The sequence below is a fragment of the Oncorhynchus gorbuscha genome, linkage group LG02 (assembly GCF_021184085.1).
Source record: "Oncorhynchus gorbuscha isolate QuinsamMale2020 ecotype Even-year linkage group LG02, OgorEven_v1.0, whole genome shotgun sequence".
Taxonomy (NCBI): Eukaryota; Metazoa; Chordata; class Actinopteri; order Salmoniformes; family Salmonidae; genus Oncorhynchus; species Oncorhynchus gorbuscha.
Window position 1 is genome coordinate 47,653,601 of NC_060174.1, and position 71,354 is coordinate 47,724,954.

The 71,354-nt window shown below is 42.5% G+C and overlaps 3 protein-coding genes and 1 long non-coding RNA gene across 10 annotated transcripts in view; 3 read left to right on the forward strand and 1 right to left on the reverse strand.

The window, feature by feature from the left end:
* The first annotated feature begins 1,045 nt into the window (after positions 1–1,045).
* LOC124003437 (fatty acyl-CoA reductase 1-like) lies at positions 1,046–18,983 on the forward strand. The gene is made up of 12 exons (XM_046311702.1): positions 1,046–1,245; positions 5,146–5,364; positions 6,054–6,229; positions 6,468–6,647; positions 7,811–7,988; positions 8,099–8,143; positions 8,312–8,439; positions 8,549–8,616; positions 10,044–10,215; positions 14,233–14,362; positions 15,007–15,134; positions 16,424–18,983. Exons 2-12 carry the CDS (start codon positions 5,176–5,178, stop codon positions 16,584–16,586), a joined length of 1,557 nt encoding a protein of 518 aa, XP_046167658.1. The 5' UTR covers positions 1,046–1,245; positions 5,146–5,175; the 3' UTR covers positions 16,587–18,983.
* A 5,558-nt stretch (positions 18,984–24,541) lies between these two features.
* Positions 24,542–26,066, forward strand: LOC123992998. Its single transcript, XR_006831340.1, has 3 exons — positions 24,542–24,618; positions 24,722–24,976; positions 25,191–26,066. It is a non-coding gene; the product is annotated as an uncharacterized LOC123992998 (long non-coding RNA).
* A 15,253-nt stretch (positions 26,067–41,319) lies between these two features.
* Positions 41,320–46,544, forward strand: LOC124003443 (NADH-cytochrome b5 reductase 2). Its single transcript, XM_046311714.1, has 9 exons — positions 41,320–41,472; positions 41,743–41,886; positions 42,149–42,221; positions 42,408–42,514; positions 42,711–42,840; positions 42,999–43,082; positions 43,282–43,367; positions 43,643–43,742; positions 45,901–46,544. Exons 1-9 carry the CDS (start codon positions 41,461–41,463, stop codon positions 46,071–46,073), a joined length of 909 nt encoding a protein of 302 aa, XP_046167670.1. The 5' UTR covers positions 41,320–41,460; the 3' UTR covers positions 46,074–46,544.
* Positions 46,545–52,003: 5,459 nt separating this feature from the next.
* LOC124003453 (liprin-beta-2-like) overlaps positions 52,004–71,354 on the reverse strand; it is a 131,282-nt gene continuing 111,931 nt past the window's right edge. For 4 of the 7 annotated variants that reach the window (XM_046311740.1, XM_046311756.1, XM_046311761.1 and 1 more), the window contains 19 exons: positions 71,033–71,094; positions 70,875–70,950; positions 70,428–70,534; positions 70,114–70,181; positions 69,649–69,732; positions 69,247–69,307; positions 66,299–66,337; positions 65,777–65,915; positions 64,544–64,679; positions 64,232–64,360; positions 63,916–64,066; positions 63,187–63,298; positions 62,980–63,068; positions 62,508–62,630; positions 62,292–62,417; positions 59,676–59,864; positions 58,939–59,136; positions 56,687–56,804; positions 52,004–55,893 (listed from right to left, as the gene is read on the reverse strand). In XM_046311740.1, the coding sequence (XP_046167696.1) occupies positions 55,847–55,893; positions 56,687–56,804; positions 58,939–59,136; positions 59,676–59,864; positions 62,292–62,417; positions 62,508–62,630; positions 62,980–63,068; positions 63,187–63,298; positions 63,916–64,066; positions 64,232–64,360; positions 64,544–64,679; positions 65,777–65,915; positions 66,299–66,337; positions 69,247–69,307; positions 69,649–69,732; positions 70,114–70,181; positions 70,428–70,534; positions 70,875–70,950; positions 71,033–71,094 (2,054 nt within the window). In that variant the 3' untranslated portion in view covers positions 52,004–55,846. Of the gene's footprint in view, positions 55,894–56,686; positions 56,805–57,038; positions 57,680–58,938; positions 59,137–59,675; positions 59,865–62,291; positions 62,418–62,507; positions 62,631–62,979; positions 63,069–63,186; positions 63,299–63,915; positions 64,067–64,231; positions 64,361–64,543; positions 64,680–65,776; positions 65,916–66,298; positions 66,338–69,246; positions 69,308–69,648; positions 69,733–70,113; positions 70,182–70,427; positions 70,535–70,874; positions 70,951–71,032; positions 71,095–71,354 lie in introns of those variants that run through there. The other 3 variants (XM_046311725.1, XM_046311734.1, XM_046311748.1) reach the window with 3 other exon arrangements.

Here is a 71,354-nt window from a genome sequence, read left to right on the forward strand (position 1 = left end):
TGGTGGGTCCGACATTGTTTGGGGTGGTGTGTCACAACATCATCAGACTGAGCTTGTTGCCGTTGCAGGCAATCTCAATACTTTGCGTTACAGGGAAGACATCCTCCATCCTTATGTGGTATACTTCCTGCAAGCTCATCCTGACATGACCTTCCAGCATGACAATGCAACCAGACATACTGCTTGTTCTGTGCCCGGTTTTCTGCAAGACAGGAATGCCAGTGTTTTGCCATGGCCAGCGAAGAGCCCGGATCTCAATCCCATTGAGCACGTCCGGGACCAGTTGGATCGGAGGGTGAGGGCTAGGGCCATTTCCCATTGAGCACGTCCGGGATCTTGCAGGTGCCTTGGTGAAAGAGTGGGGTAACGTCTCACAGCAAGAACTGGCAAATCTGGTGCAGTCCATGAGGAGGAGATGCACTGCAGTACTTAATGCAGCTGGTGGCCACACCAGATACTGACTGTTACATCCCTTTGTTCAGGGACACATTATTCCATTTCTGTTCGTCATATGTCTGTGAAACTTGTTCGGTTTATGTCTCAGTTGTTGAATCTTATGTTCATACTAATATTTACACATGTTAAGTTTGCTGAAACTAAACGCAGTTGACGGTGAGAGGACATTGCTTTTTTTTGCTGAGTTTATGTACTTTATATATATTTATATATTATATATACAGCATATATGTAGTATATGTGTTTTTCACTGTAACCGCCAACCACGGGAAGACCCAGGAGCCCTCTCTCAATTAGCGTAAACAGCCAGCTGCTGCCATTCTGCTAATCATCAGATGAGGGGAGGAGAGGAGGTAGGGGGCTGATATGGGTCACTGGGGGGCTGGCTTGATTGGGTAATTTATTCACTTAAAATATATATTAAAAACTTTATAGTAAATACATGACACTGGTCAGTTGTGTGAGTCAGGAACTTGACCCAAGCCCATATGGTGCCTAAGTAACAAAAATAGTAAATGAACAATTACGTAATTTTTTTAATTATTATAATTTATGCTGGGCGGAGGGGTAGGAAAAAAAAAAAGGTTTCAGGCCTTTTGGGCGGGTTTTAACTTGGCATTCATTCGTATAGTTGAGCTAGAACCTGGGAAGCCAGCCCGACCGTCAGCCGTCACGTTTCCTGTGCTCACAGTCCGCAGAAATAGAGTAATTGGGGTGCTGTAGCTACTCTTGTATCCGGGAGATACCTCTGTTTTAACGCAAGAAAACTCAGCCTCGTCCAAATTTCAGGTATATCCGTCTTTCACATGCTATTTTCTCTGGTTGCATTATATTTAGCGCTAAATGTTCAAAGATGACTGGGAATTGCTATCGTTCTTTAACGATGTGCGACAGCATGCCGCGGAAGAGATGCGCAAAAGGGAGGGGTAGCTGGCTAACGTTAGCTAGCCAGTTAGCTAAATTATTTCCAGAAAGTGTTGTAGGTTTGTGTTAAGACTCATTGAGGTCAATCCTTTTCAGAAAGTGTTTGCATTTTCTTGTTTTGGTAGTGCTGTTTTTGCTGTCAGTCATTAGCTAACTAATGGGAATTGCTCACCACCACACCAAAGAAGTTGACATACTAGCTAACGGTTAGTTAGTTATTTAGCTGGCTGGTTGGCTAGTTAGTGTTCTTGCTGTGTGGGGTGACGGCCACAAGTCACTGCCAGTGTCTTCTTGAGCAAGTTTCGCTAATTGACTTGTGGGCTGTGGTGTTCAAGCTTAAAATCATTATCACCTTGTAAGACAATAGCTTATTTTCTAAATTCACATGGCGTGACACAGGATTTAATTTAGCCATATAATTTAAGCCACAAGTAAGTTGTCTGACTTTAATCGAGGTCACAAGATCTCCAGCCTTTTTCCATTTATGCCATTTGACATATATTCCTTTAACTCATTGACGTGAGTGTTAGCCAAAATGATAGCCTCCCCACCCCTTCTCTAATATTTGGACAGGTATAGCTGCTGGTCTATACTAGGCCAACATCACCTGCTCTGATTTTGAATCACTGCTGAGGTGGCCTTGTCAACAGCGTTCTCTGATCTTTGCAGAGGGGAGTCTTACTTCGTACGTTACCTTTTGCGATGTGTTGTTTTCACATCTCTCAAAATATTTACTACAGCATTCAAGTGCCAACTCCAGGGACATGCATGTGTTTTAATCAGGTATTCCAACAGGAGATGTGGTATCTGGGATTACTTGCTTTTACAGCAGTAGAGACCGGATGAATGTGAATGCACTGTGTAGTTTACAGTGCTGTACGGTGAGACCCAAGTGATGTTAGGTTGTGTGTTATTCTTGGCTGGTGATTGTTTTCCTAGGTTGGCCAAAGAGGATGCCAAGCTTGGTCCCCCAAGGAGGACTGCAGAGTAGTAGCTGGATCTACAGGTGTAAAGGCTGTCTTGGTCAGTTGTCCCAAGTGAAATAGAACACTCTCCAGGGGTCCAAAACATTTGAATGATTCTGTAGCAACAGCACTCTGTCTCAGTGTTTTTAGTGAAGCGCCAGAGTCTCCTTTGCACGGCTCTGATACCCACCTGCTAAGCAAGATTACCTTTTACCTCCATTCCTCCAAAAATGGGTATCAGGTTTTTCCATGGTGGTGCTTTAGTGAATACAGTTGTTGCACACCAGTCACCAGGGATTTCTTGATGGCTTTTTATGTCCTTACTCTACATTTGAAGTTTCTCTTTGTGACACCTGTTATCAAGTAGTTTATTTGGTTTATAATAAGCACACACGCATACAGTAGGCCTATATATAATGTGAGGGAAGATGGCACTGCATGCCACAACTGCCTTGCCGCTTGGGCAGAGACACTGTCTCTGTTTGACAAGCTCACAGCTGTCACAGACTTGACACAGGCTGTTATTTACTGCATATAACCAATCTGCTCTGCCACATTGACCTGAGAGAACCTATCCTGCACGTAAAAATGGCTCTCTGATCAGTGCTGTACAGTACCCGTATGCATGTAAATGTTTTCATCAAACTATTATATTAATCTAACTATCCACAATAATCACATTGTGTGCATGTAACCATACTTACTCACTGTTGGACAGAAGTGTTTTAGTGTGAGGTTTGAGTGTTACTTGTTTAATGATCTTGGTGGGTGATATCTGTTTTGAATAAGATATAACATCTTCTGTGTCAATCATTAACCAGTTATCTGTCTGAATAGCGTGATGTATCAACAGTAGCATGCCGTCCACCCGGCCACTATCACTCACAGAGATGAGACTAGTAAACATTTTTTTTTAAATGGGCGTATTTAAACTCTTGAGTTTTAAAGATGCACTATGTAACTTTTCGGGCGACCTGACCAAATTCACGTATGTATGCGATTTCTATGCTTTCTGTTCTGAAGTTTAGGTTTTGCGTGTCTTCCTATTGGTTTTGTACACATGCTTCAAACAACTGAATATACAATGTTTTTGGTTATGGAAAATTTATTTCTCAGCAGTTTCGACAATACAATGATTCTCTACACAATGACAGCTTGTTTTGTCACAAACTGAATGTAGGCAAACTACTATAATTTTAGCAACCAGGAAATGGCAGTGCAATTTCTGCATAGTGCATCTTTAAGTCAGGCTCATATCTGGTTAACCGGATATTAGTGATGCAATTTGATGTTGTGTAGAGAAGGTTTCAATTGACTTTACTGGAACTTTGCCAGGAGTGCTCAACTCTGTTCTCTAGACCTTTCAGTAGATTGTGTGAATGAGAAGCCACTTTCATGAGAAAATACATTTTTTAACCGTAAACCAGGTGTTATAGTAAAACACGTAGATTCTGGTCTTCATTTTGATGTTTTTTTTTTTTTGGTAAAGTGATATATTTTGGTCTTTTTAGTAGTAAATCTAGCTGTTTGTTCAACTTTACCATTGAAATCCCGATGTAGACTACAGGCACTTTGAGAAGTTGCCTCTACGTCATCTCAAGGGAGGGGTTCAGTATGAAATGCACTCCCTTCCAGATGTGCTGGGTGGCACCAACTAAAGGTTTACTATAAATGCAGGTGACAGCGCACCTTATTTGGCAAAGCTCTTGCTGAGTAGTGTGCAAATATATTTAGCATGATGCTTCCTTGACTAGACTACTGGCGGTACACAATATTCAAAAGGCATTAAGGCACCTTTGAGCATATGACCAAATTAAATGTTTTTGCTTAGTTTCATACAGCTGTGCTTTTTTAAGAAGGAAAAAAATACATTTAGGCAATGAGGATTGTACGTTTTTATATTTGTAGCTACATTTATAGCAAGAAATAAATGACCATGGTGTTCATGTTAACTCATTGTATTGTTTACCCATCTGCTATGACTGATTGGTGGCGTAGTCTGCTAAAACAGTTGGCTCAATGGTTGAGATCTGCATGTGGGATTAGAAATCTTTATTTGCCTTACAATATTCATCCCGTGCCCACACTTCTAATTCTGAAAAGTGAGAGTGGTCGCCCTGGTAGTAGTTGTAGGTTTTTATACAGTACCCAAGACTACTGTGTAAATACTGCAGTAAGGGTTGGGTTAAATTGAGCCCCTAATTATCATTATTTCACTTTTTCCCCTCCAACACCGCAATAAATGTGATTTAATTTGTATTTTTATTTTATTGTGCTCCATGGGGGATTCAAATTTACATCGCAATTGGCAATAATGTCAGGAACTCGGGCGTCTTACTACTTTGAGCTAATGGTGCAGACATATTTGCTCGCCATGCACAATTCTAATAGAGCGTATGCTTTAGTGAGAAAGTGTTGATCAGGTACAACAATGTTTACCCACCCCCAAAATGAATTCTTGTGAGCAACCCCCCCACACACACACACACACACACACAATGTTTTTTGAAGGGGTTAGGCAAAGGCTGATATTGGAGTTGAGAGTTAACCTTTGAGTAAAGATCTTGAGCCCGTCGCTCATCTTAATGCCAGTGTGGATTAGACTGGATAAGAGTTACTTACAACTGTGGCGAGGCTGAGTAAGATACAGGAACCAACATACTGTATGTGATATGGGTGCATTTTGTAGATAGAGTAGTTTTTGTCTCTTAACTGGGGTTGGTGTTACTGGTGAAATTCTGTCCCACTAGTCGGTAGGTACTACAATAACAATGCTAACTATGATGTAAATCTTCCATAGGTTGAGGAGGGTTGGAGCACACCTGACAAAATGGTGACCATTCCGGAATACTATGAGGGGAAGAATGTGCTTATCACAGGGGCGACAGGCTTCATGGGAAAGGTCCTGCTGGAGAAGCTGCTGCGGTCTTGCCCTGGAATCAAAGCCGTGTATGTTCTGGTCCGGCACAAAGCAGGGCACGCTCCCCAGGCCCGCATCGCTGACATGATCAACTGCAAGGTGAGCAGAGCTGGAGAAGGATAAAGGTCTAATGGGGCCAAAAGGGGATGTCTGTGGGGTTACGGATCATACCTTCTTGACCATTTGTTACTGGAGATCTAAAACCCAACAAACAAACAGGACCATATTTACAATGTGCTGGGATACTGGAGTGGTACTTGGATATGTATAGGGGTAAGGTATGTGAGTGGGTATGTTTGTGTAGTCAGTGTAGATGTATGTGCATATTATGTTCGTGAGCAAATAACGGAGTGTGTGTATTGACGTATCGGTGTGTGTAGTGTGAGTGCAAAGAATAAGACATAAAGGTCAACTCAATCCATGCAGCCATTTTGTTAGCTATTTATCAGTCTTATGGAAGGGGAATAGAAGACTTGATGCACCGGTACCGCGCGGAAGCGGAGAGAACAGTCGAAGTTGTGGGTGGTTGAAGTCTTAAACGATTTTCCAGGCCTTCCCTGTACCCCGCCTGGATGGCAGGTAGCTTGACCCCCCCCCCGTGACGTAGTCTTAACTAAAGGGATTGCTTTCTTGGAGTGCTTTCAAACCAAAACACATCACTCCACCAACACATTGCTGTCATTAAAAAAACTGAGTATGTTAATTTTGATCTTCTTATTGGCAGTGAAAGTAGCATGATTTGAGTATTACATTTTTTTGCCAACTGTTGCAGCTGTTTGTTATTTCAGCTTTTTGACAGGGTACGAGATGAGCAGCCAGACTTTGCTGAAAAGATAGTGGCTGTTAACAGTGACCTCACCCTGCCAGAGCTGGACCTGAGCACAGAGGACCAGGAAACGCTTGCTGACTGCATCAACATAGTCTTCCACTGTGCTGCAACCATCAGATTCAACGAGCCTCTCAAGTGAGCCATTGTTTCTCTCCTAATGCTACTCCCCAGAGCTTTGCTGGACAATTCTGCAAGCTCAGATTTTTCTACAGGGAGATCTTGTTACTTGCTTCACCTGCAGAGAAATGACTCGCTTCCTTTTAGTAATTAAAGTGTAGGTTATCATTCTAGAAGTATTTCTAACCCTTCTTGTGTACCTGCCCATTGGTTTTTAATATTTGTCATGTTTTGTGACATTTTACTTCCTTCTCAGAGATGCTATGCAGCTGAATGTTCTAGCCACCCAGAAGATGGTGGCTCTGGCCCACAGAATGAAGCACTTGGAGGTGTTTCTTCACGTGTCCACAGCCTATGCCAACTGTGACCGGACGCTCATTGAGGAAGTGGTTTATCCACCTCCTGTTGACTACAAGAAGCTCATCGACAGCCTGGAGTGAGTCCAAGAAATGTGACTTGTTTTTCATAACCCTTCCCATTGCGGACTTGTTACCTTGAAGTTATTTGCAGATTGGTAGAAACGGAATCCATTTATTATTTTAATTTGACCTTTATTTCACTAGGCAAGTCATTTAAGAACAAATTCTCATTTTCAATGACTGTATTAAGATGAATGTCAGTAATACTATATACCAAGAGATTATAGTAATTTACAGATAGGCATGTTTGACTAATGCATAAGCTTGGAATTTCTCAAGGGTTCCTCAATGCCGCTTCATGGACTGAAACTTCGTACCAACACAGGGAGCGTCTCTGATTTGAAACTTAATGCAGTTTGGTTACTGATTGAATGGCACCCATTTGTAAACTATTAAATAAGGACATTTGCTTTACTCCAAATGTTAGGTGGGACTTCTGACTTCTCTTGAAGGTGGCCCAATATGTAACCCATATGGACGAAACGGTCACCAGTTGTGTAAAAGTTCTTGTTCTGTTGTAATGTTTCCACCCTTAAGTATTATGAAAGCCATGTCAGAATCTCTTCAGAGATTTATGTGGGTGGGGCAGTTTTAAGGAAAGTTAATCTCTGAGATATGTGTTTGGTCATTGGCAGAACATTGCAATATAACTGACCTTTTGTGTGGATCTTCCGGGTTTTTTTTCTTCTACAAAGCAAAGTAGATTTAAAAAAATAAGTTTTTGCTGTCATTATTAGGATTTTTTTTTTTTTACAATTCAGTGTAAAATGAATTTTAAAAGACTAAATCCAGATATAAAGTATGTAGAAAAGATAATGGACTGATATATATTTTTTTAAATAATTGTCTTTGATAACTAAAAATCACCAAAATAAAAGCTAGGCAGTCAGGGAGAAACTAAAATTCAAAATATGCATTCGGGAGAATGTGTCATGAAATAGGACCTCTGTTGATTTAGTGATGTTTGAGTCACTCAGATAGTATAAGCCATGGCAAAATGTGTGGAACTGAAGGAAATTGCTTTAAAACGGCAACATTTTATCACTGGCCAACAGGAGGGCCTCTAAAATTGTTCTTCAGCGACTGCACCATTGGCCACTCCCATGGCCACACCCACCATCTAAGCTCAATTTTTATCCAGAAAAAAACCCTGAATTGATTGTGTTTTCATGTTGGTTAGGTGGATGGATGAGAAACTGGTCTCAGCGATGACCCCAGGGCTGATTGGAAAAAGGCCCAACACGTACACCTACACCAAGGCCATGGCTGAGTACCTGGTCCAGCAGGAGTGTGGAAACCTCAACGTGGCCATCATCAGGCCCTCTATAGTAGGGGCCAGTTGGAAAGAGCCATTCCCAGTGAGTGTTCTCATGTACTGAGCAGGCTGTCTTTTAAACGGTATCTACTGTAACTGACCGTAGTAATTTAACTCTGTATACTGGTCATAACATGTTTTCACTTTTCTTAGGGCTGGATTGATAATTTCAATGGACCTAGTGGAATATTCATTGCAGTAAGTAATGGAGAAAAAAAAGTGTGCCGAGTTCTCTTCTCTTATGTAAAATGATCAGAGATCGGACCGCGATCATGACCACGTCAACATTGTGGCTACTCATTATAACCTGAGAAAGCACTTTCAGATGACCAAGTAACGAACTGGATACTTATCTGCCTGATATAGGCAGGAAAGGGGATCCTGCGCACCATGAGAGCATCCAACAACGCAGTGGCTGACCTGGTGCCTGTGGATGTGGTCATCAATACCACACTGGCTGCCGCCTGGTACTCTGGCTCCCAGAGACACACCAGGTCAGGCGCGTGCACACACACACACACACTGGAGCTGGATGAATGGATATGATTATGAAATGCAAATATTCCTTCCAGTTTCTATTTTGTCCCTTTTTTTTGTCCACAGGCCTAAGAGTATATTGGTGTACAATTGCACGACAGGTGGCATCAACCCGTTCCACTGGGGTGAAGTTGGTATGAACCGCTTTCCTTATCTTACACCCGGAGTATATTTGGATATTTGTTCTCAGATGGTCTAACAAAGCAGAATGATAAATTATAATAATAATAATATATGCCATTTAGCAGACGCTTTTATCCAAAGCGACTTACAGTCATGTGTGCATACATTCTACGTATGGGTGGTGCCGGGGATCGAACCCACTACCCTGGCGTTACAAGCGCCATGCTCTACCAACTGAGCTACACAGGACCACAATGATTATCAGTTTTGCTTCTGAGGGCACACCCACTCTTATAACTGTAGTGAGGTGTGAGCAGGTTTTGGTTTACTCACACACTCTTTGGGGTATTAAACTCCCTGGATTAGTGTTTACTGTACATATTCTAGGTAAGCCCTCATTGTGAATGAGTTTTCTTAACTGACTTGCCTAGTTAAATTTAAAAATGAATACATCTGAATGCTAGCCATCTGAGAAAGATCAACATTGTGCCAGGTTTAAAGGAAATGGGTGAAACTATATAACATGACTCATGCTTGAATTAAAGTGTATCAGTCATAAATCCAGTATTTGTTTAGTGGACTAAAGATGGATGGTATTTTCATAGTGCCATTTTGTATAGTTCCCTTTTGCGTTTGTTGTAGTAAATGTCAAATATATTTTTGATATTTGCTACTCATTTACCGTAGATTGTGATGCTGCTTAAATATTTCAGGTGAAATCACTTTTGTTTTTTTGTAACATTGCTTTTCTACGTTCATTAGGCTTACTTTGAAGTCTAGATTTGTGGTGTTACGTAATCTCCCTAGACTCCTGCAATAACTTGTACGGTTAAATAATAATAATGGTTCAAAAGCTCTTCAAAGATATATTGTCTAAACCGAAGATCTTGCTTTGTTGCTGCTTTGTTGTATGCTTGCCGCTTAGCTTTTTCTCTCTACTTTGGAGAAATGAGTTGTGCCAACAATTCACCCTGTTGAACCTTTTCTCCTAGAGTACCATGTAATATCCACTTTCAAGAGGAACCCCCCTTGAGCAGGCCTTCAGACGGCCCAATGTAAATCTCACAACCAATCACCTTATCAATCAGTACTGGATCGCTGTAAGCCACAAGGCACCAGCCTTCCTTTATGATCTCTGCCTCAGGATGACTGGAAGAGAGCCCAGGTAAATGACGCCCCGCTCGGTCACACCCATCTCCCTCCACCCCCCCCCCCCCCACCCCCCGCGTTCTCGCTCAGTGTAGCCCAATGTTCACTGTACCTGTGACGTGATGCTTCTGTCCGGTGTCATGGGGTTAAGGGTGCATAAGCCACCCATATACCATTAGGGCTGGGTTCTGCACTCTTACCCCTCTCGGTGTTACCTCGACCATGTCCTGGCATTGAATATCCTTGTTAAAGGGCTCCTCCCTCCTGTGATGTCATATTCTCTCTGCAGAGTACTGTATAAACATGACCTTCAAGACCAACCCCTTAGAGCAGGCTTTCAGGCGCCCCAATGTTAACCTGCGGTCCAACCCCTTTACCAATCAGTACTGGACCACAGTGAGTCACACTCTACCCGCCCTGCTGTATGACGTGTATCTCAGGGCCACGGGTCAGAAGCCCCGGTAAGGTCTACTACAGTGCCCGTGCCCTCTCAACCCTCTCCCCTCCACCACTGGGTGCTGGTTGTGTGGCATGGTGGGTGGGGAGGAAGCAACGCCTGGCTGTTTACTCGGCTGGCTGCTGACAGGCTTCTGTGTCGTCATGACAAGCATGGGTTCCTGTCCAAAGCATGCTGCAATAATGTTTGAGTTATTTTATTTTGTCGCCCTTTTTGTTTGACCCTTCTGCCTGTTACTGCATTTGTACTTTTTTGATGCAGTTGGAACTATTTGGCTTTGGAAGTCATTTTTTAAAATTATTGTGGAATTGCCTCCCTTTTTATTTGTCGCCATTTTTAGTTTTTCTGAGCCATGCCGTTAAGTCCGGTGTTTTCCCAAATTAGGGGTTGTGTGAGACTCTGAAATAAAAAAGATTCGTGCTTGGTTCGTAGAACCTGAGCTTACTGACCGCTAGATGCGGTTGTAATAAACAGAGCGGTTCTATTTTCTCCTTACAAATCTGCGTCTCTCTTGAAAGATTTAAGCTACAAAATAATGACCCCATCACTGAAAGATAAGACTCCCGGAACACGTATGTGTCTTCTGTTAAACTCTCCAATGCCCACAAGTCGTGCATTACTCATTAGAAGAGTGGACAAGGCACGAAGTCAGACTGGGGGAGGGCATTAATGTTCTTTTCAACACAGATTATCATACAAAATTATTGCCTAATTTATCTTCTGAACTTCCCGATTCATTTCAGTCCCTTCAAACCATACTTTCAAAAATACTTTCAGACCGGTTTTGAAATAACTGTCATAGCCCCAATAAATAAAATATATTTTAAAAAGTTAACATTAGCCTTTGATTACATCACACTTTCTTTTTCTTTTTTTTACATGGTGGGGTTGCAGATAGAAAAAAAAATACAATCAAAATTGGGTCACAGGCCAGAAAGTTTGGGAACCCTAGCATTAAGTCTTCTGAAGTGACCTGGGGTTGATCGCTCCTCATTCTTGTTCTTTACTCTTCAATAATCTCTCCAAATGAGAGGAACCAGTGAACTAGTTGTCCTTTATTAATTGGCCCATCAACACTTCTATTCCTGGTGGTCCTATTCCTGGGCTTCATGAAGCACATTGTGGGCAGAATGGAAAGCACTGGAAGAAATTGATATGCTCAGAAGCCAATGGCATATTGAATTAAAATGGATCAGTGAGTTGAGTGGGTCTACTCATAAACCCACCTTTTTATGCGTTTCATTATGCATCCAGACCACGGTTCAGTCTAAATTAAGTTTTTGTTACCTGATGGACAGTATTGATCCTCAAGTTTACTGTAAAGCAGAAACATTTCTGCAATAAACTTCTGGTAACAGATCTAAGTCGCTTTGGATAAAAGCGTCTGCTAAATGGCATTTATTATTATTATTATTATAGATCTCAATTAGTGAAAATGTAACATTTTTGGTTGTCTGAAATGCATTTGGATTAGTATTCAACACTTTCTATGGGTGAAGTGAATAGATGGGTGTCTCACCCACTGAAAAACGAATACCTTTTTAATGTTTGACTTTCTAAATGGTCCACCGTGCATGTTTTGTCACCTTCCTCTTGGAACACAATGTATCATGGAGGGGGAATCTGAGCTCTGATTACAAGCATGGTTGCTTTTGATGCAATTTGGCATGGCTATTAATCCTCAAACCAGTTTGTTCATGAAACTTTCAACTACAATTAGTACATGTTTTCCTAATGACAATGTAATTGGTGCAAGTTTTAAAACCTTAAGCTACTGGCAGTCAGACATGCCCAGGTGCCCTCAAAGATTGGACAAGCTCTCCATTTACATTGTGTTCAACATGCAGTACATTCGGTAAGTATTCAGACCCCTTGATTGTTACGTTACAGCCTTATTCTATAATGGATTTTTTTTTTTTATGTATCTTCGGTCTCCACACTACCCCCTAATGACAAAGCAAAATCAAGTTTAGAAAATGTTGCTAATATAAAAAAACATAGCCGATCAGATTTACATAAGCATTCAGTACTCTGAAGCCCCTTTGACGGCGGTTACAACTTCGAGCTTTCTTGGGAATCAATCAAATTTATTTATAAAGCCCATACATAGCACAAAGTGCTATACTGAAACTCTGCCTAAAACCTCAAACTGCAAGTAATGCAGGTGTAGAAGCACGGTAGGACGCTACTAGCTTGGCACGTCTGTATTTGGAGAGTTTCTCCCATTATTCTCTACAGAGCCTCTCATGCTCTGTCAGGGTGGATGGGGAGCGTCACTGCACAGCTATTTTCAGGTCTCTCCAGAGATGTTCGATCAGGTTCAAGTCCAGGCTCTGTCCTTGAGAGGCCCAACCATTCAGACTTGTTCTGAAGCCATTCCTGCGTTGCTTAGGGTCACTGTCTGTTGGAAGGTGAACCTTTGCCCCAGTCTGAGGTCCTTAGCGCTCCGGAGCGCATTCATCAAGGATTTCTCTGTACTTTGCTCTGTTCATCTTTCCCTCGATCCTGACAAGTCTCCCAGTCCTTGCCACTGAAAAACATCCCCACAGCATGATGGTGCCGCCACCATGCTTCACCTTAGGAATGGTGCCAGGTTTCCTCCAGACCTGACGCTTGGCATTCAGGCCAAAGAGTTCAATCTTGGTTTCATCAGACCAGAGAACCTTGTTTGAGTCCTTTAGGTGTCTTTTGGATTGACTTCCGTCTGGCCACTGTCATAAAAACCTGATTGGTGGAGTTTGCGATGAGACTCGAAATTGAGCTCAGGTGCATCCTGTTTCCATTGATCATCCTTGAGATGTTTCTACAACTTCATTGGAGTCTACTTGCAGAGATGGGCGAACCTTCCAGAAGGACAACCCATCTCCACAGAGGAACTCTGGAGCTCTGTCAGTGACCATCGGGTTCTTGGTCACCTCCCTGACCAAGGTCGTTCTCCCACAATTGCTCAGTTTGTCCGGGCGGACAGCTCTAGGAAGTATCTTGGTGGTGCCAAACTTCAATTTTTTAAAAGAAAGAATGGAGGCCACTGTGTTCTTGGGGACCTTCAATGCTGCAGAGTTATTGGTACCCTTTCCCAGATCTGTGCTTCGACACAATCCTGTCTCGGAGCTCTACAGACAATTCCTTCAACCTAATGGCTTGGTTTTTGCCCTGACATGAACTGTCAACTGTGGGACCTTGTATAGACAGGTGCGCCTTTTTTCAAATCATGTCCAATCAATTGAATTTACCACAGGTGGACTCCAATCAATTTGTAGAAACATCTCAAGGATAATCAATGGAAACAGGATGCACCTGAGCTCAATTTTGAGTCTCATAGCAAAGTATCTGAATATTTATGCAATAAGGTATTTCTGTTATATTTTGTATACATTTGACAAATGTATAAAATATTATTTTCACTTTGTCCTTATGGGGTGGTGTTCTATAGATTCAGGATCAAAAATGTATTTTATTACATTTTTATGAGGCTTGTAACAAAATGAGGAAAATGTCCACGATCTGAATAGTTTCTGAATGTGCTGTATGTGTCAACCTAACAATACTCAACCCAATGGAGACTGGTATGAGTTAGTGTAAATGAGCTTATAATGCTCGTATGCTTACTCTTACCGGTGTTCTATTTTTCTATTCTAGATTGTGCTGTATTTATACAGTTCTTTATTTTAAAGCTGTGAAGTGTGCAAGCTGTGAAGTGTTTCATCTATAGCGTTGACATACCCTAATCTTTACTTTGGTAATGAATTGGCTTAGAGGGCACTTTTACCCCGTACAAAAAATTCTCATCCGTTGTTCCATCTTGTCTGCTTAACAGACCTCAATCCCCCTGGTCTGTCCCTCTCCACGTCATAATCCGAATCCAGTTGGCTGGGGTTACTTTCCAGCAGTTGGATATTAAAGCTCAGTGCCCTTAACGGTAAAAGACTGCACTGTGCTGTCAGCTCTGTGCCATCTCCCCTTCTACCTCCTTAATACCTGTCTCTTCCCTGTTGCCATGGCGACCACCACTCCACTGCAGGATGATGAAGACCATCACACGGCTGCACAAGGCCATGATGGTGCTGGAGTACTTCACCAGTCACTCGTGGGTGTGGAACACGGACAACGTCACCATGCTGATGAATCAGATGGGCACTGATGACAAGAGGGTACGCTTTACGCCCACCCGCCAGTAGCTGGCGGGTGGGCGTCCTACACACTTGTAGGATGCACACACATACTTGTAGGACCCACACATACATACATTGGTAGGACACATACACACTTGTAGTGTGGCAGACACAGAAATACGAATGGAGTATGTTTGCACTTGTAGGACGAGCACAATTGAATAATTCAGCTTGGTTTTAAATGGAGTCATTGTGTTGGATAGTCAGGGCCTGGCTGAAATGTACAGTGGATGTACACTCAGTGGACAGTTTGTTAGGTACACCAATCCGTTCACGACAATGTTTGAGTCACTTGACCGCAGCTTACTACTATATAAAGCAGGAAGACCGGTATCGAGGCATTTTGTTACCGTTAGAATGGGACAAAATGAGGGACCTAGGTGACTGAGCGTGGTATGGTTCAGTATCACAGAAACAAGTGTCTAGAGTTTACTGAGAATGGTGCCTGTGTCTGACCCTGTACTGGATGGGTGTACCTAATAAACTGTTCACCGAGTGTGTTGATCCAACACACCAAGTGTAACACTTGAAGTTGTACTTTTTGTGTCAAATCTTCCTTGGTTCAACAAAACTTGCTCAATGTCCATCCTTACAGTATGAATCCCATTTATTTGTTTGTCCAGATGTTCAACTTTGACGTGCGACAACTCAACTGGGCAGAGTACATGGAGAACTACTGCATGGGTACAAAGAAGTATGTCCTGAACGAGGCTGAGTCAGGTCTGCCAGCCGCACGCAAACACCTCAACAAGTAAGAGTAATGTCTCTACCTGCACATGTTACGTAAACACAACTATCCTCTTATTGACAATTCCCAAGTCATCTTGAATATTTAATTGTAATGGCATTGACTTCATGTTATTTTTCATTCTTTGATGCACATGCTTTTGTTGCCAAGGGTTAGCTGTTTGTTCACCAGCCCGCAAAGGGTAATAACCTATCCTCAACTGTGTTAAAGACCAGCACTTTACATGTTGCATTTGTTTTTGTTCAGTATAGATACATGCAGGTTTTCTTATGTCATCTGTTGCCCGTGAAGACTAAATGAACCCTTGCTCACCAGGAAGTCATAAATTCTAGAATGAATGCTTCAATCTAGTTGACATTGGTCAAGTTTTCTGTCATCTCTGCTTCTTTCACGGAACAAAGACTTGGACCGGGGAGAAAAGGCAATTACTATAAATATTTTCTGTGCAAAATGTTCAAATGACATCAGTTTGACCGGTTGTGAGGTAATCGAAAGCTGTGAAACTGACCCAACGTGTTTCTGATAAGATTTTAGTTAGACTTGGATGTGTATTTTCTTCTGCAGGAATTGAGAGGTTATAGACCTACTGTCAGTATCTATTTTACCCATCTGAATACATGATACAGTTCCCTTGACATGCCATAGGCCTATTTTAAGTCCCGGTCTAGTTACTGTGGAATTTGTATATCGCCTCTCAATCATCACACTGCCTTCATCCTCTTTTACGACTTCACCAAATCTTTCCCAAACATTACTTTTCTAGTGCCCTTTCTCCTTATTTTCAACTTTCAATTTGGCAGCTTTTCTCTTTCTGTGTTAAACATTGTACTTTTTGCCTCAGTGGATCGACGTTAACGTTTTCTGCCCATTCCCAAAAGCGCTTGGCGACTTAATCGCCAAAGAATAAAAGCAAAACCTGGATGTAGCCTATAGATTTAAATGGTGCTATAATTGTACATTTCTGGATTATGTTTTGGGGGTGTGTTTTTCTCTTTATTCAACCCGACCTCCAAACACCTGCCCTTCAGCCACGGAATATTCCATGACCCTAAAACAATGCATTACTAGCACATATCTTTCTGCTTTTCTGGATCACCAGCAAAATATTTCCCTGGTATCCTCTGTTCTTCTAAAAGTGCTTGTTGCTCACAATATTCAACGGGTAAAGTTCTACTTGAATGTCCTATTCCTTCCGTGAATGCCTGTTCACATGCAAGCTACCCAGGACACGTCATTGTATATCTTCAGTTACCTCCTTCATAATAAAAATAAAACATTTTGTGGGTTTTCAGGTTGAGGAACATCCGCTATACGTTCAACACTGTCCTGGTCGTGTTCATCTGGCGAGTGTTCATCGCGCGGTCCCAGATGGGCAGGAACATCTGGTACTTTGTCGTCAGCCTCTGTTTCAAGTTCCTGTCCTACTTCCGAGCGTCCAGCACCATGAAATACTGAGGCCACGTGGCGTGTTCACCCTGAACCTATCCACCCTCTCTCCCTCCTGCCCGGCCCGCCTGCGGACAGCTATGCATTGGACAATGCTCTTCAAACCCTGGGACTATTTTCAGTCACATCAAAGGGAGCCTTCAGGATTTTGTCTACTTTATCTACTTCCCTAGAGTCAGATGAGCTTGTGGATATCATTTTTTTTATGTCTCTGCGTGCAGTTTGAAGGAAGTTGATAACTAGTGTTGACTGGAAGGCTAGTAACTGCTAGCAACGTGAGTAGATGCCATACACTTTGTCATTGCGCTAACGCTAGTTAGGGTTGGCTGGTAAAACTACCGCTCACTTCCTTCATCCTGGATGCAGAGACTTATACATTTGTATCCATGAGTTCATCTGACTCTGGGGAAGTAGATAAAGGGCTTCACTGACAAAAAATCCCAAAGTATCCCTTTAAAGGTCTGACATAGCATTCATCCTACTGTATGTGATGTGTCCCCTTCCCTCTGCAGTGTGTTCCCTGGTGTGGGAGGTAGTACGGCATTCAACTGTGATGTAGTAAGCATGAATCCAACCAGACCCCAGGTCCTGTGATGCTCCCCTTGCACAGTGATGGTCAGACAGAATTGTCATCGATTTTTCTCGGTTGGTTGTCATGGTCATTGAGCTCTGCTTTGCTGACTGCCCCAGGGTGGTCAGGCGTTGGCTTTGACTAACGGTTTAGATTTTTTTGCTTGAATAGGGATGAAGGCACCCATGTGCTCTATGCTTGCTGGTGGCAATGACTAATTCCCAATGACATGATCAAGCACAAGTTAGATGGTAATGAGATGGCTTTTTTTTTACTGTGCCTAAAAGGTTTTGATGATCTTGCATCAGCTGACCTTGCAGAACTCTCTTTTTAATTTTTCTCCCTATGTTGCATTTAAGCCATTTCTGACTGGACTGTCTGCTTATGATTTTTGACCCAAATACCTCATCTCATGTTGCTCAGAACAGGCAACTGCTCAGAGGACTTGATGCTGGGGTCGTCTGCTGTTCTTTACATTGGTTTTTACTGAGAACAGCTTTTAGGCAAAGCTGTGCTGATCTATTTAAGTCTTTCCCCATGTTGCACAATGTCATGGGCATTTTACTGCTTTGATTACGGCTTTGCGTCACGTTTAGCCTGTTTTCTAGTTTGGGATACTCCATGCATGGGAGAGAATTCTCCTCTTCCAACCCTAAACTCCTTTTATCTTTGTCTTGCTATAACTCTCAAAGGTGGTCTTTATCCAATGTTGGCCTGGGTAGGTTGTGCACATGGGACATTTTTAAATGTTTGTACCTCTCCCTTTAAAAAAAAAATGTTTTCTTGTACATATTGTCTAAGATGTCAGACTGACAGCGCACTTTGTGGTTGTACATTGTATGTGTCCATTTGCCATATAGTTACTTATACCTACAAAACTCTATAGGTCGACTTCAAATCTGACTTACAAAGTATTTTTATGCTATTAAAATGTTTCATGGCTTTTTATTTACTAAAGAAAAAAGCTTGAGGAAACTAATTCAACTGAACCTACTTCAGCTGCTGTATACCATTTTACATCTGTGATTTATTGCATCATGTTGGAAACTGTTGTCAGTTCTTTTTAAGTGTACAATGTTTCTGAATGTAGTAGTTAACACAGCTTGACTCATTGCACAGCTCACTAAAAAGCTACCTATGATTCCTGAATCCAAATTAAGTTAATACTGTAGTGGCTTGTATTTGAATATCGATGAACAAGTTGTCATGTCCATTGTAATAACGGTTTTGAGCAGCACATGTTGAATGGTATCCTTGCTTTTGTCGTCCCTTTTTCCTTGTGGTGTTGGATTTGAAGAATTTAGTGTGTAAACAGTTGTTTTATTTCTGTTGTGGCTTTGCTATTCGTACTGTAGTATTGTTACACTTGTGAAGCAATGGAACAGCAAATTCGGGGTTTATGAACTTGCCGTGCCAGTGGTGAAGTAAGAGAGTGGAGCAGACCCTCTACTACTTCATATTGTTCGGGATCCATGTTAATGGGTCATTCTAATGGTCTTTATATTGCACATCTCTAACATTTACATTCATTCTGGTTTTACAGCATATCACAATGCCCATCTGGACTGACATGATTTAACATATTCCTCTTGCCTTTTGTCTGCCTGCCAAATCTTTGTATTTTGTTGTACTTTTCCCTCTTATTTTACAATGTAGTCTTGCAGAAAGAACTGTCCTATAAATCAATTTGTTTGCCATGACCCTCACTGAAGTCTCCCGAGGATGCGCTCTACAGTTTGAGGGTTTTAAAGTAATTGCCACTGTAAATGTAAGAATAATAATCAATGGGTGCCTTGTTTGTAAACCAAAAAGAAGGAATAAACTGTTAAATCCTCTGTGCGGGAAGTTTTGTTCTTGAAGCTCAGTATTTTATGTTGTTGGGTTGAAAAATAACTCTCCATTAACATGGCTTTGATCGTACAAGATTTTTCTCACTCCAATGATCACTCCTTGGTAGAGAAGAGCTGGTAATACTGCTTGAGCATTCCAGTAATGCCTTCGGTTTAAGTACCAGGTACAATCAGCAGGGATGGGCAACTTTGATGGGGTGGGGGCCACATCAAAATCTGAACATATCATGAGGAGCCACAGTGACTCGCGGTTCTTCTTACCCACACGTGCAGTCAGCCGGCCCTAAGTGAAATTTGGTTTTCTTCCCCCTCAACTTCAGAGAAATGTTTGTTCTACTCATTTCTTGCAATTCTACACATTTTGCCATGGGGTGTAGAGAAAATGTTGCAGTTTTAAAGTAAGTTTGCATCAATTCTACACCTTTTGCAATGGGGTGTGGCGAGAAATGTAAATTTACAGCTATTTGTTGTTTGCCATGGGGGGGGGGGGTCAGGAGTTGCCCGTCCCTGAGCTAGAGAGATAATAAAGCTTAGCTTTATATAGACGTCTGACTAGAATCTTTTCATGCTTAACAGATCTCCCTCACCACTTAGCATACCAGACATTTTGTCATGTTTTTCTGATTCTGTTCAGATTTAAGTTCACACTGCCAGCCAGGATTTGGTCCCCTAATATCAGGTTCACCAGGACTTCTAACTGGAGTCTTCTGGCTCTGCCAATTCCTTGGTTTACCGTTGTCGCCTAGAAATCTGACCCAAGAGATTCCGCTATGATATCATTGCACAGGGGAGGTTGTTTTATGTGCAAAAGAGTTGACTAGAACAGAGTCAATTATTTTCTATACTTAGCTACAGAAGCTGACTGAATTAAATACCTGCCCTAGAGGAATATGTCATTTAGTGACTTACATACTTAATTTTCTTATGGGTGGACTTGAACACATGACCCTGGCATTGCTAACACCACGCTTTTACCACCTGAGCCACCAATAAGGCTGCCAATGTATTTAAGGTATTGATAGAATTTTCCACCAGGGGATAAAAGTTCAAAATCAATATTGCATTTGAACTTCAATTCTTTGTATTGAGGCAAATGGTGTATTTCTTTGTGTGATCATGGCATCAGAATATGTTGTGTTTTATGATTGGCCATTTAGCCTTTCCTAACATAACAGTTTAGTTGAAGCAGACTGTCTTCTGTTTGTGGAGAAGACCCTTACTGTTTTGAACTACATGTGGCATCTTTTCCACTTCTATAAATTTGCCTTGACAATGAATTGTGTGAAGTAAAGTAAATTGAAACAATGGAAAGAAAGCGTACCCAAATGCGCTTCTGCCCAGCTTGAAACGAAATCAGGTGCTCAACGGAGGGACCCAAATCCCCAAAACATTCCTTACCTCAGGACACTTCAAAAAGTGCACTCTGTTTCTGCATAGATCATTGGGTGTTTATTGACAGGACATGAACAGGCTTACAATTAGAAACGTAAGCCTGTTCATGTCCCGCCAAAAAATATCGGTGTTCCTTTCTCTTTATTTCCTGCGATAGTCACCTGTTGAAATGACCTGGGGTAGGGAACGTTTTTTAAATTGAGACAATGTTGCTAACGTCTCCTAAAGAATGAATTCATCCTAATGACCTCTAAATCTCTTCTTTTACCCAAGAAAAGGCTGACATGAATGCAGTGGTGCTGACTTTGAGCCATAGAACGACAACAGGAAAGAAAGAATGGATCCCTATTGTAGGATGCTTTCAGATATTCACTCTTCACCCATTCTCAAAACCCATGATGGTCAAAATGCTAGAGCTTCTCAGCAATCTTCTGCCAGAGGCAGTTTCTAGAATCAGAATAATAGAATTAGAAACACCGGGCTAGTTGCCACCAAGTCACTTGTGAGATTTGTGACAATTGTGAGATAAGAAGTGTAATGACTGTTGTGCATGAATTCATGCTATTTATCCAAATCAAGATGCATAAGGTAGATGGTAACCTGGCAACCATGGTCCGGTATGAGTCACTACTGAGCGTGCCCATTGGGAGTCAGAGCCCTCGGAAGGGGAAACAGGATCCACCGTCTCAGGGTCTTAAGACAGTGGGATGCCCTCATACTTCGATGCAAGACACACATACACTTTCAGCACAGATATCCCTGTTGAGCACACTAGGAAACATACAGGAGTAGCTTAGCTGACAGTAGGTCACAATACTTGTTCAGAGCAGATACATTTGTGTTCAAACTGGGTTCATAGGACATTCTGACACTTTCCCAGAGGTTGCTTGTCCTACTGACTGATGTTATCATTGAAGTCTGATTTGCCCTGACTATCAAGCATACTACTCCACTGCCCCTGCTAAGTAAACCCCCATAGAGAGTCTGTCACATTAGATTTAACTGAATGTAGCATCATGTGACAGTCTTTGTTTGTGTAAAAGGTATATCACTGTTTTCTACGGAAGATCACTCTAATTTGAACTGTATTGTTTGAATGCCATGGTTCCTCAACTGTACCAGTTCCCTGGTGGTCAAGCAAGTCCCATGTGTTCTTGTGTTTTGGTATGCATGAAATGTTATGACTGAAAGGGTGTTGAACAAATTTAAGAGCATCTAGAGCAGGGTCGGCAACAGGCGCCCCGTGGGCCTAAAATCATCAGGAATTCAAAAACAATTAAAACATTTAAATTGAGGTAATCTGTTCCCAAGAGACTTAATCGTATTTCAATTTAATCAAGGTATGAAATTATTGTTATTTTCAAGTACAATCTCTGTTAATTTGCAGTGTACACATTATTATTATTGTTTTCCTGCCCCCCGACCATTCCCTCTGAGAAAAATTGGCCTGTCAGATGGTCCAGCACCATCACCAGACAATTGCTTTCATTTTTGGTGTAATTCTCATTTCTGGAAAAGCTTAAAATAAAGGTACAAATGTAGGTCATGTGACATGATATCCCAAAACACAGAGCCCTAGTCATAATCCTTGAGTCTATTGACGCACCCATGCGTCAATCTAAGTAACATAATAAAATAATCCCCGTCAAAATCTGTTTAGCGGATAAGAGCCACCATAAATCCTCTATCCCCTCAACATCAGAATATGAATTCAGTGTGCAGAAATGGCAAAGGAGTTCAGGAAGTCAAATTAACTGCCTATTTCCTGTTCCATGACTCGCAAATGTAGCTTCAAATGTCATCGTGACCATCATGAAGGCGTGTCATGTAGAACAAACATGCCTTTGACATGTAGAATAAGGAGGAATGTCGGCTCTGTATCAGGGCAAAATTTGCCTGAATTTCATGAATGCTCTTACTGTTTCAATTGCCTATATATTAATATGATTAAAATCAGCCTTTAAACTCTCAATATCTCAGTTTTCTTGTTGTCTCTACTCCTTGTGTGTCTGCAGCTCCTTCTACAGATTGGATCTAAGGTTTCTCAGCATTGTCCAGGATGATTTATGGTTGTCTTGGTTGATTTTTATGGGGTACTCATGCCTGTGTTATACTGGTAATGCCTGCCCTTGATATAAGACACTGACAGATATAAGACACTGACCAGTTTCAATTCAGGTTCAGTTTTCAAAGAAGGAAAAAGCAGGGTATACAGATTCAAAGAAACATTGATTGGATTGTGGACGTTTAACTTGAATGTCCAATTATCTTCAGTGTATTTTTGTTGTTGAACAAGCCCTGTCTTTTTTCCACCTACAGGTCTAAAGTGTGGACTTCCACAGATCCGGAACCGCCTTGACTGTTATTTGAGAATTGTTGGAGGCAAGATATAGATAACCACCCCTGGTTGGCAAGTGACTTCCTTTTACTGTACATGTGACACCTTCCTTTTGAGAAATATGGCTATAAGGATACAGTGCATTTGGAAAATATTCAGACCCCTTGACTTTTTTCACATTTTGTTACGTTACTGCCTTATTCTACATTTTTTTTATTGTTCCCCTCATCTACACACATTACCCCATAATAACAAAAAACGGAAATATCACATTTACATAAGTATTCAGATCCTTTACTCAGTACTTTGTTGAAGCACCTTTGGCCACAATTACAGCTGTGAGTCTTCTTGGGTATGACTCTACAAGCTTGGCACACCTGTATTTGGGGAGTTTCTCCCATTCTTTTCTGCAGATTCCCTCAAGCTTTGTCAGGTTGGATGGGGACTGTCGCCGCACAGCTATTTTCAGGTCTCTCCAGAGATGTTCGATTTGGTTCAAGTCCAGGCTCTGGCTGGGCCACTCAACGACATTCAGAGACTTGACCCCAAGAAACGTGTGCGTTGCTTGGCTGTGTGCTTAGGGTCATTGTCCTGTTGGAAGGTGAACCTTCACCACAGTTTGAGGTCCTGGGCACTCTGAAGTAGGTTTTCATCAAGGTTCTCTCTGTACTTTGCTCTGTTCATCTTTCCCTCAATCCTGACAAGTCTCCCAGCCCCTGCTGCTGAAAAACATACCCACAGCATGATGCTGCCACCACCATGCTTCACCGTAGCGATGGTGCCAGGTTTCCTCCAGACGTGACGCTTGGCATTCAGGCCAAAGAGTTTAATCTTGGTTTCATCAGTCCAGAGAATCTTGTTTCTCATAGTCAGAGTCTTTTGGTGCCTTTTGGCAAACTCCAAGCGGGCTGTCCTGTGCCTTTTATTGAGGTGTGGCATCTGTCTGGCCATTCTACCATAAAGGCCTGATTGGTGGAGTGCTACGAAGATGGTTGTCCTTTTGGAAGGATCTCTGGAGCTCTGTCAGAGACCATCGGGTTCTTGGTCACCTCCCTGACCAAGGCCCTTCTCCCCCAATTGCTCAGTTTGGCCGGGCGGCCAGTTCTAGGGAGTCCTGGTGGTTTCTTCCATTTAGGAATGATGGCCACTGACTTCTTGGGGACCTTCAATGTTGCATAATTACTTTTGGTACCCTTCCGCAGATGTGTGCCTCAACACAATCCTGTCTCGGCGCTCTAGGACAATTCCTTCGACCTCGTGGCTTGGTTTTGCGCTGACATTTACTGTCAACTGTGGGACTTTTTATATAGACGGATATGTGACTTTCAAAATCATGTCCAATCAATTGTATTTACCACAGGTTGACTAAATAAGGTATTTCTGTTTTATATTTTGTATAAATTAGAAAACATTTCTAAACCTGTTTTCACTTTGTCATTTATGGGATTGTTTGTAGATTGCTGAAAAAAACATATTTAATGCATTGTAGAATAAGGCTGTAATGTAACAAAATGTCAATCAAGGGGTCTGAATACTTTCCTAATGCACTGTAAGTAATGTTTTGTCTTAAACAATTAAGCACTTTGATGCTAGTTTTTCTGGTGATCAGCATATGCTGGTACGCTGGTGATCAGTTTGTTAGTATGCTGGTCAACGGCATAACAAAATGAAGGCAGGTCACCAGCAAAAACAGCACTGGTCACCAGCATATGCTGTTTTTTTTCAGCAGGGGACTTTGGCCAGACATTATTTTTGGCAATGTAGGAAATCCTTTCTAAAGTACATCCTCTGCCTGCTTCTGTGTTCAGACCATATTTCTACCTCTGCCCAGTGAGCGCTTCCTGCCCAGGACCAGCTGGCTTGTTAGTGGATTGGAATGGACAATAGAATGTAAGGCCCACATTCACTTTACCTTCAGTTTGACATGTATTACAAACTAGCACTTCAATATGGACACCTGACTCTTAAATTGGATTTTCTGGGTGTTTTGAAGATGGAGACCAAGCTCGATCCCAGATCTTTTATGCAGTCGGTGTGACAATGACCACGCGGATTTGGTAAGATGGCACCAACGGATATGGGATCAGGCTAATGGAAACCCACTGTACCCACATTCAGCTGGTCGTCTACCTGCCATTCCGAGAGGTGCAGCTGGAGTTGGTGGAGCCAGCTAAGTGCAAGTATGTTCTCCAGACCCTGAGACCCCCACAGCAGGCCCGCTGTGTGCTGGACTAGAGAGAGAGAGAGGGTAAGGACACCTGCCAGGTAGGCTACAACACAGCATGCTGTCTGACTCTGCATGTCAAAATCTATAACAGTGTTATTATGCTTCAGTGGTCTCTGTCCAGTGTCTGGTGGAGGATCTCTGGGTATTTTCAGGCATAACAGTTCCTCTGTTCAGACTTCCCATCATTCCTTTGAGAGGTCCTTTATCAGATAGTGTTGTATTCTCCCAACTCCAGCAGGACTCTGGGGGTCCTCTGATCTACCCCAGAGAGGATGGCCACTGGGCCATGGTGGGGGTCACCTCCTGGGGGAAGGCTGTGGCCGGAACCGGATCAACAACACGGCCGAGTCCCCAGCCAAGATAGGATCCCCGGGGGTCTTTACAGATGTCAAGATGCTCCTGCCCTGGATCGAGAGGAAACTCGGAAGGTCATCTAACACGTTTTAGTCAGTGTGAGCCATGCAGGTCTGGATTTGTTTAATTAATTGGTTTAACAGATGCTCTAACAAATTGTTTGGTTTTGTTCATCAGCAGACGCTTCTTCTCATCATTTCCACACTGCATTTACTTGCATTTTGAAAACTTTTGAAACTGCGCCCACATCCTCTTTGTCATCTGATTAGCTACTACATTTCTATTTACACAATAGCTCACTTATGCAATTTGTACAATGAACCTTTACTGTATGATGTGACTGTCGTCTTTGAACAGTGCATTTGATGCTGATTGTGTGTGTACTGTGCTGCAGGACTTTGCAGTGAGGGATAGGCCTGTGAGGGTCTCAAACCCAAACCTTACAGTCTGTCTCGACAACAACGAGTGGGTGTCAGTGAACAGGCCCGTTGCATAGGGGGGAGAGCTGTGCTGAATTGAATGCTCTCATTGAATGCACTTGAATTAAATACGCTTTTAGGCCAATTTACTCACCACTTGACAGCTGTCATGGGCAGCAGGTATCCAAGCTGTTAGACAGGCGAGCAGGCAGCCAGCGGGTTGCTGTTATCAAATCCTAGATTCCATTGCCTCTGTTGTGCCCTTGAGCAAGGCACTTAATGCCTCACAACAACAGCCCCCTGGGCACCCAGTGTGGAAGCCCACCCCCACACCTCTCCAAAAGCCTGTATGCATGTACTGTAAGTCAAATTTTGGTTGGACCTTGTGTGCAATTGACCAATAAAGTGATCTTAATCAGTTTAGTCAAAAGGTGGAATACTTGTGACAGTTTTTTTTCACAAAGTAATAGATTGACCCTGTAGGAATAGATATACTTTAGATGAAACTGTTCTTGGAACATCAAATGCATCCAATCAGTTTTCCATACTGATTCTTTGTCTCTGTCTCTCTCTGTGTACAGTGAAAAGAAAAAGTATGTGAACCCTTGGATTTAATAACTGGTTGACCCTCCTTTGGCAGTAATAACCTCAATCAAATGTTTTCTGTAGTTGTGGATCACACCTGCAGAATGGTCAGAATGAATTTTGAACCAGTCCTCTTTACAAAATGTTCAGTTCAGCAATATTCTTGGGATGTCTGGTGTGAACCGCTCTCTTGAGGTCATGCCACAGCATCTCAATCGGGTTGAGGTCAGAACTCTGACTGGGCCACTCCAGAAGGCGTATTTTCTTCTGTTGAAGCCATTCGGTTTTACTTCTCTGTTTTAGGTCGTTGTCCTGTTGCATCACCAAACTTCTGTTGAGCTTCAATTGGTGGACAGGTAGCCTTTACATTCTCCTGCAAAATGTCTTGATAAAATGAATTCCCAAGTTCTCTGACAACGATGGCAAGCTATCCAGGCACTGAGGCAGCAAATGATGCTCCCTCCACCACACTTGACAGTTGGGATGAGGTTTTGATGTTGGTGTGCTGTGCCTTTTTCTTCTTCTTCTCCACACATATCTTGTGTGTTCCTTCCAAACTGGACTTTCATCTGTCCACAGAATATTATACCAGTAACGCTGTGCAACATACTGGTGCACTTGGGCAAACTGCAGACGTGCAGCAATGTTTTTTTTGGACAGCAGTGGCTTTCGTGGTGTACTCCCATGAACACCATTCTTGTTTAATGTTTTACGTATCGTAGACTCGTCAACAAAGATGTTAGCACGTTCCAAAGATTTCTGTAAGTCTTTGTAGTCATCTTTGTAAAAGGGCCACTCCTAGGGAGAGTAGCAACTGTGCTGAACTTTCTCCATTTAGAGACAATTTGCCTTACCGTGGACTGATGAAGATCAAGGCTTTTAGAGATACTTTTGTAACCTTTTCCAGCTTTATGCAAGTCAATAATTATTCATATTAGGTCTTCTGAGATCTTTTGTTCGAGGAATGGTTCACATCAGGCAATACTTCTTGTGAATAGCAAACTCAAATGTAGTTTTTTTCATAGGGCAAGGCAGCTCTAAACAACATCGCCAATCTCTTCTCATTGATTAGATTCCAGGTTAGCGGACTCCTGACTCCAATTAGCTTTTGGAGAAGTAATTTTCCTAGCGGTTCGCATACTTTTCCCAGCCTACACTGTGAATGTTTAAATGATGAATTCAATATAGACAAGAAAAATACAATTTGTGCGTTATTAGTTTAAGCACACTGTGTTTGTCTATTGTTGTGACCTACATGAAGATCAGATCAAATTTGATGACCAATTTATGCAGAAATCCAGGAAATTCCAAAGGGTTCACATACTTTTTCTTGCCACTGTATATTTCTGGTCCATCAACGTTTCTTTAGGGAGGAATATTTTTTTTGTTTGAATTTTACCCACTTTTCTCCCCAATTTCGTGGTAACCAATTGTTAGTAGTTACTATCTTGTCTCATCGCTACAACTCCCGTACGTGCTCGGGAGAGACGAAGGTCGAAAGCCATGCATCCTCCGAACCACAACCCAACCAAGCCGCACTGTTTCTTAACACAGCGCGCATCCAACCCGGAAGCCAGCCACACCAATGTGTCGGAGGAAACACCGTGCACCTGGCGACCTGGTTAGCGTGCACGCTAGTGCGTGATGAGACAAGGATATCTCTACCGGCCAAACCCTCCCTAACCCGGACAACGCTAGGCCAATTGTGCGTCGCCCCACGGACCTCCCGGTCTCGGCCGGCTGCGACAGAGCCTGGGCGGGAACCCAGAGTCTCTGGTGGCACAGCCCTAGACCACTGCACCACCTGGGAGGCCAGGTAGGAATATTCTGCTGGAATTCCTGGAATTTGACAAAGAATGACACCCTCTGTCACAGTGACCAGCTCACAGTATTTGTGGGTTCAGACTCCGAGTAGCCTATTGGTGAGAGATGAGGTTGTGTTGACACTAGTTTTACCCTTCCCACCGGTTGATTTGGAGGGTTTTGACTTTGATCTCACATTGGCTTTCTCTCAGTGGTGGAAAAAGTACCCAATTGTCATACCTTAGTAAAAGTAAATATACCTTAATAGAAAATGACTAAATAGAAAATGACTACTTGAGTAAAAGGGCTGTCATGGGCTAGCTACCCATGTTGGCAGTCTCCAACGCTGTTTCAGTATGTTGGAGACACCCGCTAAGTGCTACTGAAAGTCAACAAAGGAACATACCCCTAGAGCCTGCGAGAGCTGGGGCGCAAGATGGCTCAACGACTGATCACACGGTTACGGACCCAGGAACGGAAACGACTACGAGTAGGAACACAGCACATGAGACAACCATAACAGCAGCAGGACACACACTTCAGGTGTGCAGCTGTGGTTGGGAGAGAGTAACATCGGCAAGGGGGTTAAGGATCCATCAAGGGAGGAAAAGGTGCTTGTTAGAGAAGCAGAGACAGGGACCTCGCATTGACCAGTACTTCTTACGAAGCAGCCAGTCAAATCAGTCGAATGAAGCACAGCGACGGGACGCAAACCAAAGTTCGCAGAGCATCAGCAACCCTGTAACTGAGGAGGATAACACAAGCACAGAAATGCCGGTGGATGAACTCACCCAACCACAGAGACCTCTAAAAGAGGAAAAGATCAAAGGGCACAGACCGAGTGTGAAGTGGCCCAAAGCCGTTGAAAAGAGAGAGTGGGAAACAATCAACAACGACCTGACAAAAATCTTGGAACAACAGGTAGGAACAGCAGAGAAAAAGCTTGAAAGGATGGGAGACATTATCTACCACTACGGAGAAGAGCGCTTTGGCGTAAACGAAAGGAGAAGTGGCAAGACACCTCCCGCGCCAGCCAAATCTAGGAGACAGCAGGAGATCGAGATACTTGTCAGAGAGAGAAGGCAGCTGAGGAAGCAGTGGAAGAAGGCCTCTGATGCAGAGAGAGAAGGTCTCATGCTACTCCAAGCAGACATTAAATGTCGGCTGGCAACCTTGCGAAGAGCGGAAAACTTAAGGAAACTTCGTAGGAAGAAGGAACACTCAAGAACACGGTTCTATAAAAACCCCTTTAAGTTTGTCAAAGATCTCTTCGCAAAGGAAAAGTGCGGAATCCTAAAAACTACAAAGCCTGAACTGGAAGAACATCTGGAAAAGGTCCACCAGGACATGAAAAGGCATGAGCAGATAGTCAGATAGAATTCAATCTGGACACTGACCCTCCAAAATGGAGGGAAGTAGAGAACGTTGTCCGAAGAGCAAGAGCGGCCTCGGCTCCTGGGCCTAATGGAGTACCATACAAGCTCTACAAGAACGCCCCGGATGTTCTACGCTTTCTTTGGAGGCTCATGAGGATAGTGTGGCAGAAGGAAATAATACCAAAGGCATGGCGAAGGGCTGGTGGTGTGCTAATCCCGAAAGAGAAGAATGCGACAGACATCAGTCAATTCCGACCAATCTCCCTTCTCAACGTCGAAGGGAAGATCTTTTTCAGTATAATAGCACAGAGGCTGTCCACTTATCTGGAAAGGAACAAGTACATTGATACATCTGTACAGAAAGCAGGCATTCCTGGTTTCTCTGGTTGCCTGGAACATACTAGTATGATTTGGCACCAGATCCAAACAGCTAAGAAGGACAAGACAGACCTCTATGTCATCTTCCTCGACTTGGCCAATGCCTTTGGCTCAGTTCCCCATGAACTCCTCTGGGAATCCATCCTTCATGACCCCTCACCCCCACCTGAGAACTCAATTCAGATCCCTCCAACTTGAGGAGGGCATATGAGGTATGCGGTCAGCTGTATGGCTGGCTCAGGGAAGAGGACGCCCCTGCCTTGCACAGTCCTGTGGGACATCTTAATTGGGCATGGGACACAAGCTAAGGCTTGATCACCCTTTAGCTGGCCACCTTTGATGAGGGTGTTTAGTGATTAAAGGCCGAAACACCCACTGATTCGAAGGCACACTACTGAGGATGTGTCCCAAAAATTGACATCTTACCCCAGTCTAAGAAATAAACCTCCCATGCCACTCTGTCAACATCACGGCAAATCTCATGCGAGTGCATTCCATCTATTGGCACAATGGACAGTTTTTAACATCTCGTCCCGTGTTTTATGATTCTAAAAGTATTTGGTTTTAAACATTTTTTCACACCTTTATTTAACCAGGTAGGCAAGTTGAGAACAAGTTCTCATTTACAATTGCGACCTGGCCAAGATAAAGCAAAGCAGTTCGACACATACAACAACACAGAGTTACACATGGAGTAAAACAAACATACAGTCAATAATACAGTAGAAAAATAAGTCTATATACATACTTCAGTATCAAAAGTAAATGTAATTGCTAAAATATACCTAAGAATCAAAAGTTAAATCCTTTCACATTCCTTATATTAAGAACCAGATGACACCATTTTATTTGCTTCTTTTTTTTAAAGGATATCCAGGGGCACACTCAGACATAATTGACAAATTAAGCATTTGTGTTTTAGTGAGTCCATCAGATCAGAGGCAGTAGGGATAACCAGGGATGTTCTCTTGAGAAGTGTGTGAATTGGACCATTTTCCTGTCCTGATAAGCATTTGAAATGTAACGAGTACTTTTGGGTGTCAGGGAAAATGTATGTAGTAAGAAGTACATTGTTTTCTTTAGGAATGTAGTAAAGTAAAAGTTGTCAAAAATGTGAATAGTAATGTACAGATACCCCAAAAAAACAACTTATGTAGAAATACTTTAAAGTACTACTTAAGTATTTTTACACCACTGGGTTCTCTTAGGAAGGTTCTGTGGCAGTCCCCCCCCCCCCCCCCTCAGCCCCAGTGCTAAACGATTTCCACAAGGGCTCCACTTTGTGTCTGACGTCAGTGGAACAGGAAGCGGATTTGTTGTTAGATTCCGAGGTGTAACCGCTATGTCAGGCCATGCATACTTGGCTCGCCAAAGCCTAACCCCACTCACCCCAGGGATAGAAAAACTCTCAGAGTTAACAACAGAACATTAAACCAATTACCATTGCAGAAGTGCTCTATGTCAAAACTGTGTTTTTGGATTCTAAAAAATGACAGACTGAAACTAATGGCTGGATCCTCATAGCATTTGTTTTCTGCTAAATAATTATTTAGTTCTCTGTTTATACTGCAAATACCTGTGTATTGTGTTTGTGACATGATGATAGAGTACGGTGTTTGGCAGAGCTATGTGCTGGGTCTCATGTTTCATCACCATGCCTGATGACTGGATGTGTCTAGTCCCTCAGAGTTCCTGATAATGGATAGGCTCCCTACTCTCTTTCAGTCCTAGCAGAGCCCTCCACCTTGTTAGCCACACACCCTCCAAGTGCTGCTAGTCAGACATGTGCAAGTATGCACACGCGCATATACACACATCCCCATGGGGCTAACTGAATTCTAATTCCAAATTCTATAGCTGACTCTCCCATAGTTACAGAGCATTCAGGGGGCACACAGCAGTCCCATGACCAGGCAATGAGGTGCAGAGGGTCTGTGATAAACACAAACTCCTTTACTGTAACTACACCACCACGTGGGTCAGAAACAGGAGCCAAGATGGCTGGCTGACAGTGTTTGTGTTGTATGGAGGCACATGTATTGTCAAGGGTTAAGTGTGCGACAGGGTGCGTGTAGAGCCACAGGCAGGGCTTGTGGCTAATAATATGTCCTTTGTGTTTGTGCAGCGTCGGGATGTGGCACCGTGGCACTAGTCCAGGATCAGAGGGCCGTTCAGAGTTTCAACTACCCACAATCCTACAGCAACAACTCTGCCTACCACTGGGTCATCTATGCCCCCCAGGATCATGTTGTCAAGGTGACACATGTTGACCTATACCTCTTATGCAGAGGGGGCTTTAATATTTTGTGTATTGTCCTGTGCAAGGCCATTGTGACCGAAGAGATACCCCAGATCTCTGATTGCTCCCAGTGGAATCATGAATACGGTCTCTGGTGTGGATGGGATCAGTTTACCTGTACTGGAAAGAATGTGTTACTCACTTTGATGCAACCATAACAACAATAATAACAGCAACAGACTGCAATAGTGTTGCTGCACATGTCACATTTGTTTTTGCTGAAATTACAATTATTTAAGAGTTTACAGCTTAGTGCAAGGATGATGCTGTATTCCTTTGTTATTTTATTCTCTTATCTTGCGGCGTGACATCGATGACTTTGTCTTGGAGCAGTCAGATGACTGCAGTCTGGTTCGCTGATTTGTACTTGGAGATGTGGACGCAAATCAAATTGTATTAGTCACATACACAAGGTTAGAAAATGTCAATGCGAGTGTGGTGAAATGCTTGTGCTTCTATTTCCGACAGTACAATAATATCTAACAAGTACTTTACCAATTCCCTAACAACTACCTAATACACACAAATCTTAAGGGATGGAATAAGAATACGTAAGTATATGGATGAGCGATGGGCGAGTGGCATAGGCAAGGTGCAGTAGATGGTATAAAATACAGTAAATACATGTGATATGAGTTATGTAAACATGATTAAAGTGGCATTATTTAGAGTGTATTGTATAAAGTGACTAGTGATCCATTTATTAAAGTGGCCAGTGATTGGGTCTGAAGCTGTTTTTCAGTCTCTCAGTCCCAGCTTTGACGCACCTGTACCTGACCTCACCTTCTGGATGGTAGCGGTGTGAACAGGCAGTGGCTCAGGTGGTTGATGTCCTTGATGATGTTTTTGGTCTCCCTGTGACATCGGGTGCTGTAGGTACCATGGAGGGCATGTAGTTTGCCCCCGGTGATGCGTTGTGCCGACCGCACCACCCTCTGGAGAGCCTTGTGGTTGAGGGCGGTGCAGTTGCTGTACCAGGCTGTGATACAGCCCGACAGGATGCTCTCGATTGTGCATCTGTATAGTTGTCAGGGTTTTGGGTGACAAGCCACATTTCTTCAGCCTCCTGAGGTTGAAGAGGAGCGGTTGCGCCTTCACTACACCGTCTGTGTGAGTGGACAGTTTCAGTTTGTCTGTGATATGTACGCCGAGGAACTTAAAACATTCCACCTTCTCCACTACTGTCCCTTCGATGTGGATAGGGGGGTGGGTGCTCCCTCTGCTGATTCCTGAAGTCCACGATCATCTCCTTTTGTTGACGTTGAGTGAACGGTTATTTTCCTGACACCACACTTCGAGTGCCCTCACCTCCTCCCGGTAGGCTCTTGTCGTTGTTGGTCATCAAGCCCACTACTGTTGTGTCATCTGCAAACTTGTTGATTGAGTTGGAGGCATGCATGGCCACACAGTCGTGAGTGAACAGAGAGTACAGGAGGGGGCTGAGCACGCACCCCTGTGAGGCCCCAGTGTTGAGGGTCAGCGAGGTGGATATTTTGTTTCCTACCTTCACCACCTGGGGGTGGCCCGTCAAAGTCCAGGAGCCAATTCTGCAGGACAGGGTTCAGACCCAGGGCCTCCAGCTTGATGATGAGCTTGGAGGGTACTATGGTGTTGAATGCTGAGCTATAGTCAATGAACAGCATTCTTACATAGGTATTCCTTTTGTCCAGATGGGATAGGGCAGTGGGGCGGTATGCAAACTGAAGTGGGTCTAGGGTGGCCGGTAAAGTGGAGGTGATCCTTGACTAGTCTCTCAAAGCACTTCATGATGACAGAAGTGAGTGCTACGAGGCAGTAGTCATTTAGTTCAGTTCTTTGCCTTCTTGGGTACAGGAACAATGGTAGCCATCTTGAAGCACGTGGGGACAACAGGCTGGGATAGGGAGTGATTGAATATGTCCGTAAACACACCAGCCAGCTGGTCTGCGCATGCTTTGAGGACGCGGCTAGGGATGCCGTCTGGGCGAGGGTTAACACGTTTAAATATTTTTACTCATGTCAGCCACGGCGAAGGAGAGAGGGGCGGGACGCAGTCCTTGTTAACGGGCCGCGACGGTGGGACTGTATTATCCGCAAAGCAGGCAGAGAAGGTGTTTAGTTTGTCTGGAAGCGTGACGTCGGTGTCCGTGACGTGGCTGGATTTATTTTTGTTGTCCGTGATTTCCTGTAGATCCCGCCACATGCATTTCAAGTCTGAGCCATTGAATTGTTACTCCACATTGTCCCTGGACTGGCTTTTCACTTGTTTGATTGCCTTGCGGAGGGAATAGCTACACTGTTTATATTCAGACATATTCCCAGACCTCTTTCCATGGTTAAATGCGTTGGATTGCGCTTTCAGTTTTGCCCGGATGCCGCCATCTATCCACAGTTTCTGGTTAGGGTAGGTTTTAATAGTTACAGTGGGTACAGCATGTCCAAATGCACTTTATAAATGCACTCACCGACTCAGCGTATAGGTCGATGTTGTTCTCTGAGGCTAACCGGAACATATTCCAGGCCACGTGATCAAAACAACCTTTTGGTCGGACCAGCGTTGAATGGTTCTCGTCACTGGAGCATCCTGTTTGAGTTTCTGCCTATACGTCAGAAGGAGCAAGAGAGGAGATGGGTACAGAACCTGATCCTAAGAGCAATAAGTCAAGACGCCTATCCAAATTGATAAGACTTTTAAGCAACATGAATAATTGTAATAGACGCTGAAATATAAATGAACAAAACATTAACTCAAGCTGAAAGATCTCTCACCTACAGTACACACACACAAACGCACACATACAGTTGAAGTTGGAAGTTTACATACATTTAGGTTGGCGTCATTAAAACACATTTTTCAACCACTCCACACATTTCTTGTAAAAAAACGATATTTTTGGCAAGTCGGTTAGGACATCTACTTTGTGCATGACACAAGTAACTTTTCCAACAATTGTTTACAGACAGATTATTTCACCTATAGTTCACTGTATCACAATTTCAATGGGTCAGAAGTTAACATACACTAAGTTGACTGTGCCTTTAAACAGCTTGGAAAATTCCAGAAAATGTCATGGCTTTAGAAGCTTCTGATAGCCTAATTGACATAATTTGAGTCAATTGGAGGTGTACCTGTGAATGTATATCAAGGCCTACCTTCAAACTCTGTGCCTCTTTGCTTGACATCATTGGAAAATAAAACGAAATCAGCCAAGACATCAGAAAACAAATTGGAAGATTGAAAACATTGTGAAGATGCTGGAGAAAACGGGTACAAAAGTATGTATATCCACAGTAAAACAAGTCCTATATTGACATAACCTGAAAGGCCGCTCAGCAAGGAAGAAGCCAATGCTAAAAAAAAGCCATAAAAAAGCCAGACTATGGTTTGCAACTGAACATGGGGACAAAGATCCTACTTTTTAGAGAAATGTCATCTGGTTTGATGAAACAAAAATAGAACTGCTTGGCCATAATGACCATCGTTATGTTTGGAGGAAAAAGGGGGAGACTTGCAAGCTGAAGAACACCATCCCAGCTGTGAAGCACAGGGTGGCAGCATCATGTTGTGGGGGTGCTTTGCTGCAGGAGGGACTGGTGCACGTCACAAAATAGATGGCATCATGAGGGGGGAAAATTAGAGCACTTGGCCTTTATTAAACTAAAAGTAATCACTTGAAGTAATCATGTTCAAATTTCCAACTGTGGGGCCCCCATTGATTTTGTTAGTCACTCTCACTCAGATATCATATTAAAAACTGTAAACATTTCTCTCCAACAAATGGAAAAATGGACATTAGCTGTAAAACTGCACATTTTTCCTGGTTTAAGCACTTCATGTGTAGGTTGGTCTTGCTGAAAAGGATGCACAATGGTACTGCAAAAGCTCCTTCCTATCAATGGAATAAAATATACTCTAAAGTAGGATACTATACTGGTAAATTGAACAGTTAGAAGAATACAATTGATTCTATGGGATCTTCCAATCTTTACACCAGTGTGTTCGAGACCAAGACCGGAGCGAATCGAGAGGGGGGGGGGGTCAAAGGGGTCCGAGGCCGAGTCAAGAAAAATGCAAGTCCAATTCAAGACCATGATTGTAATTTTGTAATACCGATTTGTTGAGGTAGTTAGCGATAACTGGTATATATATCATACATTTAAACGTGTTTTCTAACCTACTGTGCTGTGGGCGTGTCTCACCTGTCCAATCACTATTGGTGCTTCTCAACACAGCAGTGAGAATAGACCAATTGATGTTTACAGACGTCGGATCAAAAATGTTTCATTCTTTTGTCGCAATCAAGAAATTCAAATGAGCATCAAAATCCGTAGTTCTCTTTCTCTCAATGTGGGGGCAGAAATGCCAATTTGGAAAATGTGTTGCTAAATTTAGCAGCTTTTCAGATTACCACTGGCAAAAAAAATTCAAACAGCACCTAGCAACAAATTGAGCTACTTTAAACAATTTATTTGGATCTTTTAGCAATTTTTGAAGCGACTCAAATGCTGAAATGCACGCATTTCCCTCCAAATGACACAAGAACGATTTTCTCTTTCACACACTCAGTCACAACACAAGTGCCTGGCTTCAAAAGTGTTTGTGAGGAACGTCAGCAGCAGGCCAGCAGCAATTTCAGAAAATTGCAAATCATTGTTGGCTGACTGCAGCAGGGTTCGACGAGCCAAACCCAATGAATATAGTTAGTCACGAATGTTTGATCTTGAACAGAACTAACAACATCAATCAACATGTCTCAATCAAAACTGTACAGCCAGAAGTACAGAAAAGACGGAGTCTGTACCTGAACAAATGTCAAATCATATTTTTTCGCTGAGATGGCCAATCAATTTGAGTAACGTTATTGTGAATTCTACGTAATGACGCAGATTTACGTTATCACGCAATGACATCAAAGTCATTTAGCAACTTTTAGCAACAAATCAACCTGCCTCTAGCAATTTACCCTGAAAATTTGTTGGCAACACTGTGTGGGGCAGTCGAATCATTAGGACCAGTACCAGCTCTCGATCGGTCTAAAACTTAAAGCACCAGACAGAATATTAATAAATGCCCTACTGGTACTGTAGACATATAGGTCCTATTACTGCAACAATCAAATGTACCAACATGTATCTGAAATGCAGCCGTAGGCTTTAACAACTCTAGTTTTAAATAGCTTAATAACACAACATACAGTGCATTCGGAAAGTATTCAGACCCCTTGACTTTTTCCAAGTTAGAGGCATAAAGTTAGAGGCATAAAAAGCATAGAAAGTTAAAGCATAGAAAGAGGCATACATATCATACCCCCCCCCCCAAATGCTAACCTCCCCTGTTATTGGTAATGGTGAGAGGTTAGCATGTTTTGGGAGTTATGATCTGTGTTCCTCTAACTTCCTCACTCATCACTATTCACGATTCATTCATGATTTTCCATAATCATGGTAGAATCCACATCAACATAGAAGTGTCCAGAAACACATTATATTCTTATGTACAATAAGTGACATTTCTAAACAGTTAAACAGATATGTATGAAAATATCCTTAAATAAAAGGGGGCATTCTGTACTGTCGCCTCATATGAAACATTTGATCTCAAATCCAAAATGCTGGAGTATAGAGCCAAGCTTTTGCTACACTGTCCAAATTCACATGGAGGGGAGTGTAACTGTGTGTGTATGTGTGTGCGCCTGCATGCCTGCACGTGTGTTTGTGACCTCTCAGACTCGTGTGGAATGTCCCATGTCTGTGCGCCTCAACCCCCAGTGAGTCTCTGGAGGGAGAGGGCGTCATAGCACTCCAGGCCCTGAGAGGTGCGCTTCAGCCTGGACATTGAACATATCTGCACTGGGGCCATTATCCAGCCTGCCTGGGTCCTCCTAGGCCTGTGAGTGTCACACCAACACATATCCTATACTTTTTCATTAGGTGAAAATGTTAATAAAAACAGATAACACACATCCTATAGTATTATATTCATTTGGTGCAAAAGAAATGGGGTATTTGAAGCGTTTGAAATCTCCTGCCCTCTACTTTTTCGTAGATGAATATGAATATTCATAAAAACAGATCATAACACCAGGTAGAGACCCAAAGAATCAGGTAGGAAGCATCCTCAGTCTTCCTATCCCTTACTCAGTGTGTCAATCTCCCCCCACTTGACAAACACACATACATACTGTGGCAGACCAGGGGGTTTGGTCAAAACGTTTACACAGATCAGACAGTAGGATTAGCTCGGTTTCAAGGGTGTTTTATTTGAATAACAAAAGAAAAGGTCTCCCCCATGAGACCATCTCCGGAATACCGTCTTCTGGGCTCTGGGTCTTGCTGTATCCTGTGGGGAACAAAAACTGAACTCCCTCCTTTTACCTCTGGAACCGTCCAACTATACAGGAGTAACCTTTCTTCCCCAGTCTCTTCTCCCGTGAGCTGCCCTTCTGGCAGCTTTATGGGACCCGTCCAGCTGGTGAGCAGTCAGCCCTTGATTACTCACCAATCACAAGCAGCCCCAAATAGTCCTGGCCGGAGATCCCGTCGAGACCTGGCACATCCAGCAGAGGGAGCCATTGCCTCGTAATGTATACTCCATCTGTCACCAGGCCTCAACGAGTCTCCCCCTGGTGGCTGACCTGACATACAACTACAGCTGTACCCCCGCTGCTCCTCACTGAGCAAGCCCAGTCCTATCTGTCCTGCTCGGGACAGGAAGTCCCACCCTTCCAGGTCTGCATAGACTCATCGTGGGAGGGTCTGACAGGTACGTACAGTTTCGTGCCATACTGTGTTTAACCCATAACAAGACACCATGACAAAGCAAAAAGGTAACTTTAGCACGATGAGTGTTGTTCTTAAAAGTTGAAGTAGAAACGGGTTATGTGTATGTATAAATATGACATTACCTCATTAAAATGTCTGCACATCAGGGAAATATTTGCTGGAAATGTGTGTGTGTGTGGCAACATTCCCCATCCAACCTGACAGAGCTTGAGAGGATCTCCAGAGAGGAATGGGAGAAACTCCCCAAATACAGGTGTGCCAAGCTTGTAGCATGGTACCCAAGAAGACTCGATGCTGTAATCGCTGCCAAAGGTGCTTCAACAAAGTACTGAGTAAAGGGTCTGAATACTTATGTAAATGTAATATTTTTAATTTTTACATTTTTAAATAAATATGAAAATATTTCTAAACCTTTTTTGCTTTGTCATTATGGGGTATTGTGTGTAGATTGATTGAGGGGAAAAAACTATTTAATCAATTATAGAATAAGGGTGTAACGTAACAAAATGTGGGAACAGTCAAGGGTTCTTAATACTTTCCGAATGCACTGTATATGATGTAAATAAGAACAGTAGTCTATTTTGTATTTTTGTATATTATTAGGTATCCCCATTAGCTGCTGCCAAGGTAGCAGCTACTCTTGCTGGGGTCCAACCACATTAAGGCACGTCATACAAAAAAAGAAAACAGTACATCATATAACATTACTACACCATTACATATCCACTACATAAAATGTACAGTATAAACCGTGTGGTTTGAGCCTTCAATATCACCATACAACAATACCACAGTATGTGTGGGTGTGTGTGTTTGTGTGTCTCTTCACAGTACGCTGTTCCATAAGGGATAGTTTTATCCAGGTTTTTTTCAATCTGATTTTAATAGTGCACAGCTATTTTCAGGTCTCTTTCAAAGATGTTCGACCGGGCTCTGGCTGAAGAACATTCAGAGACTTGTCCCGAAGCCAATCCAGCTGTATGCTTAGGGTCTTTGTACTGTTGGAAGGTGAACCTTCATCCCAGTCTGAGGTCCTTAGTGCTCTGGAGCAGGTGTTCATCAAGGATTTCTCTGTACTTTGCTCCGTTGATCTTTGCCTTGATCCAGACTAGTCTCACAGTCCCTGCCACTGAAAAACATACCCACAGCATGATGCTGCCACCACCATGCTTCATCGTAGGGATGGTGCCAGGTTTCCTTCATCGTGACTCTTGACATTCAGGCCAAAGAGTTCAATCTTGGTTTCATCAGACCAGAGAATCTTGTTTCTCATGGTCTGTGAGTCTTTAGGTGCCTTTTGGCAAGCTCCAGGCGGGCTGTCATGTGCCTTTTACTGATGAGTGGCTTCCGTCTGGTCACTCTACCATAAAGGCCTGATTGGGTGAGTGCTGGGGAGATGGTTGTCCTTCTGGAAGGTTCTCCCATCTCCATAGAGGAACTCTAGAGCTCTGTCAGAGTGACCATCGGGTTCCTGGTCACCAAACTGTGCCTCGACACAATCCTGTCCCTGAGCTCTGTGGACAATTCCTTCGACCCCATGGCTTGCTTTTTGCTACTCTGTGGGACTTTATATAGACAAGTTTGTGCCTTTCCAAATCATGTCCAATCAGTTGAATTTACCACATGTGAACTCCTATCAGGTTGTAGAAACATCTCAAGGATGATCAATGGAAACTGGATGCACATGAGCTCTATTTCTAGTCTCATAGCCAAGAGTCTGAATACTTGTGTAAATAAGGTATTTCAGTTTTCTATTTGTAATAAATGATTAACAATTTCTAAAAACCTGTTTTCACTTTGTCATTATGGGGTATTGTGTGTCGATTGATGAGGGGGAACAAATGATTTAATCCATTTTAGAATAACGCTGTAACATAACAAAATGTGTAAAAAGTCAAGGAGTCAGAATCCTTTCCGAATGCACTATACCAAATTGCATGAATCTAGTTCAACAGTCCAGAAGTTATAAGCCTAAGTGTGCTATAGTGTCATAAACTTGCTTGGAGCTATTTTCATTGATCAGACCACACACACACACACACACACACACACACACACACACACACACACACACACACACACACACACACACACACACACACACACACACACACACACACACACACACACACACACACACACACACACACACACACACACACACACACACACACACACACACACACACACACACACACACACACACACACACACTCTTAACCAGTGTCCCAACCCCTGAGTGATCTGAGAGTGGCGTGATTTTGGACCATTCACCTCTATATGTATGGTTTACTCAGCTGTGCGTCGTCATGGCTTTGTCATAGTGATTTCTTCTCTCCTATTGGTCCGTCAGCCCTCTATTACCTTTCCTCCAGCTGGCTCCCCCCTCCCCTAGGTGTCCTTGGTGCAAAGGTCTGACTCCAGGGTCAGAGCCTAGCTCAGCCCAAACTCACTGCCTGGATCCTGATCACACTGACCACACTGCAGAGGCAGACAGAGAGCAACACACCAGACACGCACTTACCCGTCATGGAGAGTCTGGTGAGAATGAGTCTTTACTCTTTACTCTACTTTATTTGCCACTTCTTTCCATTCTTCCTAATTGCCACATACACTCAAATAAAAGGTGACATTTTGCACTGTCAACTCATTTAAAATATTTGATCTCAAATCCAACATACTGGAGTATAGAGGCAAATTCAATGTTTTTGCTTCACTGTCCAAATAAATACGTAGGGGAGTGAATTTGTCAGTCCACTGCGTTTTCCACCGTATTCTGTATTCATGGTTGTCCATGATTTTGATTGGCAGACAGTACCTGTTGTGGTTGGAACGTCTGTGGTGGTCCTCTCTGGGCTCTACTTCCTCCTCCGAGGTGATAAGAAGAAGAAGCCGCGTCCACAGACACTACAAGATTCTACAGTTAAATATCCACTGCCACTCATAGAGAAAGAGGTTCGCCTAGAGTTGCATGCCTTTCTCTACTTGTTTTAGAGTTAGTATGATCCTATACCTGCAAGGAAATCATTCTGATAATTATGATTCTGACACAGGATTGTCACAAATAATTGATTGATTGAAATAATAGTTCAAGTTTACCTTTAAGCTGCTTTTAACTTTGTCTGCCAATGATATTCAAATGCAGGATATTCCCACCCACAAAGCTTTTTGAATGGCTGAAAAGTTACAGTACTCCCATTTTGCTGTTTCTGCGCAGGATATAAGCCATGATACAAAGCGCTTTCGCTTTGGCCTTCCCTCTCCCACACATGTCCTTGGACTGCCAGTAGGTACTGAGGCTACACTACACACCCACCTCATTCATCAGGCAGTGCAACAGCACCGATATCCTATCAGGCCAGAGACCTACTTATCGGGGCATATCAGGACTTATAAATACAGCAAGAGCTGACTGAGAAGGTAGTACTATCCCGCTTCTGCCCCTTTCACCCCATGTACCCTTTCCGCCCATCCAGGACAGCATGTGTACCTGTCAGCTAAGGTGAATGGGAGCCTGGTCATCCGGGCCTACACTCCTGTCTCCAGTGATGAGGACCAGGGCTTTGTGGACCTGGTGGTCAAGGTACTCTTATTCAACAGCCCATTCAACAGATCATTTGAGTTTGTTCAGACTTGTTACAATATAACAGCAAGGATCTGACACCATAAAGATGGACGGATGTGTATGAATGGTTAGAATTGCATTTTAATCAGTTGAATGACTTGTAAGACTATTCATCATTTGACATTGATCTTTACTTGTGCCCATGTTTTCCAAGGTGTACTACAAAAACACTCATCCTAACTATCCTGACGGAGGAAAGATGTCCCAGTACCTGGACGCCATGAGCATTGGGGACAAAATAGATTTCAGAGGACCCAATGGACTCCTTGTGTACACAGGAAATGGTGTGTGTGTCTGTGTGTGATCGAGACATTCTAGTCATGTATACTATGCTGTTTCATCATGACATTATCATTTTGTGACCAACAGAGGGCAGTGTATTACAATGCACCAGCCCTTTTTCAATTTACTTCATTTTAAACAGATTTCTCCTAATTTTAAGGCAAATTTGCCATTCGACCTGATAAGAAGTCTGAGGCCAAGGTCCGCAAGTTTAAACATGTTGGAATGATCGCTGGTGGAACAGGTATGGACCTCATATTTTTAAAGTGTACGTGTCATGTATTTATACAGAAATATGTGGGCAGCATAAATCTTTCGGAATGAGATGTCTTTTTCTTCTTGATGAAAACAAGATTTGTGTAACTGTTTCAGCACAATTCATGTGTTCTGGGAAGCAGACGTGAAAATGATAAATTGGCATAAATGTCCTGGTGCTTTTTCAGGGATTACCCCCATGCTGCAGCTGATTCGCAGTATTACAGGAGACCCTGCAGACAACACCAAGTGCTCGCTCATATTTGCTAACCAGGTCAGTCGCACCAGTGCACAGGGAAGTGTGGATTTTTGTCCAAATCTGAGGAAGAACCTGAGTCATATCCCACACACTATGAACCATCATGGTGGATTATCAATGAAGTGGGCACAAAGCTTGTAATGAATACAAAATCGATGACAATCATCTGATGATAGACAACCAAGACCAGTGTCACCTTTTAGAATGGTCTAACAAAACTCAATGACATACGCCAGTGACATACAAATGTCACACCTGTAAACCTTAATCTAATGATGATTCTCCCCCAGACTGACAAGGATATCCTACTGCGGGATGAACTAGAGGAGGTGCTGAAGAGTCACTCTGACCAACTCAACCTGTCCTACACTCTGGACAAGCCTCCACAGGGTAAGACCATAGTGTTCCATAATGACAAAGAGAAAGCTACGGGGTTGTCATGGGCTAATGCCATTCTATCGTCCTTTTTGAACGGCAATAAATCATTTTTACCATGCTGTCTTACCATATTATAATACCCTTTGTATGGTGACAAGAACAACAACAAATCTCAAAAGGTGCACCTGCAGCAACACTTTAGAACTGGTTTATTAAATTGTTACTGTTGTACAGTAAACTGCAAGCTGAATCAATGGAAAACATTTCCCCCGTCAGTCATATCCCGACATTACTATGATCTTACTGTTCTATTTATATTATGTTTTGCCCTGTGACCCACCAGCTATACTGTAGCTCCCTCGTATGGTACAGTATGCAAATGAAGCTACGGCTAATTGTCTGTCCTGGAACTCGTTAATTAGTTCCACAAGAAGGAAGCTCACAGTTCCCTGTGAGAACAGTTCTCTGATATACGAGTGAGATGTATCACTATGGGATTTTCTCCAGGCGGATCACTACTGGAAATAACCAATCACATAATGTATTTCGGAGACAGACAGGTTGAGTGAGCACCTCCCCCTTTATTAGGTTGTACTCGCCCCTCTGGTTATTCTCAAGCATGCCTGTCTTCCTTGCGCTTTTGAAAGCAGAGAATTTTTATTTTATTTACATTTGACATTTTAATTTCGTGGTATCCAACTGGCACCATGGAAAACCCTGGTGCCAGTGTGTTGCCCTCTCCCTGCCACAAAGCCTTGGCTCGTGGAGGGGTAGAATGGGTTGCCACGGTACCCAGGTCTGCGGGGCAGGCAGAAGTTGAAGGCTTCACTTTCCTTCTTGCGAAGTTCTCACTTTTGTCACATGGCGGTAGGAGCATCAAGGGAATCTGCATTTTCTTTATCCGGAGGCTGGACACGTGCCCATCTCTAGCAGCAAATCATCCTGGTAAGCCAACAGTAGCGACGTTATGTTCCACGACCGCACGGAATGTGCCGCAGACATGTAGACCATTAAGGACATGGAGGAGCTTGGTTTTGCCAAATGTCTGGTAGTTGAGCCGTCACTGGCCAACCACCTCAATCCCAGTGCCTCGTAACTGACCGGCACTACTCTCCTTCGGAAGACTACCAGAAGTTTGCCAAAGCCCAGGTCCTCCATGTCCTTAACGTCCATGTTAGCAAAGTGCCTAGCCTCCTAGACGAAGGTTTGTCCCCAGTTGTCTAGCTTCCGTTTGCGGGCCACTAAATATGGAACCTGGCCTCTGCCTGTTTGCAGAATTCGATAAGCCAAATGTATCACCAGGCAACGATGCTCCACTGAGGGCGGAGATTAGCCATGCCATCGTCGATAACGAGGTCCCCGTCTCCTTCCCCCACGGTTATATTTTGAAGCAGCTGGTGGAGGTCATCTGGGTATCCATCACCTCGGCCCAGGTGGGTTGGGGTCGTGGGGTAGCCTCCTCGCTCGAAGGCTGAGGTCAGTAGTAGGAAATTCCCTACAGTGCGTGCAGGACTCGGGTTTGATCTTTCAAAGCCAGAATGGTCAGTCTAGTCAACACGGCACAAGGGAACGAGGGTTGAACTGAAGGGTTGAACTGAACGGGAGAGGTGAGCTAGAAATTCTACCTTTCCAGGTAGAAAAGCTAGTTTGGTGGTTTTGCTGGCCTTGTTGTGAGCTATCCAGCTTAGCTAAGCCTTTCAGCGAGAACTAGTCAAGTTTCCGTAGCTAGCCGTGTGACGCTAGCTACGACAGAGACTTAATGAGTAGAAAAATGCAAAAGAGCTTATTTTACACAAAGCAAAAACATTCCTTTCGGTTGGTTTGTTCAACACAAAAGATGAGAGCTAAGGTCCTACTTTCGGCGGCATTAACCACAAAGGTTAGTCTGAAAACAGTAAAGCTGGAAGACCGGGATCATGTTGTGCTGAAGAGAGCTTCCGGAGCGTAGTGATCTTAGCAAGGAAGAGAGGCGAGAATAACCAGAGGACGGGCGAGTGGCGCCTTATAAAGGGGAAGGGGCTCAACCCATAGTGATACGTCGAAACAAGTATTTGAAAGCGAACATGTCCTCGCTAACAAGGTGTTATAATTTCATTGGCCTGCATAGCTGATCCTTATCTGTTGATTAAAAGCGTTGGAATTCAGCGTGTGTCCTTTCCTCTGATTACAGACTGGAAGTACAGCTCAGGATTTGTGAACGCTAATATGATGAAAGCGCACCTTCCCCCGGCATCCAACGATGTGCTTATTGTCATGTGTGGCCCACCCCCCATGATCCAGCATGCATGCCTCCCCAACCTTTCCACTCTGGGCTACAAGACAGAGAACACATTCACATACTAGTAACTCCCAGGCCCTGCCAACTAGGCATAGAACCCCATATATACATTAAACTGCACCAGGACATTTGAGACCATTTGTTATATTGACTTATCTGTGTAGAATATAATGTAAAAGCCTACACTACAAGACCAAAGGGATATTTTCTAGGGGTTTTAATAAAAGAAAATGTGATATTTGCATGTTTAACATTCAAGGAACAGTTTGACCTGCTTTGTGTTAGAAAGACTGTAATAAGGTTGGTTGGGTTTTGGAATGTTTGGACTGTTCCAGTAACAATTTGTCTATTGTCTCTAAAGCTTTTTGACGTGCTATTTTTAACCCTCCTGCTGTGTTCGGGTTGAATTGGACCGATTTACAAGTTTTCTCTCTGAAAAATGTAGTTCATTTTCATCTGATTGTCATAAGGTTCCATTACTTTTTCCACACAGGGCATCTGAACACACAAAATAAATTTTTATGATTTTCATTACATTTTGGGTGTTTTATTTAAGGTTTGTACACCTGTAGTGTTCCCAGTCAAAAATGACCGGTCATTAGAAATTAATGGGTGAGACGACAATTAGTGTATAAAAATGAGTTCAGGCACATGCCCAGTCATCAGATGGACACACTTCCTCTCCCAGACCCCCACATGCATGTGTGTTTGAGCACACACACACACACACCTCACTCGCCTTCTTGGCTTCCATGAAACCCCCACGGGAACCTTTCCCCCAATATAATCTTTCCCCCACGGGAACCACACCTGTTGGCATTCTCAAAAACAATCGCAACACTGTTTCAATAATATATAGAACTTTTCTCGCAGCTCTGGTATACAAAGCTTTTTTGAGTCCTTGCTCACAATTAATTCTGTGGCAGCACAATGACCAACAGATATTCTGTATGTGAGGCTCTTGGTCATATCTTTGATCATAACACTGGTGAGGAGAGAGTCCTTGTTAAACTTTGACACAAAGTAGTCTGTGATAAATAGCACAATACGTTTCATCTGAGTATTTGTTATAGTAAAAATAATCCATACATTATGCTTTTTTAAACTAAAAAATGAGTTGTATGAGCTCAGGTCAATGAGGCCTACAGGCCATAAATAGCAAATAGAAGTTCAAAACTTGTTGATAAACTTAAGTTGATTAAAAAAATCTAATACAACATTAGGTGATAATATATGTATTATTATGGATTTATAATCAGCTATAATGGGGTGGTCATTTTGGACCGAGAACACAGAATTAATTAACATGAAACGAACACAACAGGAGGGCTAATCATTAAATCCATCTCTAAACATAGTCTGTCTTTGTGGTATTGGGTAAAAAGAATAATATTATTATTTGCACCTACTTATACTGTATACATTCACCTACAAAATTAATGGCAACCTTGATAAAGATGAGCAAAAAATACTCTATAATATAAATACAAATACTGAACTATATTGTATGTTCAAAACAATGGGATTTTTTTTAAGCTAAAAGAATTGATCAAAGAAAGAGAAGTAATAAAAACAATTCTCAAAAAAGTGGGTGTCAAAATGACTGGCACCCCTTAAGAGTCTTTGAAATAAAATCAAACAAAATTAAATCCGCATTAACATTGTACTTTTTTGACATCTTAGAAAAGAGACAAACTTGTGGCCTTCAAACGTATTGAAAAGAGGTAAAAAATGTGGTCAAATCGATTCAAGAGACAGAACCAAAGAGAAAGGCAAATAAAGAGACAAACGAAAAGAGACAAATGGTTTTTGAACTCCATAAATCAGGCAGTGGGTGCAAACAAATATCAAAAACTATAAATATACCACTTACCACTATTAGGGTAATAATTCAAGTGGCACTCCATTCTCCTTTTCACCTAATTTAACACCTGATTTTACACATCTCTCAATATGTTGTCCAGGTATGTCATATTATAGTGCAGGTAGGGGGTGGGCCTTCCCTATTTTTTCTCTATTTCTCCTCTATTGGATGCCCTACTCCTTGATATTTGCAGTTGTGTCTAAAATACACAATTTTGCTCAAAACATATTTTTTTGTGTGTACTTCACTTTTCAACAGTAAAAGTTCAAACATCTTTAAGAAGATTAAAGCCACTGGAACATGGTTCCATGCCGATAAGCTATTTGGAATAGTTGCCAGAAAAAAAAATACTTTATTGCGCATCCAACAAATGTAAACGCCTGGGCCTCATTTATCAATCATACTTAGGCACAAATCTGTGCGTAAACCATGCGTGGGATCATTTCCGCACAAAGGGTGAGATTTATCAATATGAACGTTTTCTTGAGTGTGCTTAAATTTACTTACAGCCGTGTGTACACACAGTACCAAATGGTGGAATAAGGGAACTGCTTGTCAAGCATAGAAAGGGCTTGTAAAACTTTGTTTGGTGTCTCTATCTTGAATGGTTCAAGAGTTATTGTTGTTGAGTTATTTTATATGATTAGACCGAAATATGCAATCAGAAGAGATCGGGTGAAATAAGAAACAAGTGAATGGAGACAGCTTCACTATATCCAATCAGAGCAGCAGGATCAACGTCATTTTTAGGGCCTTCCTCTGACACCGCCTGGTATAGAGGTCCTGGAGGGCAGGAAGCTTTGCTCTAGTGATGTACTGGGCCGTACGCACTACCCTCTGTAGTGCCTTGTGGTCGTAGGCCGAGCAGTTGCCAAACCAGGCAGTGATGCAACCAATCAGGAGGCTCTCGATGGTGCAGCTGTAGAACCTCTTGAGGATCTGAGGACCCATGCCAAATCTTTTCAGTCTCCTGAGGGGGAATAGGTTTTGTCGTACTTTCTTCACAACTGTCTTGGTGTGCTTGGACCCTGTTTGTTTGTTGGTTCGTTTGTTCGTTTGTTGGTGCCAGGACACCAAGGAACTTGAAGCTCTCAACCTGCTCCGATACAGCCCCGTTGATGAGAATGGGGGCGTGCTCGGGTCCTCTTTTTCCTGTAGTCCACAATCATCTCCTTTGTCTTGGTCACGTTGAGGGAGAGGTTTTTGTCCTGGCACCACACGGCCAGGTCCCTTCCCTATAGGCTGTGTCGTCGTTGTCGGTGATCAGTCCTACCACTGTTGTGTCATCGGCAAACTTAATGATGGTGTTGGAGTCGTGCTTGGATGTGCAGTAATGAGTGAACAGGGAGTACATAATGGGACTGAGCACGTATCCCTGAGGGCGGATGTGTTGTTACCTACCCTTACCACTTGGGGGCAGCCTGTCAGAAAGTCCAGGATCCAGTTGTAGAGGGAGGTGTTTAGTCCCAGGGCCCTTAGCTTATTGATTGAGGGCACTATCATTTTGGAGATGACTAACTTGAGGCTGTAGGAAATGTGCATTTTTAAACACAAATCCATTAATTTACAATTATGTAAGCCACATTAATAACTTTATTTGTGTAGCGCTTTTCAATACAAGTAACACAGTGCTTCACATCATAAAATAATACAATTAAATAAAAGTACTGAATGTTAGCTTTAGTTTGAGGGTATTTTCATCCATATCGGGTTAACCGCTTAGAAATTACAGCACTTTTTGCACATAGTCCACACATTTTAGGGGACCAAACATATTGGGACAAATTCACTTACAGTATATGTGTATTCAAGTAGTAAAAAGTATTTGGTCCCCTATTACTTCTAAACACTTCTACATTCATGTGGATGCTACCATGAGTGCGAAAGTTACAGACGCACAAATATCATACCCCCAAGACATGCTAATCTCTTCCTATTACAATAACAGGGGAGGTTAGCATTTTGTGGGGTATAATATTTGTGCCTCTAACCTTTTCACTCATCATTATTCAAGATTCATTCAGGATTATCTGTAATCATGGTACAGTAGCATCCACATTAATGTAGAAGTGTTTAGAAACATATTCTCCAAAATGACACTACATTATTTACCATTAATTTCTATTGGGCACAAAACAATCTGAAACACAACCAAAATAAACTGCAAATGCATCCAACAAGTTTGTAGTCACAAGCTTGACGTAATGTGTGCTAGGAATAGGGGACCAAATACAAAATATTGCCTACTTTATTACACATAGGAGAATTTGCTCCGATAATTTTGGTCCCCTAAAATGTGGGGACTATGTACAAAAAGTTCTGTAATGGGTCAAAGTCAAAGAAGACACAATGGTTTCTGTTTGTAGGTTTTACATTGATGGACAAATCTGGGTTCTAGCAAGGTCAGGGCCAAATAAAACAACCTTGGATTTCTTATCATTGAGTTGGAATAACAATTCAGACACCCAACATTTGATGTCAGCAAGACACTTATGGGGGGTTGTTAAACCAAATCCCCTTCTCTGAGCATTTGTATTAGTATAAAATAATATATTTAATTGGGAGATGACTGTATATGACATGAGGCTATAGAAAACCTGCATATTGAAACACAAATAATTTATTTACAGTATGCTACTTTACCACTGAGCATAATTCTCAACATTAGAGGACAACCGATTAATCGACTTGGCCGACTAATTCGGGCTGATTTCAAGTTTTCATAACAATCAGTAATCCGCCTTTTTGGACGCCAATTATGGCGACTGAGTGGCAGGCTGACCACCTGTTACGTGAGTGCAGCATCAGAAGGACCTTGTGGCTGCAAGGAGCCAATGTAAGTTGCTAGCTAGCATTAAACTTATCTTATAAAAAACTATCAATCTTCACATCATCACTAGTTAACTACACATGTTTGATGATATTACTAGGTTAAATAGCTTGTTCTGCGTTGCATATAATCAATGCGGTCCCTGTTAATTTATCATTGAATCACAGCCTTGATGATTTAACAAAAGTGCATTCGTGAAAAAAATAATGTACCTAACCATAAACATCAATGCCTTTCTTAAAATCAATATACAAGTATATATTTTTAACCTGCATATGTAGTTCAAAGAAATTAATGTTAGCAGGCAATATTAACTAGGGAAATTGTGTCACTTCTCTTGCGTTCAGTGCAAGCAGAGTCAGGGTATATGCAGCAGTTTGGGCCGCCTGGCTTGTTGCGAATAAAGGCCATTTATTCCTAACAAGGACCGTAATTAATTTGCCAGAATTTTACATAATTATGACATAACATTGAAGGTTGTGCAATGTAACAGCAATATTTAGACTTAGGGTTGCCACCTGTTCGATAAAATAGGGAACGGTTCCGTATTTCACTGAAAGAATAAACGTTTTGTTTTCGAAATTATAGTTTCCGGATTTTACCATATTATTTATTATATTATAATTAAGTATATGATTTGATATTCGATAGAGTAGACTGACTGAGCGGTGGTAGGCAGCAGCAGGCTCGTAAGAATTCATTCAAACAGCAGCTCTTAGCAATGCTGGGATGCACAGCTCTGTTTATGACTTCAAGGCTATCAACTCCCGAGATTAGGCTGGCAATATGAAAGTGCCTATAAGAACATCCAATAGTCAAAGGTATATGAAATACAAATGGTATAGCGAGAAATAGTCCTATAATTCCTATAATAACTACAACCTAAAACTTCTTAACTGGGAATATTGAAGACTCATTTTAAAAGGAACCAACAGCTTTCATATGTTCTCATGTTCTGAGCAAGGAACTTAAACATTAGCTTTTTTACATGGCACATATTGCACTTTTACTTTCTTATCCAACACAATGTTTTTGCATTATTTAAACCAAATTGAACATGTTTCATTATTTATTTGAGACTAAATTGATTTTATTTATGTATTATATTAAGTTAAAATAAAAGTGTTCATTGTTCATTCAGTATTGTTGTAATTGTCATTTATTATCGGCAGCATTTTTTTTGGGGGGGGGGTCCTCCAATAATCGGTATCGGCATTGAAAAATCATAATCGGTCGACCTCTACTCAACATACATATTCCTTTTCTAGTTTCTAGACAAGATAACACAAGACATCCAGAAATACATATTTCATTTTATTTCCAACTCCATCCTCTTTTTTTTCTCCTCCATTTTTGTTTCACTAGTTTTAACAAAAAATAATCCACCTTAATCAAATGAACAGTCATTGACTTAGAATCATGTTATGGGCGAAGATACCGCAATGTGATCCGTCATTAAATCCATCATAGAAAATACAAAAATATTTGCTGTATTGTATGCTGTAGAAAGGTTTTAATGTAATTTGGTAGTGATAAGCAAATTTCCACACTGGTGCAATGCCAGTGAAGTGTTAAGCCCATTAAAATAAATACTAAACACAAGGGTGTGAGCAGCTGTCAGCAGTCATGGGTCAGTAGTTTACACGAGACATGGACACAGGCCAATTTCAGCACACTGGGTCCCCAGAGTCCCAGGCAAGCATAAACCCACCAAGCACAACAGCCCCCCCCCCCCATTTGAAACACTACAATAGATACAGAGAAATGTAACAAATGGTTGCACGGTCATCGATCATACTGGTCAGGTAAACTTGATGAGCAGAGTTAAAGGGTCACAGTCCCTCTTGGTGACGAAAGCCTGTAAGCGTTCCTGTGGGCGTAAGGACCTGGACCATTTTAAAGAAATTCTCAATGAGTGCCCGGTTGTTCTTATTCTTCCTATAGCATTGTGACATTTGTTGCTCAGCACCCCATTGATGTTGCCAGAGTTGCCCTTGCGGCCAAATAGGAGAAAGAGGGAGGAGCAGTCATTACCGATGGAGGTGCAAAAATACACCATCCTCTCTGCATGGTTCCTATTAGCAGACTCCGTCTTGGCCATCTTGCATGGATTCAGTATATATCTCCGGGGGGGGGGGGGGGAGTCCTCTGCCATCCCTCCCCCCTCTCAGTCAGGTGCAGGATCTGCACGGCAATCTAGAGGCAATCTGGGTTCTTGGGGGGGCCTCAGCAGCACAGCCCACGCCCAGTCAGCACCCAGAAAGATGCGCTGCTGCTTCGTCATTGTGGTGCAGTTGGAGGAGTCGGTCATGTGGAGGTGGCTGCTCTGGGTAATATAGGTTATTAGGAAGATCTCGTTGAGGGCTGTGGGGCTGGAACATGTCCTCTGGGTCGAGGGAAACAGGAGGTACTCCTGGGTCCTGGCGGCAGCTATCCCCACACAGTATTTGGATAGAGGGACAAAATCGTTGGGCTTGTTAAGGATTCACTGGGTATGTCTGGGGCTAGTGGCTTGCTCTCTCTCCTCCCACACAGGGTAGAGAAATTGAAGTTCATGTTGGGAATGGTCATGGTCGAGGCTGGTGGTTTCTCCCACCAGGTTGAGATTACCTTGGGCTGGTTGTTTGCTCTCTATCTTCCCCATGTCTACAGGATTAGGTCAGAGGGTGGTTTCCCTTATGACCTGAACATATGATAACAACAGTATAGTTTATTGTTGTAGAAATTATAACTTAGATGAAAAAAAGTGACATAGGTTATACATATGTAATAACTTGGATTGAAGTTACATAAGGGTACTCAACCCTAATGGAACACTCAACCCTAAAAATACTTTAGTTAAACTATGTTTGCTCTAGAATGATGAAAAGAATGATAAAAATAAGTCAATTAAAACTCACCAGTATGGGTCTGCCTTTGATGTTTGGAACAGCTCCAGCCCCTCTCTCCTCTCTGAAACCCTAGTGAAATATTGTGATGTGCTTGCTGGGTTGATGCAGATTAACCTGCAATAGGATCCTCATACTGTACAGGTTATACCTGGGCATGGACACTTCACTGGGCTACCTAACTCCCAGGGAGCAGGCTTCCCTTAGTATTTCTTCTATTACAGAAGCGATCCTCCATTCTGGTGACTGTTAAAGGGACTTACTTAAAGGACTACATCTGCCTATTCAATTATATGCGAATTATGTGTTGAAACATAGAAAAAACTGTTTCTTATTGGTCATATTCAAATTAGCCGTATTAAGTGTTGGTGTGTTTGTTTGCAGTATTTCTTAGTGCCTTGTTTGCATCATGGATGTGTCCAGGTAATGGGTTGTTCCACGAAATGAGTCCCCTTTGCATCATTTTGATATTTGAAGAAGAAATTGTGCATAAATATGGAATTTTAAAAGACTCTTAAATTAAATGAAGTGCCCGTTAATATAGACCACATTGATAATTCAATGCATCTGGTTTTAAATATGCCTAAAGACTTGCTAAAGTGCCAAAATTCTGCATTTTGAGATGTACCTCTGTGATTTTAACCCACTTAACCCCAACATTTCTCCAAGTTTTCACCTTCATTGAAAGCCCTAGTTATTCTGTTGCTTTGTCAAAGTCATTTCTGAATATTATTATTTAAATTCATGAGATTTGTGATTTATTTTAAGGTAAATGAACTGAACTCTCGTTGTAATATGGTGAAACTATTCCTTTTGGAACATAAAAAAAGGAGAAACATTGAACATCTTATAGTCAAATCATAGTGTAAAAGCAGGAGAGCTGATTCTACCCTTGTAGGTTGAGCATGACACGTCAACCCTGTCACCCACTGATAGACAGGCTAGAATGTTTTTTAACAGTTTCCTTTTTTTTAAGCTCGCATTCATTTGACCCTCCCTGTTGCACAAAACAAGCCTCCATTCCCCCTCGCACAAGAGGATTTATGGCTGATTTAAGATGAAATCGTCAACCCTGTTACAATAAACCTGGTTACTTTACTTGCCACTCAATAGGCACTTGCTATTATCTTTTGTTTTTCATTTAACCTCTTGAGATGGGGAAACATGTTTTTTATTAAGTTGAACATGTGCTCTTCATGATAGAAAGTTAAAATTAGGTTAAATATATATATTTTTAAACCAAATTAAACTACCCAAAAGAGACTAATTTAGTGGAACGACCCTAATCTAAACAAACATACAAAAAAGTTGTCAAATAGTACAAAATAATACAGTGTGTGCAATCTCACAGGCTAATTTGCATAGGGGAAAAAGCATGTCCTAAAAGTGGCATGTTGTAGGCCTATACCTTTCACCCAAAATATAAAACACATGCTATTTACTCTAGTTTGGGGAAGCGCTACACACCAATGACGCATGTAAAACAGAATTCCTTCACCGGTCATTGTGTTCGTGCCACTAATACAGAATTAGTATTAATTAGAGTCCTGTATTATGATGAGGTAAGGGGTATGGCCAGTTGAGATTGCTGGTAAAGCCTCCTGCATTGAGGTTAGGTTGAGGTATGAGGCAGATAGAGGTTTCCCTTGGTTGATTGGCTGTGTTAATTAGTGTGGCCAGCGTAGCGTCCTCTCAGACTAGTGCTGTTTGAGCCCGTCTCATCTCCTTCAGAACTTCGTCTCGGCTTAGCAAATACTGAAAGCAAGAAGGGCCAGGGGCTGGGGTTAGCAGGAAGCATTATTCTGCAATGTTTGTCAGTTAAAGGCTTTAGAGTAATGTCCCTAACTTTAAAATCTACTTGTCGAAACCGCTTTATTCAGTTGAAACCTCCACTGTCAGGAAATATAAGAACAACATAGCACTGTAGCATTGAGGAGAAATACAAAACATAACAGCCAGTGGCGTAGCGCAGTTTTGCGAGGCCCCACCTGCAAAGTCTGAGCAAGGCACCCCTTGGGGGGGAGGGGCAGCTAACTTCCTGAAATTCTACCACGGGGCAGGGAGAAGTATTTGCAATACCTCCAGGAGGATCCCAGAGCTTGTGGGCGCTGCGGGGGTGCATCCTACACCAGTGTTAACAGCGTAACAGAAAATACTTTGTTAACTGGTTAGTTTATTCATTATTTACAGTACTGTCAAAAAGCTTGTTGAATGAGACGGATTGAGGAACTACTTACTGTGAGTTGGTTTATTCCCTCAGAAAGAGCTTCTATCTGCAGTACGGTCCCCTCTGTCACCACCATCTGCAAAGTCAAACACAACACCTAGTTCTGGGGCTACTGTACTGCTGACAGGCTAGGGCATCAATGACATACAGGTAACTGCCAAAATAATGGATACAAAGTATATTGAAAGCAGGTGCTTCCACACAGCTGTGGTTCCTGAGTTTATTAAGCAATTAACAATCCATCATGCTTAGGATAATGTATTAAAAGTATTGTGTCTATCATAGCTATGCCCCCATAGGATGACAATGCCCCAATGCATAGGGCACGAGTGGTCCCTAAATGGTTTGATGAGCATGAAAACAATGTAAGCCATATGACATGGCCGTCTCAGTCAACCCAATTGAACACTTATGGGAGATTCTGGAGCGGTGCCTGAGACACCATTTTCCACCACCATCAACAAAACACCAAATTATGGAATTTCTCATGGAAGAATGACGTTATATCCCTCCAATAGAGTTCCAGACACGTATGTAATCTATTACAAGGTGCATTGACAAGGTGCTGTTCTGGCTCGTGGTGGTCCGATGCCGTATTAAGACACTTTATGTTGGTGTTTCCTTTATTTTGGCAGTTACACTTTGTTACTTCCATGCATGATGTATATATATATTATTATTATGATGGGATGGGAGGGTAGAAGGATCTACTGTAGGTGCTGAGCAAGCACCACTGTTCAAGTCATAGGTCACGTTCCAGGCTGACTACATTGCAGTCGTTGCATTGCATAAACCAATGATTTATGGCAGGTGTCTGCAGTGAAGTCAGCCTGGAACATGGTCATTATGGATTTATGATAAAGATGTACCTGCAGATGGTTGAGCCCCTCCCCCCAAGGTGCATGATGGGATAGTCCTGTTCCAACATGCACTCCTCCATCTTGCATACAATGGGCCAATCATGATGATCAGAAGCATTGATGAGGGCTAGTTAGTGAATGATACTGGTTAATTAATTATGCATTCTGATGTCCCTGTACTGTGCAATGCAATTCCTTAGTGTATCTTTGATTCAAGTTCTTAAAACTGTAAATATTGATAATGTACTGAGATGACTTCAACATAAAACCGAGACAAGACAACTTTCTCCTCTAATACGAGACGCACGCTTTGTACAAAGATTGCATGTATTAAATAGGTTATAAGGAAGAATTCCACTCCTTTATCACACTTATGATTTTTATTTACGGATTTGGATAGTACTATTTACAATTAATGACAACAAGAGGGCTTCCTTGATTGAAGCGTAATCTTTAACTATAAAAATATTATAACAGTCACATTTGTAAAGAACAGTGCATGATACTCACAATCTGGATTCCGTCAAAATGTACACAGCTACACAATCTCATTGTACTTTCCATTGTACTTTACCAACATAAATATATACCTCCATATGCAAATATTGCACAAGTTCATTCCACAACTGTCTGACAAAAAAAGCAACATTGCTTTCTACTGGTTAGAAAAACATTTTTTAAACAATGGATCAATACCATTAGGTGAATCTCAAATATGTGTGTTAAAAGGATCAATAAAATGATGCACAATGTTGTTTATGTCAGTGGTATAATCTTAGTGCATTAAAGGGCTGATGTGATAGTATCAGAAGCGTCATGCTCATATGGGGCACGAGGGCACATGTAAAATGATTTACTAAACTTCAATTTTAAGCACACATTGTATCGTAATTATTGATAAAAAATATCTCTGAGCAGTATGTTGCAGAGGGGGCACACTGACTGGTCCAGGCAAAGAGTACCCCCCCTCCCCCAAGTAAGTGGTTACTTCCAAGGTGCACCCTGGAGAGCAAAGAGCAAAGATATGCTAGGACACACACAGCGTTTGATTTTGATTTTAGATGTTGGTGATGGACTGGCAGGAAGTAGGTTTGTAAATGAATTTGGTCAAGCTATGTAGCCAATTGATTCATTCTTAATAATGAATAAATAAAACTAAAATGTCTTGTTGTTTCCCTGTATTACTAGCCAACTTACAATTTTATGAAGTTGGTTCCCGGTCTCCCAATCTCATAACAAGCAATCAAGCCATTTCGGGCTGTCAATCAAGTTAGAGTAGCTTGTCCAACTATCGGAAATGCAAGCAATTACTAAATGTACTGAATAAGACTCAAATTCCTTCAGTCTTTTACCCAGATTTATGCACAGAAGCACATTTAATTAATTTTTTTTTTAAAAGAAGCGCCAGTCAGGAGGATACTGACAGCTCATGAGGTATGCTTAGATATGCAGAAAAAGACTTGGTTTAAATGTAACCTGGCACCTTATAATAATATCATGATATTTGTGTTGTAATTAGGATGCCATGATATGTTCCTGTATTGATGATGTGTGTTATGATCCCACGTGCTGTGTTGTTAGTGCAATATATTGAGATGTGGGATTTACAACAGTCAGAATGACACCCTCATTCAAATTACAATTGAACAGGTAAAGAGGTATATTTAGATAACCGATGCAGAAAAACTGTCTTTTTCTTTTAACATTGAATTAGGTATATTATGTTATATTAATGATTATGGCTCTAGATGCCAGGAAAAAGCTGTTTCAGGTGTTTGAAAATTGCAAAATTCTTCAACTTCCAGGGGGACACCACCCGTACATCTTTACATACTTTGTGCCACCTCTAAAATAATGGTACATGACACCTCTGGCTGATATATCACAGCTGAACACTAGGCTTGTAGATCCACAGAGAACATAGGAGGGATTTTCACTAATAGGTATTTTGACCAATAAACCCAGCTCTGAAAAATATCTGCTGTGATTGGTCAAAAGACCGATTAGTGGAAGAAAGATCAGAATTGGGCTTCCTGTGTAAAAACAGCCTAAGTATACAGAAGCAGCTCATGCCCCAGGCTAGGTTTGGTTGTTGGGTGTTAGATGATGGCACGTGAGGGGTGTGGAGGTGGGTGTGCTGGAGTGGATTTTGGGTAGCGTTGGATGGGCATGGCAGGAAGAGGTGGGGTTATTGGCTGCAAGCTGAGTAGTGATGGGTAGGTAGATACAGTAGTGTGACATCATCAGCTGTATAGCCCCACCTGCTCTCGTCTGTCTGGGTCTCTGTCCAGGATTGGGCTGAGGCCCCTAAAGCCGGAGTAGGGCCGGTGGGCCCCGTTCACCACCGCCTGGAGCTGAGCCTGGGCCTGGGCCGCCTCCAGGGGGCAGATGTAGTCAGTCGAGTCGTCACATCTCTTCTTCCTCAGGTGGCCGAAGTTTGAGAAGCCCAACTTCTTTGGCTGAATGGGAGGACATGCTTTATGAACAGACTGAGAGAAAGCTGTGTATCATTTCTATTCTGTCCCTTTAACCATAATCAGTGAAAATATTTCTAAACAGCGTACAAATGGACAGTGCTGTTTAAAAATGGTTCCTATAAGCCTAATTGTGCTGACTAAGTGCATTATGCTATCGCTACATTTTGCCTCAGCACATTTTCTACTAGCCTTTAAAAAAATGGTGGGTGTTAGAGATACGTGGCGCTACAAAAGCTTGCTGCCCGAAAAGCTGCTTGGAGCAGCCCTGGTCTTAGAGCTTAGCCAGGTCTGAGGGATCACACTAAGGATTAAGGTGCCCGTCTCCTGAAAGAGATAGGGGAAAGGGAGGGGGATAGGGAGAGGAAGATAGAAAGAGGAGACAGTGAGAGAGGAGGATGAGAGAGTAAGAAAAGGAGATTGAGAGAGGAGGGAGGGAGAGAGAAACAACAAAAACGAGGGCTCCTAACAGGGTGGTGGTTCAGCCCTTGGCGTTACTACAGTACAGTACTGTCATCTCTTACCCTGACTTTGGCTGTGGTGCTGAGGGGAGTGTAGCCAGACGACTCCATGAACTCCCTCTTCTCCTGCTGAGCCTGGGAGCCCACCAGCACGTTGAAGTTGGTGGCCAGGTGGCGTCGCAGCAGGGTCTTCTGAGGGGGGATGTTGAGCAGCATGGCCAGGGTGTCTGAGTTAAAACGAGGCTCCAGAATCTGGGGGGGTCATTAGAGAAGATTCAGAGGAAGAGACAGGGTGGTTGACATTTATTGTAATGAATCTCATGAATCATGCCCTGGAAGCAGAACTGAGCGATGTTAATAGTTTGCCTAATGTCAGTTTATGTGAAGAATCAAGCAAAGTTTTCAGACACCTTGACTTTTTCCGCATTTTGTTAGGTTACAGCCTTATTCTAAAATTGATTAAATTGTTTTTTTTTCTCATCAATATACACACGGTACCCCATAATGACAAAGGAAAAACCTGTTTTTACACAAGTATTCAGACCCTTTACTCAGTACTTTGTTGAAGCACCTTTGGCAGCGATTACAGCCTCGAGTTTCTCCAATTCTTCTCTGCAGATCCTCTCAAGCTCTGTCGGATTGGATGCGGAGTGTTGCTGCACAGCTATTTTCAGGTCTCTCCAGAGATGTTTGATCAGATTCAAGTCTGGGCTCTGGCAGGGCCACTCAACGACATTCAGAGACTTGCCCCGAAGCCACTCCTGCATTGTCTTGGCTGTGTGCTCAGGGTTGTTGTCCTGTTGGAAGGTGAACCTTCGCCCCAGTCTGAGGTCCTGAGCGCTCTGGAACAGGTTTTCGTCAAGGATCTCTCTGTACTTTTCTCCATTCATCTTTCCCTTGATCTTGACAAGTCTCCCAGTCCCTGCTGCTGAAAAACATCCCCACAGCATGATGCTGCCACCATCATGCTTTACCGTAGGGATGGTGCCAGGTTTCCTCCAAACGTGACGCTTGGCATTCAGGCCAAAGAGTTCAATCTTGGTTTCCTCAGACCTGAGAATCTTGTTTCTCATGGTCTGTGAGTCTTTAGGTGCCTTTTTGGCAAACTTCAAGGGGGCTGTCCTGTGGCTTTTACTGATGAGAGGTTTCCGTCTGGCCACTCTACCATAAAGGCCCGATTGGTGGAATGCTGCAGAGATGGTTGTCCTTCTGGAAGGTTCTCCCACCTCAACAGAGGAACTCCAGAGCTCTGTCAGAGTGACCATCGGGTTCTTGGTCACCTACCTGACCAAGGTCCTTCTCCCCCGATTGCTCAGTTTGGCTGGACGACCAGCTCTTGTACGAGTCTTAGTGGTTCCAAAATTCTTCCATTTAAGCATGATAGAGGCCACTGTGTTCTTGGGGACCTTCAATGCTGTAGATTGCGCCTTGACACAATCCTGTCTCGGAGCTCTATGGACAATTCCTTCGACCTCATGGCTTGGTTTTTGCTCGGACATGCACTGTGGGACCTTATATAGACAGGTGTGTGCCTTTCCACATCATGTCCAATCATTTAAATTGACCACAGGTGGACTCCAATCAAGATGTAGATACATCTCAAGGATGATCAATGGAAACAGGATGCACCTGAGCTCAATTTGAGGGTCTGAATACTTATTTACTTAAGTTATTTCTGTTTTTTATTTTTCATACATTTGCAAATATTTCTAACAACTTTGTCATTATGGGGTATTGTCTGTTGTTTGATGAGGATTTTTATTTATTTAATACATTTTAGAAGGATTAAAGGGGCCTGAATACTTTCCGAATGCACTGTATAGTGTAGAGCAGGGTTGTCATACTCATTCCACGGAGGGCCTGGTTTTTCCTTTCAATTAAGTCAGAGACAACCAGGTGTGTGGAGTTCCTTACTAATTAGTGACCTTAATTCATCAATCAAGGACCAGGGAGGAGCGAAAACCCGCAGACACTCTGCCCTCAGTGGAATGAGTTTGACACGTCACCTGTATTATGGCTTAAGCACAGGAAGCATAGAAAGAGGATATAGAATGGATCTACCACTTCTTAGACTTGCTATCGATGAGAATGACAGTTCTATAACTCACATTTCTATCTGAATTTGGTCAGGTTGCCCAAAATGTTACATATTGCAGCCTTAAGGTTAGGGTTAGGCATTAGGGTTAGCAGTGTGGTTAAGGTTAGGGTTATGGATAGGTTTAGGTTTAAAATCAGATTTTATGACTTTATGGCTGTGCCAGGTAGTGACCACTGCAGGGCTGCCTCCAGAACAAGATTTATGAGGAAAAATGCTAACCTGCAGGTGAATACAGGTGAATAAACAGAAAGTTGGGATGGAATGAATTGGAAAAATAGGCAGCGTCTACACAGGCAGCCCAATCCTGATTTTATTTTCACTAATTGTTATTTTGAACAATCAGATCAGCTCTTAAAAAGAGCTGATGTGAAAATATCTGATGTGATTGGTCAAAAGACCAATTAGTGGAAATGATTCAGTTAAAAATAAAAGTTTCTTTAGGGATAGTCTCTTAGGAATTGTATGTAACTATACATGTCCCATTATGGACATATTTGTCACTATAACGGCCTGCGCTGAGCTGAAATGCAGTAGAAAGGTATAAGAAGGGGCTGATTCAATCATTGGGCCCTTGTACTTACGATAAGGCCCCCGTGCACCCCGCTGCCCCTCAGGTTGGGAGCGTACTCCGCCAAGTCCACCGAGCGAAGCCACTCCATCACCCTGTGGTTAGACCACTGAACCACCTCCGAGGGAGACGTCTTGTTCTAGTAGGTAATAACACGTCTTAGCAAACACAACTACATACGTGTGTAAATGGAAAAACTCCCACAAACGTGCACATGCACGTGTCTCACCTCATCTCCAGGCCTTCTCTTCAGACAGTTGGGGTTGAACTTGTTGACGTGGAGGACGTGGATAGCACACTTCACACTGAGGTGATGGAGCTGACTGGTCACTTTCAGGAACAAGAGATTGTTCTGAAGGAAGGGAATCAAATATGTTTTGCATGTTTTTTTGTTTTTTTTTGTACTGGATTTAACTACACTACACAAAAAGGTGCTCCATAGGAGAACCCTTTGAAGAACCCTTTAAGGTTCCATGTTGAACATTTTCTCCAGAGGGTTCTACATGGAACCCAAAATGAGTTCTACCTGGAACCAAACAGGGTTCTCTTTTGGAACTCTTTGTTCTGAGTTTAGGAAGTCCCTTGAGATCCCTCTTTTTCGAGGGAGATCTGCAAGCCTTATGAATTACATACAGTGGCTGAGACACAACAGTGAGGCAAAAACTACTAAGACTACGATGAAAACCGATGGATGTACTTACCACTGTCAAGTACTGAAGCATTCTGCCGTCTACCCTTCCCTGGTGAAACTGATCCTTGTACTGAGGTAAACCAATGTCATCAAGCCAACCTTTGAGGATAAACCACACAACAACCAATCATACTGGATCGATTACACAGAATATATAGCACCAAGTTTGCTGAATGTTGAGTGAATATGTTGATGGCCTCTACTGTGTCCTACATACGTGTGACCCAGATGTGGTCCAGTTCAGAGGATTTCTCTGTCTGTTTGGTGCTGAACGACTTCAAGGCCAACTGCAGCTTCTTTCTGTGCAGTTGATTCTTAATCCCCATCTCCTGATATCAAGATTCAAATGAATCCAGGTTATGAGCACACTATTTACTCCAAAGTGAGTGCTGCAAATGACAGTTTTAGTAACTGGATTTGGAGTCACTTGGCACACCCTATTTCACAATTGTGATCAAGATTCAAACAAATGAGTTTGCCCTGCTAGTTTGAGAACATGTATATTGATATGACATTTGGTACAGGAATCTGTCTAATGCAACAACAACAAAAACATAGCTGAAACATAGCTCCAAACTAGCTCAAAACAACAACAAAACATAGCTGAAACATAGCTCCAAACTAGCTCAAAACAACAACCAAGGTTGAGCAACATGATGTGAAAGACGGAACAAAATGACGTCTTGAGAACCAGACAGGTAGAACTAAATGGTGATGAGAATGTTGCAATGACTAGACAGGTAGAATGATTGGAGGGGATGAGCTAAACATTGATTTGACAGCCATACTGATGGAGATTATACAGTGTGTTGTTAGAGGAACACCCAGCTAACACACAACGTTCCCGGAAGTATGTCCTTGCCTTATTTGACAAATAACTTTCCAACAGCATTCTGGGAACCAAAATAAGTTAGCAGAGTCATTTGTGTGACTGTACAGTGTGTACCTTCTCTAAATCCTGTGGTGAGGCAGAGAGGAGAGTTTGCCCGCTGTCGGCCCAGTGTCGGGCCAGAATCACATACTGGCCCAGCCCATACTCTTCCAGCCAGCAACACACCTGCTCCGGAGTCCACTTGGAGAAGGGCGTCTTCAGATCCCTGCAGGAGAGGACAGACAATTGATTGGATCATCAAGACTGGAATATTTTGGAATTTCTGCTCATCTAATTAATACATGGGCTTTTTTGGTATATTCTTGGTCACATGCACGTTTAAGATAATACACTGTATTTAATGCATTTTAAGATAGTGTCTATCCCATACCGCACAGAGGTCAATGTCTCTCCGGCCCGGGCCAGGCGAGGGCCGGCGGTGGCTCTCAGTCCCCCCCTCTTAAACTCTCCAGGCTCAAGGTCCTCTCCCTGCAGGCTGCCAGACTGTGTCTTCCTTATCCTAGGGTAGATAGAACACATCAGTACCTTTGCTAGGCCACCACCTCTACCCAGGATGACAAATATCAGATCGTTTTGCATTTATACCAATATTCTCTGAATAAATATCTCTAGAAAGATCTTCAGCAGTGTGCCCTTCATGTGTGTGTGTGTGTGTGTGTGTGTCAGCTGTACAGGTACTCACTTTCCCCAGAGCTTCTTGATGCCCCGGTGGTTCTTCTTGTTCTCTGGAGAGACAGGGGACTGCTGTCCTGAGTCTACTCCAGACGACAGGGGAGACAAGTCTGACAGTGTGGACTCATCCAGTCTCTCCGACTTTCCTGTGAGAGCAGCATATGGAGTTTTAGTAAGTACTGGAATCTATTTAAAACTGTCTTCCTCATTTAAGTCATTGTTCTATTAATTCAAGTAAGTCATGCAACGCTTCAAGGACACTGTATTTCTTCAATTCTTTAGGGTCTAAAGTTGAGGTATTATCCATGCAGGACCCACCCATAGCAAACCGATCATGCTTTCCGCAAGATCCTGCTGTGCCAAAGGTTAGCCAAGCGAAAAGTGAAACAGGAAAGCATTAACATTGTTAGTGCGCTCCAGTATTTTCAGCAAAATTACACACAAAATGTAAATGTTGTCTTAATGGATGCCAATTAAAATCTTTGAAAACAAATTCGTTTTTCGCTTATCTATTAAACATGTTTAATACACTGAAATGAAATGATGGTCTGAGGCGAATGGGATGTCAAGTTGCATCTGTATTTGTTTACAGTGTATGGTTAAGCCAGATCAACCATGGTCTACCTCTGTGCACACAACCCTCGCCTCACGTGACAACGCCGAAGGAGCCCTGCCTTTGAGGTCAATGTGCACTTTGTGCACTGCAACACCGGTCACACATGCGAGACAAAAGAGCCAGGCATAATCGGAGATGCCTCTCTCTGACTCACTGAGGGTCTTACTCCTTCCAACACAGGCTGGAGTTATCAACTTTAAGTCACAACTTGAATCCATAGTGAAAACAGGGGCCTGGTGCTTTGACACGGGGCTTCTGTCTGTGAGTAGTAGTACGGTACCTAATGCTGGAGCACTGGCACTCCTGCAGCGGTCTTCAGCCATGATACAAGCAGAAAGCCACGCAGAGCAAAAGAAAAGAGAGGACAGCAGAAACAGTACAACAGCAAGTGGAAGATTAGTACAGAGTGAGCGAGAATTGAGGATAGCCACCCCATGCAAACCAACCACACCGTGAGAGAAGAGTGGAACAGTGCAGTTTTTGAAACAAACCATAGAAGTGTATTTATTCAATTTATAATATACATCCACGGGAAGGTTTTGTTGTTATTTGTTGTTTGAAACATTCCAGAAGGCTGTTTGATAAAAAATAAAATGACAAGCAGCAGTGTTTTAAGATGTGACTTACTTAGGTGAAACTCACTGTCCTCGCTATCGTCAGGGGACAGCTGGCCTGGCGTAGAACACTGCTCTCGATCCCCATTCACGTCAGGTCGGGACAGCGTCCCTGGTAGGGTCTGATATTTGTTCATTTCAATGTGCTGATTCTGTAGAGAGGGGGGGAGGGGGGGGGCATGGTTACAGGCAAGTCCCAAGTCTATCCAAATGGAATTAAATGGCATCTATTGACATTAGATTTCAGTTGAAATGCTGCTAAATTACAGAACAGAATTTGAGCATCAGATTTATATTTTGTCCTTTCATGACCATATCATTGTTAATTCGATAGGACTGCCACTGGAGTCACAAGTGTTCAGGAGACAACAGACAAAAGGCCAATTTCAAAAGTCTTAGGGGCACCTAGAGTATGATCGCTACTACATTTGACAGTTTCGGCTGAACCTTTGGCTCTGTTCCGGTCAGATAGGATAACGTTAGCTTGTGAGAGATTAAGGGTTAGTGGTGGTGAGATCATGCAAGTAGAAAATACCTCTGACACCGGTTCAACTGGTTGACCCACCACGACATGCTACAGGAAGGGGGAGCGTGCATGTAACGAAGAGAACACACACACTGTTAGTATAGTAATGTATCGGCATCATCAACTCAACAACAACAGTCTTAGAATACAAGCACAGTACTGTTCAAAAGTTTGGAGTCACTTAGAAATGTCTTTGTTTTGGAAAGAAAAACACATTTTTTGTCCATTCAAATAACGTCAAATTGATCAGAAATACAGTGTGGACATTGTTAATGTTGTAAATGACTATTGTATCTTGAAACTGTGGATTTTTTATGGAATATCTACATAGGCGTACATAGGCCCATTATCAGCAACCATCACTCCTGTGTTCCAATGAAACGTTGTGTTAGCTATTCCAAGTTTATAATTTTAAAAGGCTAATTGATCATTAGAAAACCTTTTTGCAATTATGTTAGCACAGCTAAAAACTGTTGTCCTGATTAAAGAAGCAATACAACTGGCCTTCTTTAGACTAGTTGAGTATTTGCAGCATCAGAGTTTGTGGGTTCGATTACAGGCTCAAAATGGCCAGAAACAAAGTACTTTCTTCTGAAACTCGTCAGTGTATTCTTGTTCTGAGAAATGAAGGCTATTCCATGCGTGAAATTGCCAAGAAACTGAAGATCTCGTACAATGCTGTGTACAACTCCCTTCACAGAACAGAAGGCATAGAAGGCCAGCATCCAGGAGTCGCCTCTTCACTGTTGATGTTGAGACTGGAGTTTTGCGGGTACTATTTAATGAAGCTCAAACTAGACACTCTAATGTACTTGTCCTCTTGCTCAGTTGTGCACCGGGGCCTCCCACTCCTCTTCCTATTCTGGTTAGAGCCAGTTTGCACAGTTCTGTGACGGGAGTAGTACACAGCGTTGTACGAGATCTTCGGTTTCTTGGCAATTTCTCATATGGAATATTTCTAATCAATTTGATGTTATTTTAAAATACAAAAAATGGGATTTTCTTTAAAAAACAATGACATTTCTAAGTGACCTCAAACTTTTGAACGGTAGTGTATGTGTTCAGCTGTTTTTGTTAGGATAACAGTCATCAGAAGCTAAATGGTTATGCATTTTTGTTAAAGCACCCATAACGTTTCTAATGTGTTTGGTTAATTACAAATGAAGCACATGCTGCATGTCTAAGATGGATATATTGTAATCGTAAAGTTAAATCAAAATACAGAAAAATCTACTTTTGGAAAGCTCGTATTCCGAGCTAGCCATTTAAAAAGGATGGTCCCCTGATCTAATTGAATCTGAACAACCCTTTAACTAGAACAGCACAGGAAAAATCCTAGAGGACAACCTGGTTCATTCTGCTATCCAACAGACAGCTGCAACATCGAGAGCATCAGGACTGGTTGCATCACTACCTGTTACGGCAATGGCTCGGCCTCTGACCGCAAGGCACTACAGAGGGTAGTGCGTACGGCCCAGTACAACCCTGGGGCTAAGGTGCCTACCATCCAGGACCTCTACACCAGGCGGTGTCAGAGGAAGGCCCTAAAAATTGTCAAAGACCCCAGCCATCCCAGTCATAGACTGTTCTCTCTACTACCGAATGGCAAGCAGTACCAGAGTGCCAAGTCTAGGACAAAAAAGCTTCTCAACAGTTTTTACCCCCAAGCCACAAGACTCCTGAACAGGTAATCAAATGGCTACCTGGACTATTTGCATTGTGTGACCCCCCCAAACCCCTCTTTTTACACTGCCGCTACTGTTTATCATATATGAATAGTCACTTTCACTATACATTCATGTACACACTACCTCAATTAGCCTGACTAACCGGTGTCTGTATGTAGCCTCACTACTGTATATAGCCTGTCTCTTTACTGTTGTTTTATTTCTTTATCTACCTATTGTTCACCTAATACCTTTTTTGCACTGTTGGTTAGAGCCTGTAAGTAAGCATTTCACTGTAAGGTCTACTACACCTGTTGTATTTGGCGCACGTGACAAATAAACTTTGATTTGACACAGGGAGACAAATTCACCTTTCAGCAGGACAATAACCTAAAACAAATATACACTGGAGTTGCTTCCCAAGACGACATTGAATGTTCCTGAGAGGCCTAGTTGAAGAATTTAAAAAAGAATAGTGTGCAAACATTGTACAATCCAGGTGTATAAAGCTCTTAGAGACTTACCCAGAAAGACTCACCGCTGTAATCGCTGCCAAATGCGATTCTAACATGTATTGCCTCAGGGGTGTGAATTGTTATGTAAATGAGATATTTATGTATTTCATTTTCAATCCATTTGCCAAAACATCTAAAAACATGTTAGAATTATGGGGTAACATTATGGGGTATTGTGTGTAGAGGGTTAACAAAACAAATCTGTTTCATGCATTTTCAATTCAGGCTGTAACACAACAAAATGTGGAATATGTCAAGAGGTATTAATACTTTCTGAGGGCAGTGTGCAAAGCTGTCATCAAGGCCAAAGGGTGGCTACTTTGAAGAATCTAAAATATGACATCTTATTTAGATTCGTTTAACACTTTTTTGGTTACTACATGATTCCATGTGTGTTATTTCATAGATTTGATGTCTTCACTGTTATTCTACAATCTAGACAAAAAGTCTAAACAAAAACAACCTTGAATGAGTAGGTGTGTGAAATGTTGACTGGTACTGTATATGAATAAGCATATACACGGGGGGATCCCACTTCTTTATGTTTTTTTCTTCTCCTGTTTATATGTTTATACTGAATGTATTATTGCTTAAACTGTTATGTATTTCTTACTGTTGGTTTTCCAATGAGTGGCAGCCTACGGGTTCATGTCTTATAAAGTAATACATTTAAATGATGTACCTGTCATTTAAATAATGAACAAAAAATGACAAAACAAGTAAAAACTTGGTCCAAAAAAAAATATCTCAAATAAACACGGCAAAATCATGAAACCTTTGGTGACGATCCACTTTGTAACTCCTCCAGGCTACTTGAAAGCATCCGTTGTTGGGACCTATTGAGAAAAACAACATTGAAACCAAACTAGCAATACAACACTATAGTAATTCAAGTTGGGTTAAGGGCTGGCCTCTCCGCAGTAGATTTCTGAGTTGGCAGTGGTTGGCAGCGGCCTGTGGTCTTTGGGATGCCCTACCTCTCGGAGGGGATTGTAGGTAATGTGATTTGACAGGCTGGGCTCTACAGGAGAGGGGGGCTGTGGGGGCTGTTTGTGCCAGGCGGGGACATCACAGTGACAGGGTCACTCACAGCCACTTTAGTGGGCCCTTAATTAAAGACAACCAAAACAACGAGTGGGCCTGGCTGTCACACCCACACAGCCTCAGCTCTACTTGCCATTCTCCGCTGTAGAAGCAACCAGCATCACTCTGGGAGACCATCACCATCGACGTCTCCAGGGAGGTCTGGATACTGCGGCAGCTGGGACACAGGGACAGGTCCAATATAACACGGTAAACCTGAGGGAGCACGGCTGGGGCACAAGGGGTGTGTGTGTGTGTGTGTGTGTGTGTGTGTGTGTGTGTGTGTGTGTGTGTGTGTGTGTGTGTGTGTGTGTGTGTGTGTGTGTGTGTGTGTGTGTGTGTGTGTGTGTGTGTGTGTGTGTGTGTGTGTGTGTGTGTGTTTGTGAGAGCGAGTGTGCTTGCAAGTGTTTGGGTGTACAGGGGCACAAGTGCCTTTTATTCACGATCGGTCAACCTCTACCAAGGACATCTAATTTCAACAACAACAATACCAGCCCGTTGGGGACTTCTTCCTCCATGTGTGTGCAATCAGTGGTTGTCAGCTGGCTTGTTTATTTACCTGGAGTCCAGCTCTTTCTGAAAGGACGAGGGAGACACTAACAGGGGAGAGGAGCCTCTAGAAGACATCTAGGTAGGGCGATATCACACAGACACTTTAGAGCAAGAGTTTAAACACTTTGAGTATGCACACTAAATAGTCTGCTAATACACCGGCATGGTATATGAGAGCAGAGGCACGGAGTGTATTACTAGTCAGAGTGTTAGTACTATTCAATGAAAATATGATGAGTCGGTGAGTACTTGAGAAATGCAAGGTTGTCATTGTACTGTGTTGTGTGGTCCACAGAGGAGGAGCAGACAGAGCTCTCTTACCGCTGACCGGATGATGTCTGAATGAGCTTTATGGGTGAGAGCCCTCATCTTCAGACTCCCACTCAGCTCCTCCTCACTGCTCCCAACCAGGAGCTTCTCACTGGACCCTAAATATACACACACACACACACACACACACACACACACACACACACACACACACACACACACACACACACACACACACACACACACACACACACGCACACGCACGCACACACCCACACGCACACGCACACACACGCACGCACACACACACACACACACACACATTCAGAATTTATTCAATGCCTCTTCAACATTCTTGTAATTATTTATTGTAAAAATGTCAAGCTCTCAGCTTGAGTATATGAAAGCAGCGTGTATCACCTTTGAGTAAGTGTGTATAAAAGCAGTGAATGTGTATTATCTCTGGGAGGGAGTGTTTATAGGCAGTGAGTATATTACCTTGAGTGAGGGCCATCACCTCCTTCATCTTCCTGTACTGGCCCAGGAGAACAGTCAGCTCCTCTATGTGACGGTCCTGACACAAATAGAAAGGACTTTAATAACATACCTTCACTTTGTACAATTTCAAGAATTTCGAATATGACACATTTACTTACTTTCTCATAATTAGTTGCTACTAAAGACTCCATCCCCATTTTCAACCTTTGCAATTCTTGGTCTGAAAACAGAAAATAAAATGTATTTTTGTGACTCATGGGAGTAATTATGTTTAAATATCAACTGTTCATAACTCCCTGGGACAAAGCAAAAACAAATCCCATGAGTGAAACTGAAGTTGATCTCAGTTTGATTGTCTGCGGGGCCATGTTAACCTTTTATGTAAAGCAGTAATGACCATTATGCTTTTAGGGAAAGAGGATCATTTTGTACATGTATTAAACTGCGAGTTTGACCAATCCCAGTCCCATTTGTTAGGGG

What these genes read in the sequence shown, in the direction of transcription:
- LOC124003443 (XM_046311714.1), top strand. An exon ending in TTGTGGACCTGGTGGTCAAG is followed by an intron (nt 42,515 to 42,710) that starts GTACTCTTATTC and finishes ATGTTTTCCAAG; the next exon opens with GTGTACTACAAAAACACTCA. An exon ending in CGCTCATATTTGCTAACCAG is followed by an intron (nt 43,368 to 43,642) that starts GTCAGTCGCACC and finishes ATTCTCCCCCAG; the next exon opens with ACTGACAAGGATATCCTACT.
- LOC124003437 (XM_046311702.1), top strand. Translation starts at nt 5,176, where the DNA reads ATGGTGACCATTCCGGAATACTATGAGGGGAAGAATGTGCTTATCACA. An exon ending in CTAGTGGAATATTCATTGCA is followed by an intron (nt 8,144 to 8,311) that starts GTAAGTAATGGA and finishes TGCCTGATATAG; the next exon opens with GCAGGAAAGGGGATCCTGCG. An exon ending in GCCACGGGTCAGAAGCCCCG is followed by an intron (nt 10,216 to 14,232) that starts GTAAGGTCTACT and finishes ACTCCACTGCAG; the next exon opens with GATGATGAAGACCATCACAC.